The sequence below is a fragment of the Eleutherodactylus coqui genome, chromosome 5 (genome assembly GCF_035609145.1).
Source record: "Eleutherodactylus coqui strain aEleCoq1 chromosome 5, aEleCoq1.hap1, whole genome shotgun sequence".
Taxonomy (NCBI): domain Eukaryota; kingdom Metazoa; phylum Chordata; class Amphibia; order Anura; family Eleutherodactylidae; genus Eleutherodactylus; species Eleutherodactylus coqui.
The window spans coordinates 5696416-5749774 of record NC_089841.1 but is presented as its reverse complement, the minus strand read 5'-3'; the positions used below and the strand labels follow the sequence as shown (position 1 = coordinate 5749774).

The 53359-nt window shown below is 47.9% G+C and overlaps 1 protein-coding gene across 1 annotated transcript; it reads right to left on the bottom strand.

The window, feature by feature from the left end:
- Positions 1-4437: 4437 nt before the first annotated feature.
- On the bottom strand, positions 4438-35809 carry LOC136627224 (uncharacterized). The gene is made up of 5 exons (XM_066602154.1): positions 35710-35809; positions 27554-27880; positions 27141-27332; positions 25072-25263; positions 4438-4589 (listed from the first exon to the last, which is right to left on the bottom strand). The coding sequence occupies exons 1-5, from the start codon at positions 35750-35752 to the stop codon at positions 4438-4440; spliced, it is 906 nt and encodes a 301-aa protein (XP_066458251.1). The 5' UTR covers positions 35753-35809.
- Between the last annotated feature and the right edge of the window lie 17550 nt (positions 35810-53359).

Below are 53359 nucleotides of genomic sequence, written 5' to 3'. Positions count from 1 at the left end.
CGCTGATCTGCAGACTAGTTTGTCATGGAATATAAAGTGTTAAGTTTCAGAATGCAATAAGTGTATGTTTCTTACCTTGTATTGGACTATTGGCCCTTAAATAGAAGACTAAAACCTATGCTTTGTAGTGTCAGGAACTAGGATTTTAAGATAAGAAGTCAACAGACAAATTAAATAAGGCTGAGCTATGTTAACAGAGAAGACACACAACTATAGCAGAAATATTGTCTAATGCAGCAGCAATATCCTGACTTAGGTAATTCTATGTCTGAGTCTGGCCTTGAGAGTTTGGAGACTATTTGGTAGATGTCAATAAGTCTTATGATCAATAAGTATTTTCACCTTTGTAACAGTAAGCTACGTAACACTAATCTTTGTACCAAGCAACATTTGGATACGCACTCGTCTTTCTGTATAAGAGTTGGCAATGGTCATAATAAAGTAGAATTTCATTGAGTTCTCATGGAGAAGTGTCTTGACATAACATGGAGTGATTTCATGCTATTGATAGATAATGCTAGCAAAATCTCCTCATCACGGGCTTCCATATCTACCAATTTGGCACCTGGCAACGAGGTCATCAGATCGGTACCGGTGTGGTCAGATAACAGCTGGCGCCCGAAAGCAGGGACCGAGTGTGACCAGAACCTCTGACCTGACTTACTCTCGAACAGACAGAATGCACAGACCCATAATCAGGACAAAGCCGGCTGGTAAGAAACTGTTATTCTTATCCCTCATTGTGTCTCTGTGATTCTGTCTGCTCAAAGTTGGGTAAGTGCGTTCATTTATATTGAGTGGTTCATTTAAGGTCTAAACTCGGTCTATTTTTTATGACAAGGACCCTGTCAAATAAGCTGTCTCGTTGTCTAGGTTTGAATGAATGTGTAACTCAGTGTGTTTAAGGCCATAATAATATCAATAGGTTGGATAATTGTCCTAGTGTGGCTATTCTATGATCTAAGTTCCCTAATCTACTGGTAACGTGTTCCGGTCTCTGACGAGGAACCGCTAGTTTAGGTGGGTCCTGCAATGTGAAGCCTGAGTTTTTAGGGTCACACAGTGGGAACACTTGTGTATATGGTTTAAGTGGGTCCTGCACTGTGAAGTCTGAGTTTTTAGGGTCACGCAGCAGGAACACTTGTTCTGTATGTTGTCTGTAGGAAAAGTGTCTGATTTGTGACAAGAATCTCTTGCCATAGTCGACATGGTATCCTCAGACGGGGTTACCCTCTCCTCAAATAAGGAGGAAAAAGCTTATTAAAAACCCATATAGAGTACCAGTGAAACATGGGTAATGGATGGTCTAAGAAAGCCACCTTGGATGAGTCAGAATGGACAATGGCCAAAAACATAGTAAGGAATATGGAAGGTAAAGAGATAGCTAAAGAATGTAAGGCTTTGATGTCTATCATGAAACAAGACACCAGACATGGGACCCTTAGTCCCCGTCTGGGGTCAAATGCAATGATAGAATATAAAGGTAGTTTTAAAGATGCTAAACTCCTGGAGGCAGCTGAAGACTGGGACAGATGTGCCCGCCTGGTTGCTAAAGGGAAGATAGAAGAAAGGATTGAAAATTATGGTGTCAGTAAGTACAGAATGAGAAAGATAATATTACTAACAATTGACAGATCCTGAGAAACAACCCATGGGGCTCTATAGAGCTTGTCTACAGTTAGCAGGAGTTTATGACTGCTGTTATAAAGACCTAGAAGAAGTGGACAGACATAAGGCTGATCACTTCTTCTTCCCTTTGATGATGGAGGAATTTAATCCACCACCTGACCCTAAGGTGTCAGGTTCAGGGGCTACGTTCCTACTTCATCTGAAAGATTGGGCTTCAAAGTATATGACAGAGTTAGGAGTTACCTTGCATGATGTTAGGCAGGAGAAGACAGAATCAGCAGAAAAATGTTTGTCTAGGATTCTGGTTGTCAGCAGTTTGGAGCTAGGCTACTGTACCACAGTACTAGTAAACCTATCATTTGCTAGAACTGTGGCAAACAGGGCCACATGCGTAGACAATGTAGGGCACCTCCTAAGGCTCAGAATGGACTGTTCAAATCCAGACCATCCTCCTCTGACCATTAGGAAACAGGTAATCCAGTGTCTGTACTCATTGATGACGTCTACCCTTTGCAAGTTAGCTAATCCAGAAGGGGCCCAGTACCTATTGTCTCTGACTGTAGGTTTAGAAGGTCCTCTCCCCTTTCTGGTAGACACTGGAGCAGCCACTAGTGTAATACACAGCAGACGTGTCAAAGAGAGTGACATCAGTAAACAAAGTCTTTTATGTGTAGGAGTAGATGGAACACCAAAAGATACTCCTTTGTCTAAGCCAATGGAAGTGAAGTTCACAACCAATTATTCTCTGACTACTCGATTGTTGGTTAGTGAAACCCCTCCTCTCAACCTATTAGGAGCGGATTTGCTGCAGAAAATCCACACCTCTTAGAGTTCAGGGAGGATGGGTCGGTTAAAATCACAGGTCAGTTAGCAGAGTAAGAAATCTGTATACTAGCTACATGTTGTCAGTCTTCAGAAACCCCTATAGCCGTATGCACACCTTTGTTGTCAGAGGAGGAGCTGGAACAATGCTTACAAGTTCCAGACTCGCCTTTGGAGTGAGGGGACATCAGATATAGGCAGACTAGCAGTACCACCAGTTTAGGTTAGGTTGAAACCAAGAATCCCATTGCCATGTATTTCTCTATCCCTCTGTATAAAAGACAGTAGGTATTTGTTTGCTTTCACACATAGGCAAGCAATATACCTGGGTGGTGACACTGCAGGGAGCTCAGATATCACCCTCCCTGTTCTCACAGCTCATGGGCCAAGTGTTGGAAGGCTGGCAACCTGAATCACAGGCTGTTGTTTTGTTATAATACGTTGATGACCTTTTGTTCTGTGCTCCAGACAAAGCCACATGCGTAGAAGCTTCAGTTTCTCTTCAGTTCCTTATAAATAACGGATGTAAGGCGTCAAAGAAGAAGCTCCAGTTTTGTTGTTCATCTGTGACTTTTCTTGGACATTGTCTCACGTCAGGAGCTCGTCATCTCACCCAGCATCGTAAATCTGCCGTAATGGACATTAAGGTACCCGCTTCTGTCTCTAAACTACGTACCTATCTAGGACTTGTTTCTTATTGTAGACCATGGACTGTGAATGCTTCGCAGCTGATGCAGCCACTGTATGACTGCCTCAAGAAAGAACCCTTCCAACTTACAGAAGTAGCCTTCTTGGCAGCCCTAGCCCTGGGCCTGCCCAACTACAACAAATCCTTCAGGCTCTACTGCAATGAGAAGAATGGACACACAGCAGCATGGAGGGCACAAACGACCCGCAGCCTACTACTCCAGCAGGTTAGACCCCGTCGCCCGACGATCACCTTCCTCTCTACGAGTAGTAGCGACAGTCTCCAGGATGTTGGACAAGTCAGCAGACCTAGTTCTGGATCATGAGGTACAACTGTTAGCACCGCATGATATCTCTGCCATTCTAACACAGGTTCAGCCCAACTACTTGTCTGCAGCCCGTTGCCTGAGACTCCAAGGTGCCCTCCTGATGCCTGCCAACGTTACCATCACCCGCTGTCAGACTTTGAATCGAGCTACTCTTTTACCGGAACAGGATGACACTGAGCAAGCGACTCAAGAAGAACTTCGCAACTGCGCCCAGCTCATGCAGATGGAAACTTCTGGGTTTGATTCCATCAAGGACACTCCACTACTTAATCCCGATTTTACCTTGTTCGTTGATGGCTCCAGGTATGCTGTAAATGGACAATTTCACACTGAATATGCGGTCACCACACAGACCCCTGTCCTTCATCAACAGTCATTACTTGCACACGTCTCAGCCCAACAAGCTAAACTGCAGGCCCTTACACACGCCTGTATGCTGGCACAAGACAGCTAACATTTACACGGACTCTAGATATGTCTTGGCAGACCAAGCAACCAAAGAAGCAGCCCTGCTACCCTTCACACCAGCAGTTCTGGCCACCTGCCAAGAAGAAGATGACATGTCACCATCGCTAAATGTCTGACAACATCTTCTTTTGTCTTTTCAGAAACAAGCATCTTCCCATGAAGTGTCAGGTTGGTAAGAAAATGGAGCCACTTCAGATTCCAGTGGCATGTGGACACTTCACGGGAAGCCTTGTCTTCCAAGAGCCTTGTTTCCAGTGCTAGCCTCCATAACACATGACCTCATGCATGCCTCAAAACTACAATGTGTGATCTTGTTTCCAGGTATTGGTATGCGTCCGGTTTTTCGGTAGTTGCTGTCTCTTATGCTCAGGGATGTATGACTTGTGCATTGTCCAACTCAGGTAGGACAGTGAAAACCCCTTCTAAACACACTCCTAGGCCCTTGTACCCCTTCCAGAGGTTGCAGATTGACTACATACAACTTCATGAAATCTGGACCGTTTCAATACGTCCTTGTATGTATTGCTCTCTTCTCTTGCTGGAGATTTACCCCGTTTCTGCGGCTAATGCCAAAAATACAGCCAAAAAGCTTCTTTCTGAAGTGGTCTGTAGGTTTGGTGTCGCAGAAACCACTGAGAGTGACCGTGGTGCTCCCTTTAGTGAGATAGCAGGGATGTTAGGCATAGAACAGGCATTCCACACACCCTACCATCCTCAAAGCAGTGGGGGAGTAGAGAGGCTGAATGACACCAGAGAAAAAAAATTAAATAAGAAAATTTTAAAAGCAATGACCGAATTGAATAGACCTTGGCCTGAGTGTCTTTCCTTGTCTCTCTTGTCAATAAGACACACGACCACCAAACAGACAGGTCTCAGTCCTTATGACATTCTGTTTGGTCCGGCCCCTCGTCTAGGCCTATACTTTCCTCAATTACAGGTTCAATTTGAACATATGTTACCTCCATTGCAGGATGTCTGTTGGATTTGTGGTGATAGTAGGATGCGTGCAACCCTGCCCAAATTTTGGAAAGGTAAGTGCACACCTACAAAAGTACTCCTCCCCTTTCAGCTGTTCCCAGCTTGGTGGACAGGACACACAAAGGCACCCCCATCAGGGCATAAAGAATCTCTGCGTGGACTGCCATGTAATCTCCCTGGTGGATCTTGTGATTCAGGTATTTATATTGATGAAATAGGGGTACCCAGGGGAGTGCAAAATGAGTTTAAAGTCAGAAACCAGATTGCAGGAGGAATTTAATCTGTCTTTTGTCCTTGGTGCACAATTAATAAAAATATTGATTGGATTAATTATATAAATTATAATCAACAGAGATTTGTAAACTACACCAGAGATGCCATACAAGGATTAGTGGAACAACTAGGCTCAACATCCTCTATGGCCTTCCAGAACCATCTTGCTTTGGACATGTTCCTAGCAGAGAAAGGAGGAGTCTGCAAGATGATTGGGGATTCATGCTGCACCCACATCCCCAACAACACGGCTCCGGACGGATCAGTGACTAAAGCTTTGCACGGACTTCTAAGTCTATCTATTGAACTTACGGGAAAAAATTCTGGTGTTTCTGATCCATTTACATCATGGTTGGAGGACATTTTTGGACAATGGAGTGCTTGGATCACGTCTCTTCTTACCACTTTGACTATTATAGTAATTGCTTTTGTAGTAGTAGGTTGTTGTGTAGTATCTTGTATACGCCGCATATTAGCAAAATCTGCTAAAAAGCTGATACCCACTATGATAGCACAAAATGGTATGTAAGCCCAGCTCTTATGTTCACCCGGCTAGGATTATTCTTGTATTGGTCAGAACAATAGTGAAATGTAATATAAAGGCTGGCAGACATCACTAGGAGGGACTGAAGTACCTCAAATGTTTACTGTTGTTCTGGGACAAGATAAGAAAGAAAAGGGGGAAATGTAATGGAATATAAAGGGTTAAGTTTCAGAATGCAATAAGTGTATGCTTCTTACCTTGTATTGGACTGTTGACCCTTAAATAGAAGACTAAAACCTATGCTTTGTAGTGCCGGGAACTAGGATTTTAAGATAAGAAGTCAACAGACAAATTAAATAAGGCTGAGCTATGTTAACAGAGAAGACACACAACTATTGTAGAAATGTTGTCTAATGCAGCAGCAATATCCTGACTTAGGTCATTTCTATGTCTGAGACGGGCCTTAAGAGCTTTGAGAATATTTGGTAGATGTCAATAAGTCTTGTGATCAATAAGTATTTTCACCTTTGTAACAGTAAGCTACGTAACACTAATCTTTGTACCAAGCAACATTTAGATACGCCCATTCTTTCTGTATAAGAGTTGGCAACGGTCATAATAAAGTAGAATTCATTGATTCTCATGGAGGTGTCTTGACATAACATGGAGTGATTTCATGCTGTTGATAGATAATGCAAAATCTCCTCATCATGGGCTTCCATATCTACCAATTTGGCACCTGGCAACAAGGTCATCAGATCGGTACCGATGTGGTCAGATAACAAGTTCATCGACTTGTGCATGCACATACATTATTGGGACAATGATTTAGGGATGTTTTAATGGCATTCTTTGTTCTTTACTTTCATACAGTAGCATATCTTCAATCAGGTATTTGATGTTTTCCGTTACCGCAGATCAAGTAACATCGATTATATCTGCGCTGTAACACCAGGTCCCATATCTAATATGATTTACTTAGGTAAGTGACCGGCGCTATATGCTTTGGCTCCCTGTGGATCTGAGTGGATGTTATGAGACATATTGGCCACTGAGGCTACTTTGTAGGCATTACTGGCAAATAGGTGTCACAGGCTGCACAGCGGGTACCACCAAGTATACGTACGCCACACCCTGCAGAATCGCAGTATTTTGCAATCAGTACCTGATGGAGAGTGACAGCGCATGTGTGGAAAGCAGGTAGTATCACAGCGTCCCGGATCGGACAGCCCAGGAGTCTGCGCATGCGTGGGACTAACAAGATATCAGGGCATTACGGAGATACTGGCCGAAACTCAGTTAGTACATGCGGATTGGCGCAGAAGAGACATACCCCTAGTTAGAGATTGGAGGGGGTGGAGACACAGGTAGATAAGTCTGCACCTTGTCCCTGTCTTCCCATCTCTTTACTAAATGTCTTGCAGACGGTGAGGCTGCTGTCTGTTAGCTTAAGGCCTTGTTCATACGGGCCACACGGCATCGCCACAAGAAAATCACAGCGATATGACCTCACTGCTCCATGAGATGGTGTGATCGGTTCAATCACAGCCATTCATCGAGCACTGGGTGTGATTGGCTAAGCATCAGCCAATCACAGCCAGTGCTTCCAGAAGGCAGGGATATTTCAATCCCCGGTCAGAAGAGAAGAAGCAGATCAGTGTCGGGACCCGGGGAGAAGCTGCGGCCGGCTGACCGCACATCTAAGGTGATGTATGTCTATTTTTTTAGGTTTTTCTGCACTTAGGGCTTACTTTAGGTTTGACAAAAGGATTTCCCACTGTAAAAGTTACACCGCACTGCATGAAAACCGCATTTTTGTGCGATGCGATGCAACAGAGAGGAAGGTTCCATAGGGAAACATGGGCTACAAAACCTCACAAGTCACGTGCATATCGCCGGACCTACTTCGTATGTGTGAAGGAACCCATAGGAAAGCATGGGCTTCTCATATATGCCAGTTGTAGCATTGAAGCAACGATAATCATTCTTTAGGCAGCACAACCATCCTGATGAATCACCCACAGTAACCGCGTTGACGGGCGGCTTCCCTGCTAACCTAAACAGATAAAGGGATTTTACCCACCTAACTGACAGCATGATGCCAATGAGACACTGTGCCCGTCCGTTACCACTGCCAGTCTGCTGCCTCTTGTATCCAGCTGGCAGACATATTACATCTGAATGCAGGACTGGACTATCTGATGACAATGGCTGCCGTACTGTCTGCATCAGTAAATAATACTGGACATTATGTCCATAAAACATACAGCAGTGAATGTGTCTGATGATAACATGAAGGGATCTGATGCTCCCCTGATCACAGTGAGACCATAATGTAATACAGACACCCTTCAGCTGAACAGCACTGCCCTGCGTACCTGCAGCAACGCCAAACGTATATAAAAGGACATGCTGATAGTCATTAGGCATTCATGCACTAGGAGAAGCTAAATAGATCGCTTCCCACTAGAGATGAGCGAGCACTGAAATGCTCGGGTGCTTGGTACTCAAGTCAAACATTTTGCAATGCTCGAGAGCTCGTTTCGAGTAATGAACCCCATTAAAATCAAGCATTTTTGTATGGGTCTCCGCATAGGTAATGACATGTCAAACACCAGAAAACATCAGAAAGTCATGGAAACACCACAGAAACGGATAGGGAAGGGCAGGGGCAGCATGCATGGCTGCATCTGAGGCTCCCAGGTCCCACTATTAAGCCAAAATGGGGGCAAGAGTCTGGTGTCACCCCTCTAACAAATTACTTCGGACAAACCCTCATTAGCAAGGCACACGCGCTGGCACATCTTAGCTAAGCACCACACTACCTGCAACCAAGGACAATCACTGCCTGCGGGTGACACCACTGCCTCTTCTCCTGGTTACATGCTGCCCAACCCCCCCCCCCCCCCCCCGCACGACCTTGCGTCCACAGCGCACACAAAATATTCCCTGCGCAGCATTCAGCTGCCCTCATGCCACACCACCCTGATGTCGATTTATAAGTGCGTCTGCGATGAGGAGGAACCGGAGGCACACACTGCAGAGGGTTGGCAGGCCCAGGCAGTAACCCTTTCTGAAAGTGTGGGTGATAGCCCACAATGCTGTTGGGAATTGATGACGTACGATCATCATTCCAATCCCGTGCCACCTCCATCACAAAATTGTCAGGAGCCGCAAACATGGGCATAAAAAGGACTCAGGTGCCAGCACTTCTACACATCTGCACAATGCAGCAGCACATACTAACACCAAAGATAGGTTTGAAGCAGGAGGTGTTGCAAAAGTAGCCACCACAGGTATACGGTGACCCTGTGAAAGTCTCATGAACTCACTAACGCTTCCTGTGAACGCTCCAATCCAGTATCACGGATAACTGTGGTAATTTGTAACATGAGAGATAATGCATGCCGACCAACGCAGATCCCCAGACCCCAAGAGGGAGGAGGTGGCATAATAAGCCAGAGAAACCATGACTGAGGTAGGACCCGCTATAGTCTGAACGGGCCCAGGGTCAGCCTCGGTCCCAGCCTCCACCTTGTGTGACCCAAAGTGCCATGGGCTACATAGCAATGGGAAATCCATGTGACCCACACACTTCATTCTGTGTAGGTGTCAGATAGCTTAACACCGCAATGGGAAAGCCTTCTGCGCCCAGCCCAAGTCATTCAATGTATTTGTGAAAGATAGCTAAAACACTGCAATGGCAAATCTTTGTGCACCCACAGCGTAGGCAAGCCCATGAAACCCAAAGAAAGTATTAAACATGAAGTAATTACAGTGCCCAAACATGACAGAGTTTCTCCATGCCCAGGACCTCAGCATCTGCACACACCCTCAGCAATCGTGGGCATAAAGCGGACTCGGATGCTAATACAGCTGTGAACATCTCATTAAATCAGTTACGGTTGCTTTCATCGCTCCAAAGACTGGATGAACCACAAAGAAGTTCCACAGGCCAAACCTGGTGCAGTTGCATCCCACCACAGGACTTCGGCCTCTGCCCACACCCTCAGTAATCATGGGCATAAAGCAGACTCGGATGCTAGTACAGCTGTGAACGTCTCATTAAATCAGTTATAGTTGATTTCATTGCTCCAAAAAAGTTCCACAGGCCAAACCTGGCACAGTTGCAACCCCCCCCCCCCCCCCTTGACTTCGGCCTCTGCCCACACCCTTAGCAATCGTGGGCATACAGCAGACTTGGATGCTAATACAGTTGTAAACATTTCCTTAATTCAGTTACGCTTCTTTTGATTAGTCTAAACCAGTGTCTCAGATAACTGTGGTAACATGAGATCAAATACATGTCGGCCAGCGCTGATCCCCAGACTGCAAGCAGGAGGAGGAGGTGGCACTCTGCACTCTACCCAAGTCATTCAGTGTATTCGTGCCAGATAGCTAAAACACCGCAATGGGAAATCTTTGTGCACCCACAGCATAGACGGCCACATGAAACTCAAAGAAAGTATTACACATAAAGAAATCAGAGTGCCAACACATGGCAGAGTTTCACCCCGCCAAGGACCTCGGCCCACACGTCTGGTCTAGTCATTCAGTGTATTTGTGCCAGATTGGTAAAACACTGCAATGGGAAGTCTTTGTGCACCCACAGCATAGGCGAGCCCCTGGAACCCAGGGACAGTATTAAAAGGAAGAAAAGAGAGTGCCCAAACATGGCAGAGTTTCACCATGCCAAGGACCTCGGCCTCGGCCCACATTTCTGGCCAATTCATTTTTTGTATGTGTCAGATAGCTAAACAATTCAATGGGAAAGCCTTTTTGCACCCACAGTATAGGCGAGCCCCTGGAACCCAGGGACAGTATTAAACAGAAAGAAAAGAGAGTGCCCATACATGGCAGAGTTTCACCCCGCCATGGACCTCGGCCCACATTTCTGCCTAATTCACTCTTTGTATGTGTCAGATAGCTGAACAACGCAATGTGAAAGCCTTTGTGCACCTACAGCATAGGCGAGCCCATGAAACTCAAAGACAGTATTAAAAATGCAGAAAAGGGAGTGCCCAAACATGGTAGAGTTTCAACCTGCCCAGGACCTCAGCCCACACTTCTCGCCTAGTCAGTCAGTGTATTTGTGCCAGATAGGTAAAACATCGCAATGGGAAGTCTTTGTGCACCCACAGCATAGACGAGCCCATGAAACTCAAAGACGGTATTACACATAAAGAAATCAGAGTGCCCAAACATGTCAGAGTTTTACCTCGCCAAGGACCTCGGCCTCGGCCCACACCCTTAGTAATCATGGGCATAAAGCAGACTCGGATGTTAGTACAGCTGTGAACGTCTCATTAAATCAGTTACGATTGCTTACATCGCTCCATAGACTGGATGAACCACCAAGGAGGTGGCATAATAAGGCCGAGAAACCATGACCAAGGTAGGACCCGCAATACTCTGTGTGGGAAGTACGTGAGAGTGTCCTGGGTCAGGCTCGGTCCCAGCCTCTACCTTGTGTGACCCAAGGTGCCGTGAGTTACATAGCTATGGGAAATCCATGTGTCCCTACACACTTCATGCTGCATATGTGTCAGGCAGCTGAACACCGCTATGGGAAACCTTTGTGCACCCACAGTATAGGCGGACCCCTGAAACTTTTCTGTTGCAAGAGTATAGGTGAACCCCTGAAACTGTGGGCTACACAGTAAAATATCAATATTTGCAGATGACACAAAATTATACAATATAATCAATGCAATGGAGGACAAGATACGGCTACAAACGGACCTAGATAAGCTGGGGGCTTGGGGAGAAAAATGGCAAATGAAGTTCAATGTAGAAAAATGTAAGGTTATGCACATGGGCAGGAGAAACGGATCTCACCGATAAACACTAGATGGGGTACTGCTAGGAAAAGTGAAATGGAAAGGGACCTGTGGGTACTAGTGGACTGTAGACTAAACTGGAGTAACGAATGCCAGTCAGCTGCTGCAAAAGCTAATAAAGTCTGCATTAAAAGAGGTATAGGGGCGAGGGATGAGAACATTATCCTCCCACTATATAAGGCACTTCTCAGGCCTCACATGGAATACTATGTACAGTTCTGGTCACCGGTGCTCAGGAAAGATGTTACAGTGCTGGAGGGGGTTCAAGGAAGGGCAACTAAATTATTACATGGGATGAAGGGACTGGAATACCCAGAGAGGCACCAAAACTGGGATTATTCACCCTGGAAAAAAGACGGCTAAGGGGTGAACAAATAACTATGTATAAATCCATGAGGGGACAATACAAGGATCTCTGCCAGGATCTGTTTATACCCAGGACTGCAACGGTAACAAGAGGGCATCCACTATGTCTAGAGGAAAGCAGGTTTCATCACCAACACAGAAGGGGGTTCTTTACTGTAAGAGCAGTGAGACTGTGGAACTCTCTCCCTGAGGATGTGGTGATGGCAAATTCTAGAGAGGAGTTTAAGAGGGACCAGATGTCTTTCTGGAGGGGAAGGATATTATAGGTTATAAATCTTAGGTTAATAGTTAATCCGGGTATACAGGCAGGTAGGAACTATTAGGGGTTGATCAAGGGATTAGTCTGATTGCCATTAGGGAGTCGGGAAGGAATTTTCCCCCAAAAAGGCTAATTGGCTTCTGCTCTTGTTTTTCTTTTTGCCTTTCTCTAGATCAACAACATAGGAGGATGAGCGGGCTGGACTGGATGGACATTGTCTTCATTCGGCCTTACATACCATGTTACATACTATGTTTTAGTAGCAAGTGTATAGGCGAACCCCTCAAACCTTTCAGTAGACTCTGTATAGGCGGATCCCTGTAACATTTATGTAGCAAGAGTATAGGCGAAACCCTCAAACCTCTCAGTAGCAAGTGTATAGGCGGACCCCTGTAACATTTCTGTAGCAAGAGTATAGGCGGACCCCAGTGACATTTCAGTAGGAAGAGTATAGGCAAACCCCTCAAACCTTTCAGTAGCAAGTTTATAGGCGGACCCCTGTAACATTTATGTAGCAAGAATATAGGCAGACCCCAATAACATTTCTGTAGCAAGAGTATAGGCGGACCCCTGTAACATTTCTGTAGCAAAAGTATAGGAGAACCCCTGTAACAAATCTGTAGGAAGAGTGTAGGCAAACCCCTGAAACATTGGTGTATCAAGCGTATAGGTGAACACTAGAGATGAGCGAACATACTCGTCCGAGCTTGATACTCGTTCGAGTATTAGCGTGTTCGAGATGCTCGTTACTCGTGACGAGTACCACGCGATGTTCGGGTTACTTTCACTTTCATCTCTGAGATGTTAGCGCGCTTTTCGAGCCAATTGAAAGACAGGGAAGGCATTACAACTTCCCCCTGCGACGTTCAAGCCCTATACCACCCCCCTGCAGTGAGTGGCTGGCGAGATCAGGTGTCACCCGAGTATAAAAATCGTCCCCTCCCGCGGCTCGCCACAGATGCGTTCTGACATAGAGGAGGGACAGTGCTATCTTGGTGGAGCTGCTATAGGGAGAGTGTTAGGAGTATTTTAGGCTTCAAGAACCCCAACGGTCCTTCTTAGGGCCACATCTAACCGTGTGCAGTACTGTGGAGGCTGCTTTTTGCAGTGTTGCACATTTTTTTTTTTTTTTGGTATATCGGCCGTGCAGAGCATTGCGCCCTGCAGTAATACTCCAGGGACAGAAGCGTTTAGGCAGGGACAGAAGACATATTATTGATTGAATATAGGCAGTGGGCCTTTGCAAAAAAATTTGTGGGAAAAAATCTATTTGGGCTGCCTGTGACTGTCCTCAGTGTTCTGGGTCTGTGCTGGGTGTAGTAGTTCTCCAAATTCATACGCAGCCAGCTAAGTGTTACAGCAGGCTTGCGCAAAATTATTTCCTGGCGTTCCGTAAGCGAAGTCAGACTCCAACCACAGGCCAATAAGCGGCACATTTAATTACAGCGTTCTGTTTCTGCACTACTGGTAATACAGCATGCTGAGGGGTAGGGGTAGGCCTAGAGGACGTGGACGCGGGCGAGGACGCGGAGGCCCAAGTCAGGGTGTGGGCACAGGCCGAGCCAGTGCGGTGGCCAGGGGTAGAGGCAGGGCCAGACCGAATAATCCACCAACTGTTTCCCAAAGCGCCCCCTCGCGCCATGCCACCCTGCAGAGGTCAAGGTGCTCTATGGTGTGGCAGTTTTTCACAGAGACGCCTGACGACCGACGAACAGTGGTGTGCAACCTTTGTCGCACCAACATCAGCTGGGGAGGCACCACCACCAGCATGCGCAGGCATATGATGGCCAAGCACCCCACAACGTGGGACGAAGTCTGTTCACCGAATCCGGTTTGCACCACTGCCTCTCCCCCTGTGCCCCAACCTGCCACTGAGATCCAACCCCCCTCTGAGGACACAGGCTCTACCGTCTCCTGGCCTGCACCCACACCCTCACCTCCGCTGTCCTCGGCCCCATCCAGCAATGTCTCTCAGCGCAGCGTCCAGACGTCGCTAGCCGCCACTGTTTGAGCGCAAGCGCAAGTATGCCGCCACGCACCCGCACGCTCAAGCGTTAAACGTGAACATTGCCAAATTGATCAGCCTGGAGATGCTGCCGTATAGGCTTGTGGAAATGGAGGCTTTCAAAAGCATGATGGCGGCGGCCCCGCGCTACTCGGTTCCCAGTCGCCACTACTTTTCCTGATGTGCCGTCCCAGGCCTGCACGACCACGTCTCCCGCAACATTGTACGCGCCCTCACCAACGCGGTTACTGCCAAGGTCCACTTAACAACGGACACGTGGACAAGCACAGGCTGGCAGGGCCACTATATCTCCCTGACGGCACATTGGGTGAATTTAGTGGAGGCTGGGACCGAGTCAGAGCCTGGGACCGCTCACGTCCTACCCACCCCCCGAATTGCGTGCCCCAGCTCGGTGGTGGTATCTGCGGCGGTGTATGCTTCCTCCACTAAACCACCCTCCTCCTCCTCCTACGCAACCTCTGTCTCGCAATCAAGATGTGTCAGCAGCAGCACGTCGCCAGCAGACGGTGTCGCGCGGCATGGCAGCACAGCGGTGGGCAAGTGTCAGCAGGCTGTGCTGAAACTACTCAGCTTAGGAGAGAAGAGGCAGACGGCCCACGAATTGCTGCAGGGTCTGACAGAGCAGACCGACCGCTGGCTTGCGCCGCTGAGCCTCCAACCGGGCATGGTCGTGTGTGACAACGGCCGTAACCTGGTGGCGGCTCTGCAGCTCGGCAGTCTCACGCATGTGCCATGCCTGGCCCATGTCTTTAATTTGGTGGTTCAGCGCTTTCTGAAAAGCTACCCACACTTGTCATACCTGCTCGGAAAGGTGCGCCGGGTCAGCGCACATTTCCGCAACTCCAAGACGGACGCTGCCACCCTGCGGACCCTGCAACATCGGTTTCATCTGCCAGTGCACCGATTGCTGTGCGACGTGCTCACACGGTGGAACTCTACGCTCCACATGTTGGCCAGGCTCTATGAGCTGCGAAGAGCTATTGCGGAATACCAACTCCAACATGGGCGGCGTAGTGGGAGTCAGCCTCCTCAATTATTTACAGAAGAGTGGGCCTGGTTGGCAGCCATCTGCCAGGTCCTTGGAAACTTTGAGGAGTCTACCCAGATGCTGAGCGGGGATGCTGCAATCATTAGAGTCACCATTCCTCTGCTATGCCTCTTGAGAAGTTCCCTGCAAAGCATAAAGGCAGACGCTTTGCACTCGGAAACGGAGGCGGGGGAAGACAGTATGTCGCTGGATAGTCAGAGCACCCTCGTGTCTATATCTCAGCGCGTTGAGGAGGAGGAGGAGGAGGGGGAGGAGCATGAGGAGGAGGGGGAAGAGACAGCTTGGCCCACTGCTGAGGGTACAGCTGCTGCTTGCCTGTCATCCTTTCAGCGTGTATGGCCAGAGGAGGAGGAGGAGGAGGAGGAGGAGGGGGAGGAGCATGAGGAGGAGGGGGAAGAGACAGCTTGGCCCACTGCTGAGGGTACAGCTGCTGCTTGCCTGTCATCCTTTCAGCGTGTATGGCCAGAGGAGGAGGAGGGGGAGGAGCATGAGGAGGAGGGGGAAGAGACAGCTTGGCCCACTGCTGAGGGTACAGATGCTGCTTGCCTGTCATCCTTTCAGCGTGTATGGCCAGAGGAGTAGGAGGAGGAGGAGGAGGATCCTGAAAGTGATCTTCCTAGTGAGGACAGCCATGTGTTGCGTACAGGTACCCTGGCACACATGGCTGACTTCATGTTAGGATGCCTTTCTCGTGACCCTCGCGTTACACGCATTCTGGCCACTACGGATTACTGGGTGTACACACTGCTCGACCCACGGTATAAGGAGAGCCTTTCCACTCTCATTCCCGAAGAGGAAAGGGGTTCGGGAATGATGCTATACCGCAGGGCGCTGGTGGACAAACTGATGGTAAACTACCCACCCGGCAGCGCTAGTGGCCGAAGGCGCATTTCCGCGGCCCAGGTAGCAGGGGAGGCGCAGAGATCAGGCAGCATGTACAGCGCAGGCAGGGGACCATTATCCAAGGCCTTTGCCAGCTTTCTGGCTCCCCAGCAAGACTGTGTCACCGGTCCCCAGTCAAGGCTGAGTTGGCGGGAGCACTGTAAAAGGATGGTGAGGGAGTACGTAGCCGATCGCACGACCGTCCTCGGTGACGCCTCTGCCCCCTACAACTACTGGGTGCCGAAGCTGGACACGTGGCCTGAACTCGCGCTGTATGCCCTGGAGGTGCTTGCTTGTCCTGCGGCTAGCGTCTTGTCAGAGAGTGTGTTTAGTGTGGCAGGGGGAATCATCACGGTTAAGCGTACCCACCTGTCAACCGACAGTGCCGACAGGCTTACACTCATCAAGATGAACAAAGCCTAGATTTCCCCAGAATTCTCTTCTCCACCAGCGGACAGCAGCAATACCTAAACAATACGTAGGCTGCACCCGCGGATGGAAGCATCGTTCTCTATCACCATCCAAAACGGGGACCTTTTTGCTTCATCAATCTGTGTATAATATTCCTCCTCCTCCTCCTGCTCCTCCTCCTGAAACCTCACATAATCACGCCGAACGGGCAATTTTTCTTAGGGCCACAAGGCTCAGTCATATAATTTTTGTAAACAATTTTTATACGTTTCAATCCTCATTAAAGCGTTGAAACTTTCACCTCAACCAATTTTTATTTTAACTGGGCTGCCTCCAGGCCTAGTTACCAATTAAGCCACATTAACCAAAGCGATTAATGGGTTTCACCTGCCCTCTTGGTTGGGCATGGGCAATTTTTCTGAGGTACATTAGTACTGTTGGTACACCAATTTTTGGGGGCCCTCGCCTACAGTGTAATCCAATTAATTTTTAACCCACCTGCATTACAGCTGATGTTACATCCGATGTGTTGGGCACTGCAATGGGATATATTTATGTACCGCCGGTGGCTTCCTGGCACCCACCCATGCTGTGGGTCCACAGGGAGTTGTAACTGCATGTGTCCACTTCTAAAGAACCCCAGTCTGACTGGGGCATGCAGTGTGGGCCGAAGCCCACCTGCATTAAACATGACATTACCTCAGCTGTGATGGGCAATGCAATGGGATATATTTATGTACCGCCGGTGGGTTCCAGGGAGCCACCCATACTGTCGGTCCACAGGGAGTTGTAACTGCATGTGTCCACTTCTAAAGAACCCCAGTCTGACTGGGGCATGCAGTGTGGGCCGAAGCCCACCTGCATTAAACATGCCTACCTCAGCTGTGATGGGCAATGCAATGGGATATATTTATGTTCCGCCGGTGGCTTCCTGGCACCCACCCATGCTGTCGGTCCACAGGGAGTTCACAATAGGGAGTTGTACCTGCCTGTGTCTATGAATTAAAAACCCCGGTCAGGTTGGGGCATGCAGTGTGGGCCGAAGCCCACCTGCATTTAATCTGACGTTAGCTCTGCTGTCCAGGGCACTGCAATGGGATACATTTATGTACAGCTGGTGGGTTCCAGGGAGCCACCCATGCTGTGGGTGCACACTGAATTCCCATTGCGGAGTTGTACCTGCCTGTGACTATTTATAAAAAAACCGGGATCTGACTGGGGCATGCAGACACCTTGACAGAATGAATAGTGTGTGGCACATAGGTTCCCCATTGCTATGCCCACGTGTGCAGCTCCAGATGGAGGTGGCACAGGATTGGATTTCTCATTGCTTCTGTACAGCATTGTGGACTATCGCCCCGCCCCTTTTAAAGAGGGTCGCTGCCTAGCCGTGCCAACCCTCTGCAGTGTGTGCCTGCTTTTCCTCTGGCAGACGCACTTATAAATAGACATGAGGGTGGCGTGGCATGAGGGCAGCTGAAGGCTGGGCAGGGACAGTTTGGTGTGCGCTGTGGACACTGGGTTGTGGGGGGGGAGGGGTTGGGCAGCATGTAACCCAGGAGAAGTGGCAGCGGAGTGTCATGCAAGCAGTGATTGTGCTTTGTTGGAGGTAGTGTGGTGCTTAGCTAAGGTATGCCTTGCTAATGAGGGCTTTTCAGAAGTAAAAGTTGTTGGGAGGGGGGGGGGGCACTCTTGCCGCTATTGTGGCTTAATAGTGGGACCTGGGAACTTGAGATGCAGCCCAACATGTAGCCCCTCGCCTGCCCTATCCGTTGCTGTGTCGTTCCCATCACTTTCTTGAATTGCCCAGATTTTCACAAACGAAAACCTTAGCGAGAATCGGCGATATACAAAAATGCTCGGGTCGCCCATTGACTTCAATGGGGTTCGCTACTCGAAACAAACCCTCGAGCATCGCGAAAAGTTCATCTCGAGTAACGAGCACCCGAGCATTTTGGTGCTCGCTCATCTCTAGTGAACACCTGAAAAAAATTGGTTACCAAGAGTGTAGGCGAAGGCTGATAAAATTAGTTAGATAACAGTATAGGCAAGGGTCTGAAAAATTGCTCAACAGCGAGGGCAGGTGAAACCCATAAACATGTTTTAAAGATATAGCTCACTGTTGCTTAATTTGTAACAGAGCCTGGAGGCAGCCCTCCGAAAAAATTGGTTTCAGTTAAAGTATAAAAACTTTTGAAACTGTTACAAATTGTAAAAAACTTTTAAACAGAGCCTTTTGGGCTGCAGAAGAATTGGCAGTTCAGCGTGATGACATGCTGTTTTAGAAGGAGGAGTAGGAGGAGTAATAATATGAGAGAGGAATTGGCGAAGCTCATTCCCCCTTTTTTTGTGGTGATAGAGGATGCATTTTTTTCCTGTTGCAGTGAAAATAATCATTAGGTTTCGCTTCTTTCCACCGGTGGAGAGGAGAAGTCTAGGGAAATCCAGCCTTTGTTCATCTTTATGAGTGTAAGCATGTCGGCGCTGGCAGTTGATAGGCAGGTACGCTTATCCGTGATGCTTCCCCTAGCTGCACTAAACACCCTCTCTGACAAGATGCTAGCGGCAGGGCAGGCCAGCACCTCCAGGGCGTACAGCGCAAGTTTGTGCCACGTGTCAAGCTTTCACACCCAATAGTTGTATGGTGCAGAGGCATTACGGAGGATGGTGGTACGATTGGCTATGTACTCCCTCACCATCTTTTTACATTGCTACCACCGAATCAGACTTGACTGGGGAGTGGTGACACAGTCTTGCTGGGGAGCCATAAAATTGGCAAAGGCTTTGGAGAGTGCTCTCCTGCCTTCGCTGGACATGCTGCCTGATCCCCGCGCCTCCCCGGCTAGTTGGCCCTCGGAACTGCGTCTTCTGCCGCTAGCGCTGTCAGATGGGAACTTTAGCATCACTTTTTCCACCAGTGCTCTGTGGTATTGCATCACTCTCGTACCCCTTTCCTCTTCGGACATAAGAGTGGAAAGGTTCTCCTTATACCTTGGGTCTAGAAGGGTGTACACCCAGTAATCCGTGTTAGCCAGAATGCATCTAACGCGAGGGTCACGGGAAAGGCAGCCTAACATGAAGTCAGCCATGTGTGCCAGAGTTCCAGTACGCAACACATCGCTATCCTCACTGGGAGGATGACTTTCAGGATCCTCCTCTTCCTCTTAAGCCCATACACACTGAACAGATGAGAGGCAAGCAGCATGGATACCCTCAGCAGTGTGGCCAACAGTCTCTTCCCCCTCCTCCTCCTCTCCCTCTTCCTTCTCCTCCTCCCCCAACATGCGCTGAGTATAGACATGAGGGTAATCTGCCTTTCAAGCGACATACTGTCATCCCCCCCGTCTCCTGTTCCAACCCCAAAGCGCCGGCCCTTATGGTTAGCAGCGAACTTCTCAGCAGGTAAAGCAGTGGGATGGTAACGCTAATGATTGCAGCATCGCGCTCACCATCTGGGTAGACTCCTCAAAGTTTCCGAGGACCTGGCAGATGTCTGCCATCCATGCCCACTCCTCAGTAAAGAATTGTGGAGGCTGACTACCACTCCGCCGCCCATGTTGCAGCTGGTATTCCACTATTGCTCTATGCTGCTCGTACAGCCTGGCCAACATGTGCAGCGTAGAATTCCAGCATGTGGGCACGCCCCACAGCAGTCGGTGCTCTGGCAGCTGAAACCGATGTTACAGGGTCCTCAGGAAGGCAGCATGCGTGGTGGACTTGCGGATATGTGCGCTGATGCGGTGCACCTTGCTGAGCAGGTCAGACAAGTGTGGGTAGTTTTTTCAGAAACCGCTGAACCACCAGATTGAGGACGTGGGCCAGGCATGGCACGTGTGTGAGGCTGCCGAGCTGCAGAGCCACCACCAGATTACGGCCGTTGTCACACACGACCATGCCCGGTTGGAGGCTCAGCGACGAAAGCCAGCGGTCGGTCTGCTCTGTCAGACCCTGTAACAGCTCAGTTTGCCTGCTCAGAATATGTCATTTTCATGGAGTGAGGAGGCTGGGAGGAAGGAGGAGCAGCCAGAGGATTCAGAGTTGCAGTCCCAAGGTCAGGAGTAGTGGACTGCGTAGAAGACTGGGTGATCGATACATTGCTGGACGCGTTTTCTGCCATCCACGACAGGACCTGCTCACACTGCTCTGTTTGTAATTAAGGTCTACCACGTGGACCCATAAATTGTGATATGAAGCAGGGGACCCCAGAAACTTGCCTCTCTCCTAATCCCTCAGCAGCCGGCTGTGATTCACCTGGACCAGGAACTGGGCCTGTGCCCACACCCTCACTTGGATGTCCACATCCGCATCTGTGTCCACGACCACGTCCTCGACCCTTACCCCTACTCCTCATCATGGCGGATTACGCATAGAGCAGGGCCCAAATAAATTACCCCACTGTACAGCACTGACAACTGTGTCTTAATACACCGCACACAGAGACTGTCTTGCGCTGATACCTAGGCGTAATTTACTGCTCACAGAGACTTGTAGATAATAGAGGCTGTGTGGAGGGGGAGAAGACTCTAAAGCCAGTGGATAGTGCTGGTAACTGCGGCGATCTCAACCCCACCAAGGAAAGGGTATTGTGAGACGCTCTGCACAGCGGCAGAGCTGAAATACTTTGCAGTGGTCTAGGAAATTTTAGAGTACTATTTCATGGTGAGACCTCTGTCTAATGCACTGCAGACTGAGAACGGTATAACTGTAATGCTCTGCAGAGGCCTAGATGCTTAAAAAAAAAGAAGGGTGCACTGCTGCTCCCAGCTAGCCACAACTATAATGCACACGGTGAGGAGTAGTCATAGGAAAGACCGTAGGGCTTCTTGTAGAGAGGATCCTGACTGTAAAACTTTCCCTATCTCAGCAGTCCCGTACCTAAACTCTGTCTAATGCACTGCAGACTGAGAACGGTATAACTGAAAGGCTCTGCACAGCCCGAGATGCTTTAAAAAAGGATGCACTACTGCTCCCAACCAGCCACAGCAGTATTGCACACAATAAGAAGGACCGCTGGGGTTCTTGAAGACAGGATCCTACTCTAACACTATCCCTATAGCAGCAGCAGCACTTTCCCTAACCTCTGCCAGTGTGTGTCTGAGGCGAGCCGCGGGCGGGACCAGTTTAAGTGCTCGCCGGTCACCTGATCGGCCCAGCCACTCACTGCTGTGGGGTGGGATAGGGCTGGCACGTCACAGGAGGAAGTGGTAATGCCTTCCCCGCATGTCTATTGGCTAGAAAATGGTGCGGGGAAGGAAAAGGAATTGACTCGAGTACCGCTTGGTGTTCGTCTCTAGTAACGAGCATCTCGAGTACCCTAATACTGGAACGAGCATCAAGCTCAGAAGAGCATGCTCGCTCATCTCTACCCCCCCACGGCTCACTAATGTGCCTGGCTGACACTGATGGACATCCGGCCTGGGGATGTTGGGCCTCTGAAGATACAACAAGGGGACCATTCTAATAATATCAGTCCCTGCAGTCATAGATAGTATTAGTAATAAGTCCCGCTATCAGTCTCACTGTGGATGATGGCTTACAGCAGTGCGGCACGGCCACCCCCCACCCTGCGAACACTTATCATCCTCTCATACAGGGAAGCAAATCAGTATAACTCAGAAAACGTTACTAATATCAATCCCTGGCTTTTCTTTTTGATCAGGTATATATATCTAATCTGCCATGAGGACATGATATACATTTGATTATTTGTGTTGTCTCACATTATTAAATTTTACTAAATTTAATAGATAAAAGTTAAGTTTTAGACTTTTTCACTGACCGCCTGTATATCTATATGTAGTGAGCTTCTTCTAGTGATACATGTATATAATTGTTTGTAATGAGCTCCCCCTAGTGGTGACATTATATATATATATATATACACTACCGTTCAAAAGTTTGGGGTCACATTGAAATGTCCTTATTTTTGAAGGAAAAGCACTGTACTTTTCAATGAAGATAACTTTAAACTAGTCCTAACTTTAAACAAATGCACTCTATACATTGCTAATGTGGTAAATGACTATTCTAGCTGCAAATGCCTGGTTTTTTGTGCAATATCTACAAAGGTGAATAGAGGCCCATTTCCAGCAACTATCACTCCAGTGTTCTAATGGTACAATGTGTTTGCTCATTGGCTCAGAAGGCTAATTGATGATTAGAAAACCCTTGTGCAATCATGTTCACACATCTGAAAACAGTGTAGCTCGTTACAGAAGCTACAAAACTGACCTTCCTGTGAGCAGATTGAGTTTCTGGAGCATCACATTTGTGGGGTCAATTAAACGCTCAAAATGGCCAGAAAAAGAGAACTTTCATCTGAAACTCGACAGTCTATTCTTGTTCTTAGAAATGAAGGCTATTCCATGCGAGAAATTGCTAAGAAATTGAAGATTTCCTACAACGGTGTGTACTACTCCCTTCAGAGGACAGCACAAACAGGCTCTAACCAGAGTAGAAAAAGAAGTGGGAGGCCGCGTTGCACAACTAAGCAAGAAGATAAGCACATTAGAGTCTCTAGTTTGAGAAACAGACGCCTCACAGGTACCCAACTGGCATCTTCATTAAATAGTACCCGCAAAACACCAGTGTCAACATCTACAGTGAAGAGGCGGCTGCAGGATTTTGGGCTTCAGGGCAGAGTGGCAAAGAAAAAGCCATATCTGAGACTGGCCAATAAAAGAAAAAGATTAAGATGGGCAAAAGAACACAGACATTGGACAGAGGAAGACTGGAAAAAAGTGTTGTGGACGGATGAATCCAAGTTTGAGGTGTTTGGATCACAAAGAAGAACGTTTGTGAGACGCAGAACAACTGAAAAGATGCTGGAAGAATGCCTGACGCCATCTGTTAAGCATGGTGGAGGTAATGTGATGGTCTGGGGTTGCTTTGGTGCTGGTAAGGTGGGAGATTTGTACAGGGTAAAAGGGATTCTGAATAAGGAAGGCTATCACTCCATTTTGCAACGCCATGCCATACCCAGTGGACAGCGCTTGATTGGAACCAATTTCATCCTACAACAGGACAATGACCCTAAACACACCTCCAAATTGTGCAAGAACTATTTACAGCAGAAGCAGGCAGCTGGTATTCTATCGGTAATGGAGTGGCCAGCGCAGTCACCAGATCTGAACCCCATTGAGCTGTTGTGGCAGCAGCTTGACCGTATGGTACGCCAGAAGTGCCCATCCAACCAATCCAACTTGTGGGAGATGCTTCTAGAAGCGTGGGGTGCAATTTCACAAGCTTACCTCAACAAATTAACAGCTAGAATGTCAAAGGTGTGCAATGCTGGAATTGCTGCAAAAGGAGGATTCTTTGACGAAAGCAAAGTTTGATGTAAAAACAATGTTATTTCAGATACAAATCATTATTTCTAACCTTGTCAATGTCTTGGCTCTATTGTCTATTCATTTCACAACGCATGGTGGTGAATAAGTGGGACTTTTCATGGAAAACACAAAATTGTTTGGGTGACCCCAAACTTTTGAACGGTAGTGTATATATATATATATATATATATATATATATATATAAAAGTATGTAGTGATCTCCTAGTGATGGCTGTACATATCTGTATGCAGTGAGCTCCCCTAGTAGTGGCTATATATATATATATATATATATATATATATATATATATATATATATATATATATAATATATCTGTATGTAGTGAGCTAGTGAGCTCGCTTTAGTGGTGGCTGTATATATCTGTTTGTATTGAGCTCCCCCTAGTGGTGACTGTACATATATGTATACAGGGAGCTACCCCTAGTGATGGCTATACATATCTGTAAGGAGAAAGCTCTGCTAGTGGTGGCTGTATATATCTGTATGCAGTGAGCTCCCCCCAGTAATGGCTATATATATCTGTAAGTAGTGAGCTCCCCTAGTGGTGGCTGTATATATCTATATGTAGTTAGCTCCCCCTAATGGTGGCTGTATATATCTGTATGTAGTGAGCTCCCTATAGTGGTAGCTGTATATATCTGCATGCAGTACCCCCCCCCCCCTAGAGGTGGCTGTATATATCTGTATGTAGTGGGCTCCCCCTAGTGGTGGATGTATATATCTATATGTAGTGAGCTCCCCTAGTGGTAGCTGTATATATCTGCATGTAATGAGCTCCCCCTAGAGGTGGCTGTATATATCTGTATGTAGTGAGCTCCCCCTAGTGGAGGATGTATATATCTATATGCAGTGAGCTCCCCTAGGGGTAGCTGTATATATCTGTACGCAGTGAGTTCCCTCTGGTGGTGGTTGTATATATCTGTATGTAGTAAGCTCCCCCTAGAGGTGGCTGTATATGTGTGTGTGTATATATATATATATATATATATATATATATATATATATATATATATATATATATATGGATATATATATATATATATATATATATATATATATATATATATATATATATATATATATATATATATATATATATATATATATATATATATATATATATATATATATATATGGATAATATACTGAATATTATACTGATGAGCCAAGAAATTGCTGAAATATTCTGCAAGAAGAATACAAGAGCATAACCCACCGACACAAGGGGTGTCGCCATCCGCTGGGGACAGGAGGAACTGCCCGGACTTCTCCCGACACTGCAGTGTGATATTCTTCTCCCTATATCCCTGCTGACAGGAGACGACCACAGAACTGTTCACTGAGATCTCCGTGAAGTTCTCCGGGAAATCCACCATATGCGTCCACGGAGAGGCTTTACGGCAAACACCTGGCAAGAGAAAGATGTGATCAGACGAGTGAGGAAGACGAGGCACAGAACACGGGAGGAAGGGATTTCTCTGTGACATGAATGTAGCAGCAGGAGCTCAAGGAGACAGATTCATTATAGAGTTCAATAGGAGCCGTGTACATCTGTATGAGCGCCTGCTAGTGGTGGCTGTATATATCTGTATGTAGTAAGCGCCCCCTAGTGGTGGCTATCTATATCTGTGTGTAGTGAGCACCCCCTAGTGGTGGCTATATATATCAGTGTGTAGTGAGTGCCTGCTAGTGGTGGCTGTATATTTCTGTATGTTGTGAGCTCCCCCTAGTGGTGGCTGTATATTTTTGTATGTAGTGAGCTCCTCCTAGTGGTGGCTGTATATATCTATATGTAGTGAGCTCCTCCTATTGTTGGCTGTATATATGTGTATGTAGTGAGCGCCTCCTAGTGGTGGCTATATATATCTGTATGTAGGGAGTTCCCACTAGTGGTGCCTGTATATATCTGTACGTAGTGAGCTCCACCGAGTGGTGGCTGTATATTTCTGTATATAGTGAGTTCCCCCTAGTGGTGGCTGTATATTTCTGTATATAGTGAGCTCCCCCTAGTGGTGGCTGTATATTTCTGTATGTAGTGAGCTGCTCCAACTGGTGGCTGTATATATTTGTATGAGGTGATCTCCCTCTAGTGGTGGCTGTATATATCTATATGTAGTGAGCTCCTCCTAGTGGTGGCTGTTTATATCAGTATGTAGTGAGCTCCTCCTAGTGGTGGCTGTATATATCTATATGTAGTGAGCTCCTCCTAGTGGTGGCTGTATATATCTGTATGTAGTGAGCTCCCCCTAGTGCTGGCTGTATATATCTGAATGTAGTGAGCTCCCTCTAGTGGTGGATGTATATATCTGTATGTAGTGAGCGATCCCTAGGGGTGGCTGTATATATCTGTATGTAGTGAGCTCTCCCTAGTGGTGACTGTTTATATCTGTATGTAGTGAGCTCCCCCTAGCGGTGGCTGTATACATCTGTATGTAGTGTGTTCCACCCAGTCATGGCTGTGTATATATATACACACACACAAGGAGCTGCCCCTGGTGGTGGCTGTATATATCTGTGTGTAGGGAGCTACCCCCTAGTATTGCAGTATTTATCTTTATATAAGGAGCTCCCCCTAGTGGTGACTGTATATATTTGCATGGAATGAGATCTCTTGTGGCTGCTGTATTAATCTATATCCCATCATCTCCCCCTGGATGTGGCTGTATATATCTGTATTGAGTGAGCTCCCCCTAGTGGTGGCTGTATATATCTTTATGTAGCGAGGTCCCATTAGTGCTTACAGTATTTATGTGTATACAGTGAGCTCTCCCTAGAAGTGGCTGTATATATCTGCATACAGTGAGTTCCCTCTAGTGGGTACTATATATATTTGTATGCAGTGAGCTCCCCCTAGTGGTGGCTGCAGGCTGCCTGAATTTTTATTGTATTTACCCCTCTTTTACTGTAAGTTGTCAGTTGAATAATATAGCTGCGCTCCACACATTGTGTAATTAGGGGGGTTTAGTTATACAATCACGGGTGTACATACCATAGAGACAGACTATGCTGCAGCTATGGGGCCCATGTAGTGATAAGGCATGGCGATGCTTGCTACTATTTCTACTGGCTGGGTGGAGCCAATGCAGGACTACATTCTCCAAAGAGGGTTTGGAACACCTAGAGGGCCGTGAAATGGGTGGGGGAAGTTTATTTGTATGAATGCAGGCTGCAGTGTAAAGAATGGAGGTTTTCTTTCAGGGTGTTAATTGTAGATCTGCACTATGAGAATGTGGTAAAAAGGCTTAAAATACCAAAAAAATAATAAAGTTCTTGAGGCGCCCTCACCGACACAATAATCACTATGACTCCGTGGGGACAGGACGAACCCCCCGGACTTCTCTCTACACTGCAGCATGATATTCTTCTTCTTGTACCGCTCCTGGCAGGGCACCTCCACAACTCTGGAAACCTCAAGCTCTGTGAAGCTCGATGGGAAGTCCACGATATCCTTCCATGGATTGGTCACCTGACAGGCACCTGGAGCAAAGGAAGAATGTACAGATGAAGTCAGCAGCATTGGAAGGAGGATCTGCCTGATCACTTTTACTGTTCACAGGGATCCGGTTGTTGATCTAATTCTCATATTACCAACAATCCTTTGCAGCTCAGACATCCCCTCCCTGTTAGTAGAAGGAGAGCTGCTGCACAGTAATCTCCGCTCTGTGATAGGGTTACATAGTGATCCCCGCCGCGCTCACCTGGCAGGACATCCACCGTCACCATGTGCATGTTGTCCCTCGCATTTCTCTCTATCCCGCAGTAATAGTAGTCGTCATCGGAGTATCTCGCGTCCTTTATCGTTACAGTGAAGCTTCGAGAGGACGGATTGTCCTTGATGATTAATCTTCCACTGGAGACTTCTTCACTGCCTTCTGTCTTTATCTGCACGTCACAATATTTGGAGCTCTCCCCTTTACACCAGTATTTAATGTAATCCTGAAATCCTTCATCATACACACAGCGCACGGTCAGGCGGCCCCCGTAGCGGACTGACACTCTACTGGGGCCAGTCAGACACCAAATACCTATAATGAAACAGAACAAAGTCTTACTGTTCATCATAAGCCATATACCAGGTTATATCAAATGATGATACGATAATTCTGCTTACCCCACCCACTAATGATAATAAGAAGACTCTGCTGATCTCACACACTTAGATAACGAGATAACTCTGTTGACCCCTTCTACTAGTGATAGTGAGATGACTCTACTAACGCCACCCACTTTAAAAATTAGGTAGCTATGCTAACCACACCCTCTAGTGATAATAGTAAGACTCTGCTGACCGCACCGCCTACTGATAATGAGATGACTCTGCCGACTTCACTCACTAGTTGTTACGATCAGGTGAAGGTTTGTAGTCTTTTGTTGCAATCAGTGCGGGTCGATAGCGTGGTCAGAGAAAGCTCAGAGGTTAGTACATGGGTAGTATTGCTTCTGGTACAATAAGAGCAGTCAGGTAGCGTAGTCAGGGAGAAGCCAGAGGTCAGTTCACAGAAACAGGAAGTGTAGTGAGAGGAGTTGGTAGCGGAGCTTGACTAAGGGGCTGAGAGCAAACTAATCTCACAAGGGAAGGAGGTACAAGGCCAGGCTTAAATGTTGAGTCCAGTCAAGGAACAGGGTGGAGCCAATCACACAAACAGGAACGGGGTAAGGAGCAAGGACAGGATTCAGCAAAGGAGCTATCCAGAGTGCTTGAATAGCCCATCAGGGAGAGGCACCGCCAGGAGTACAGGAGCTTCTGGGTCAGAGTCATGACAATAGTAATAAGGAGACGACTCTGCTGATCCCACCCACTAGTGATAATGATAGACATTTGCTGACCCCACCCGCTTTGATAATGAGATGACTCTGCTGACCCCACCCACTTTGATAATAAGATGACTCTGCTGACCCCACCCACTTTGATAATGAGTTGACTCTGCTGACCCCACCCACTGACAATAACGCAATAAACCCGCTGACTAATGATAATGAGATTACTGACCTCACACTCTATATAGGAGGTAACTCTGCTGACACCGCCCACTAATGATAATAAGGTGACTACTGACCTCCTCATTAATGATAACGAGGTGACTCCGCTGACTCCTCCCTTCCCTGTATCCATGAGATGATTCTTCCGATCCCGCCCTCAAGTGATAATGAAATGAGTTATCTGACCCGAGAATAAGCTTGCAATAAACGTTGTTGGTGCCATTTCCTCATCATTTCCTCTAATGAAGCAGTCTCACACACCCGCTAGTGATTCCACGGAAAATGCAAGATTTCTAAATATTCTTCAAAAAAAATTTCCCCAAATTTGTGGATAGTAACATGATGTAATAAGGTCCCATTTCCTGGTAATTTCCCCATAACAGCTGCTGCTATTTGTGGAGAACTCAACTAAAGGTAAGCTTAAAAATTCTCCTGTTATAGAACGCCATAAAAGGCCTGAGTGCACATTCTCCCAGCTTACAATGTGCGCATGTGTTATACACAGAATGGGCACCGCTATGGGTACCTATTATGGCCCAGACATTCACCCAATGCACACGATATGTTTGAACCAGCAAACAGAATTTATGTTTAGCCTGTTTTATATAGATTTGTCACTTGTGATCTCTCGTCAGGATGGCTTGAGGATGGGCACTGCTGTGGGGTTCTATCCCGCCCCTGCACCCAGGTGAAGCGAGTCTGTAGGCACAGTAGATCTGAGTATCTGTATTTTGCACCCATCTTACAGCAGATATTCTAGTGTTGGGGATAAATGCAGAGGTTTTGGTTTAGTTCTATAGTTTCCATAGAGAAATTATATAAAAGTCAATTGCAGGTTGAGCAGAGAGCAGCCGCCTGACATCAAATGTACAAAGAGGAATATTCTGACTATTAAAGGGGTTGCCAGTCCCAATTAACATTTTAGAATTAGAGTCAAAAGGGTTAACACAATAAAACAAATGGTGATACTTACCCTCTTCAGCCCCAGAGCCCCAGCTCTACAGACTGGCAATTCTCCTGGTTTCTGTTGACAGCATAAGTCATGTGACTGCTGCCTGCCAATCAGAGGCGAGAGCATCACTTTGGACAAACCATTCTTATGGCATTAGCGCTCACATCCCGGACGCCATCATGCTAGGAGTTCCGATTAGGGTCCCTGTGGCCTCAGATTGGCAGGCTATGGCCACCTGACTTCCACTGTCAATAGAGACCATGAGATCAATGAGCTGCAGTGCTGAGGAGGGTAAGTACCTTTTCATTATTGTTTCATCATTGGCTCTCATGTTAAAAAGTTAATTTGTAACTAAAGATGAGCGAACGTACTCGGTAAGGCCGATTTCGCAATCGAGCACTGCGATTTTCGAGTACTTCACTACTTGGGTGAAAAGTACTCGGGGGCGCCGGGGGGCAGGGCGTGGCGTGGAGGAGCGGGGGGGTAGCTGCGTGGAACAGGTGGGACCTCTCTCTCTCTCCCTCTCCCCCCCACTCCCCTCTGCAACCCCCCCACTCACCCACAGCGCCCCCGAGTACTTTTCACCCGAGTAGTGAAGTACTCGAAAATCGCGGTGCTCGATTGCGAAATCGGCCTTACCGAGTACGTTCGCTCATCTCTATTTGTAACCCGACAACCACTTTAATCCTTTAAGAACGCAGACTTTTCTTTTTCAGTTTTTCCTCCCCATTTTCAAGAATATGATAACTCTTATTTATCCATCGCCGTTGGAGGGCTTGTTGATTTTTGCCGGCCGTTGTATCTTTCAATGATGCTATATAATGTAACATATAATGCACTAAAAAGCTTATTAACATTTCTAAGTGGGGTGAGATCGGGAAAATGCAATTTAGCATTATTACTGGGGTCTTGTTTATACGGCGCACCCGCTGGCTTTATCCCGTGTGACAGTCCGATCACAACAGTACAAGCTGTATATCCTCGTTCTTAGGGGGTTACTGTACTACTTGTAGAAAATAAAATGTCTTAAAAAATGTAATTATTTTCAGTCCGCCGTAACTGTTTTATTTTTCCATCGGTGGGTTGTGTGAGAGCGGCTTTTTGTGGGACATCCACGAATTTCTATTGGTGCCATTTTGGGGTACATATGACTTTTTGATCACTTTTTATTACATTTACAGGGTAACCAAAAAAAACGCAATTCTAACATTGTTTATTTTTTTCTGCTGATGTTCACCGTGTGATAAATAATGTGTCCTTTTGATAGATTGGACTTTTATGAACACAGCGATCCCAGAGATGTTTTAGTTTTTTTTTTGTTTTGACTTTTTATTATGAATTTATTATGTCCTGGGTGGATCAATATCCATCAGATGCCTCCACATCTCCGGCCCTGGGTGGATCACCATCGGTCAGATGCCTCCACGTCTCCAGCCCTGGGTGGATCGACATCCGTCATATGCCTCCACGTAACCAGCCCTGGGTGGATCACCATCCGTCAGACGCCTCCACGTCTCCTGCCCTGGGTGGATCGCCATCCGTCAGACGCCTCCACGTCTCCTGCCCTGGGTGGATCGCCATCCGTCAGACACCTTCACGTCTCCTGCCCTAGGTGGATCATCATCCTGCATACACTTCTACGTCTTCTCCCAGGATAATCATCATCCTTTAGACATCTTCACATCTCCTGCCCTGGGAGGATCATTCTACAGACACTTTTTTGCTTACATCTCCTGCCCATCAATTTAAAATATTTTCAGCTTTTTTTTTTTTACTGTTGATAAGACATTATCAAAACCTTTTTTTACACTATCATCAAACTACTAACGACCACTTGTCGTATGTGAGTGATTATCATGCTCCGCCCCTGGTGATGTCATTGCTTCGCACCCTGGTGACGTCATCAAAGGTCCTACAACATATATAAAACACAGAGCCGGACCAACAGAAGAAAAACACAGTTAGGGCTCTTGGAAGGGGAGGACAAAAATAACAAATTGAGAATACAACTAAGCCATTAATATCTCAGACGCAACTCAGCAGTCCTGACAGAGCACACTGACCTACCACCACCACAGAGATCTTGTGGGCTGATGGACCTCTGCTGATGTCACTGCTGTGGGACGAGCCAAGCTGTGTTTGTCTTGTGTGGGGTCAGGATGGTTGTAGTAGAGCTTTATGTGATGTGTGGGGATCATAATTTACCATGTAGAAGAGTTGTGTGTGTGAATCAGGATATATCAAAGCTCTGTTTGTCATGTGCAGGGTAAGGATGGATGTAGTAAAGCTGTGTGTGATGTGTGAGAATCATAATGGTTGTACCATGTAGGAGAGCCGTGTGTGTGAATCAGGATGCAGCAGAGCTGTGTTTGTCATGTGTGGGGTCAGGATGCATGTAATAGAGCTGTGTGTGTGTGATGTGCATGTAGCACAGCTGTGTGGCACATTGTGCCATCATAAACACTGGTATTATAATTTCCTAATAATTACTAGTTTAGTTCCTACAGAGGATTTTGTGATCACTTGATTGCTTGTACTATAAACTGTAATACTTTGGTATTGCAGTATATAGCAATTTTTGATGTTGTCACAGGCAGGACTCAATAGGCATCTATGTGTGACAGACCTGGGAGCCTTCAGTAGTCTCCGGGCTGCCATGCTAGCCCATCAGCACCCTGTGATCATGTTGCAGGTATGCCAAGGGGCCGTGGGAAAGTAGTCCCCTTCCTGCTGGTTGTTTCGATGTGCAGTCAGCTTTATCTGTGGCATCTAAAGAGATATCTGTCAGGATGAGAGCTCACTCTGATCCCAGTAGTTAGTGTCAGCTGTCAGAAACAGCTGATAGCCGCCAAGTATGGAGCCGACTTGACACCCAAGCACAATAAACACACACTTCACGAGTGCACCAACATAAATTTACATTAAGTGGTCATGAACAGATTAGAGGACCTAAAGGTAGATGATCGGTGAGGATTCCCTACTTGGGATCCCCGCTGAACTGCTGATTTCTGGGGCTGCTGTCACTGTGGTCAGTTCAGGAAGCAGATCGCGCTGATCATAGTGCGGTGGCTTCGTTGGTGCTGCGGGCATAGTTCCCAGTGAATTTAAAGGGAGCTGTGTTTGCAATACCAACCCAGGCCGCGGCGCTGTTGCATGCATGATCTGCTTCCTCTGCTGGCCACAGTGACAATGGCCCTTACAATCAGCTGATTGGAGGGGATCCCAAGTGGTGGATCCCTGTCGGTTATCAATAGAGAAAAAAAATAAAGAAGTTCTGAAATACCCCTTTAATAAAGCATCATGTTCAACTGCAACGTCTGTTATTCTGGGGCCCCCCTTAGCAGTATGAATATTATACACGTAGGACGGCACCAGTGAGTGTCCACCATTATTATCCACTACAAGACTTACACGTCTCCCCTCAGCCCCATCTTACAAGTATGGACTCCACTTTGGCATGCTCTTGGGCTATGTTACCAATTAGTCCCCAAAAAGTGATAAACACCATACTTGGGGCAAAACGAGGACAAAGCATTGAGTACGTGGGTCCGGGCGCTCAGTCCTGGCTGTGGGAGCCGTTCCAATGTCCTCCTCATTCTCCCCAGCCTCGGACCCATCATACTCCATACCAGTGACCTCAGTCATGGCAGCTGCTGGGACGTAGAGCCCGTTTTTTTACTATTAACATGAATTCACACACAGCAGATTTATAGCAGAAATATCTGCGACTTTCCTTTTTCTCTCAGTGAAACTTGCAAAAATCCAAGTGATTCCTATAAAACAAGCCAATTTAGATGTAGATAACTAATTCACATTCCCATGTATGGTCCCGAAATCTGCTGTGTGTAGCCTTAAAGGGGGCTGTGATCATCCAAGTCTCTTTACAGAGGTTCTCCAAATCAATGACCAATTAAAATCAACTCCTGAAAGTCCGCCCACATCTGGGTCACCTGCAGCTGCGTCTCCTCCTGGCAGCCGTTAATATGTATCCCGATTTCAGGGAGAGAACTAGTTAGGAAGAGGTGATTAGGCAAATTTTCCTAATCATATGACTTATCCCCCCTGCGATTTAGGAGGAGCTCTGCTCACCCTGCAGCGAAGGAACATCACAGCTATTCTAAATGGCTATCGCTTCGGTTCTATCGCGGCTACATACAGGGTTTTGGTGTCATTTTAAAGCTAAGATTCTTGCATGAATCTTTGTTCACCTTATCATCTTTCCCCCATCAATCAGAAAGCATATTTGCTCTCCGATTGTCACATATGGGCTTTTCCCCCAAAAAGTAGTGAAATAATGACTTGCTCATTTAACCACTACTTTACACCATTTAACCCCACAGGTGCTGCAGTCATTGCTGACCGTGGTATCTAAATGATTTTCCAAAAAATAATCAAAAACGTTCCTCCCCTCACACGAGGCCTTAAATATTGAAATAATAAAAAACACAAAAAAACTACACATAAGGCCGCCTGCACACGGGCGGAAATCCCGCGGCGGGATTTCCCGCGGGATTTCCGCCGCTCAAAGCCTGCATAGGATTGCGTTAACATACGCAATCCTATGCAGACGGCCACGGTTTGGTCGCGTGAAATCTCGTGCGGCAAACAAACCGCGGCATGTCCTATTTCTGTGTGGGGCTCGCAGAGCCCTGCACAGAAACGTCACTCAGCCGGCCGCCGGCTCCGGTCTGCGCATGCGCTGGCTGCCCGGCAGCCGGCACAAGAAAGAGCCGGGGGCGGGTGAGTACGCGCTCGTCCCTGCAGGCGCTCGGGTCGGGTCCCGCGGCGAGAATCCTCGCTGCCATATCCGACCCGCTCGTCTGCAGGCGGCCTAATTGGTATTACCACATCCATAACAACCAAAATATAAAATCTTACATCATCTGTTCAGCGCGGTAAATTACAGGAAACTTTAAGAAAATGCCAAAATAGCCATCTTTTGATTCTTCGTCTTTCTGGTGTTGGCCGTGTGCTATAAACATTGTTACCTTTAGTCTAAGTCAGTACGATTATCACAACAAAGTTAGAGAACTTTTATTGCTTTACTACTCATGTACAATGTAACAATTCTTGATTACAAATTACGTTTTGCGCGGCGCCACATTCCAGGATCAGAGCACTTCTGTTTTTCAGTTGACTGAGCCGCATCGGGCCTGCAAAATGGCATCAGTAAAAGCGGAGTCTTAGAATGCAGCAATGCGGTCTGCTGGTTTCTTTAAATACAAATATTGTGCAGAAGTAGTAAAACTCTCTATAAACTTTGTGTCACAGTAATCAGATAAAGTTATCAGGTTCTCCTTACTGAATGGTGAACGCTTGAAAACAGAACAATGATGTAATAAAAGTTCCACAACCCATTATAAGTGCCTCAGAGTAAGGCCAGTAAAATGTTCCGGTCCTCATACGGTCAGCGACTGATGGATGACCTTTTCATTGCCACAATGAAAACTGCGTGATCCTTAAGGACCAAAAAAGCTGGTAACTAAGGGGTTAAGCTGGCCATGCATTTGGGACATGTTGGTGGGATGGTTTGTACGAATCATCCCACAGCAAGCCGGTATCTCGAATGTGTGGCCAGATTTAAGGGTTGGAACATTCTCCTTGATTACAATCCCAATGCCCCTTCTGCCGCCATCGGATCGCGGCTGCAGGCTGTTGGGTTGCCGACCGGCAGCTCGCAGCAGGCAATTATTTTTACTGACCATTAATTGCTGGTTAAAAAATAACTACCAGCCGGTGGCAACCTGCTGCCCCTCTGACGTCTCGTAGACTGCTGCCTGAGAGGGCGCCCCTGCTGGTAGATGTGTGCCTCACATTCTCAAGTCGTGACTTTCCAGCTGTTGGAACCCACTGAGAGACTTAAGATGTCAACCGGGAGGAATAGTGAAGCTGATTACTCATTACACAATTAGTTCCACTCACCTCTTCCAAGGAGCAGCCCCCACAGCAGGACGAGGACCCCCATCACAGCAGCGGTCAGCTCTCACCCAGCTCCTCCGCTCGGAGGGTCAGTCACAGAAACTGTGTCACCAGAAACCAAAAGTGATTCAATTTGTTTAATTTTAGAGCGTGAAGTCCCCCTCCCCCTCCCCCCACAGAGAATTTATGCTTTACTCACTTTTATATCCTCTTTTGCAATAATAAATAAGTCTCTGAGGAAAAACGCCGAATAGAGCCGAATCTATGATATAAGGCCGACCCCGGGACCATCGGTGACCACGCTGCATCTGGGGCTCTTCAGATGACCTTACACATTCAATGGTTGTTGGTCAAACACTCGTTCGGCCGAGCCCCTTAACCACTTTGTGACACACATATAACTATTCATGTGCCAACTGTGCCATGCGGCACATGCTGTGTATAGAGCGGGCTCGGGAGTGGAACCCGCTCCAAACACAGTGGGTATTTGCCGATCAGAGCTGTTAACCCTTTAAGTATTTAGGTTAAATGTCCTAATTGCTCCCCCTTCCCCCCTGCGATAAGAATCCATGGGGTTCTGTCCAGATGTTATGGCAGCCTGGGGACTTTTGAAGATCACCAAGACTGCTGCAGTGGCCCAGAGTTAAAAGGGCCTCTCCATAAGTATGAATGTGTTTGTCTTGTGCCTATGTGTTGTCAGTGTCTTCTACAGTATGTGAGTGAATTTGATGTGTATTGGGCCTCTGCAGCACTGAATGGGTTACTGTCTGGGTTATGTCTGAAAAATGTATATTGTAGTGTGTCATGTGATCATGTTTTCTATATATGTGATTGCAAGGTGTAGTGCAAGAGATTTTCTGCTTGAGAGAGTCAAAGAGTAGTCTTCTTCTAGAGAGTGCCTAGGAGTGGAAGCAAGGAACTTTTATTGAGCAGGAGAGAGTGTGCCTTCTCTTGTGTGGATGGGGGGAAGACCAGCGTGACTACTCCCCCAGGCAAGATGTCTACGAAAGTTATTGTTGGAGTCCCTGCTGGATACCCTCCATCCAGACCCTGCTTTTACTGGGGTGATGAGCCAGAGCTCATCAAGTGGATATTTTCCCATTTTTAAGCGTCTTCCAATGCATTGTATGGTACATTACATGGAACCACTGAAGAATATAACAAGCCCTCCTGAAGATACGTTACTGGAAAAAAAACTAAAGTTATGATTTTTTGAAAGTGGGAATACCGGAACTGCAAAATGTGACCTGGACGCATGTACATCGGTGACCCCTGGCCATGAAAGGGTTAAGGATCTTTTGTCCCCTCTGGCATGCGCTTCTCTCCCACAGAAGCAAATGATCTGTCACACTGAAACCCGACATGCCCAATCCTTACCCCAGACATGGTATCAGGTGGCGATTGACACGCTTCCATACACATTACTTTGTTTACCGAAAATCACATGACACATTTTCCAAGAATCAGTTTCAGCGATCTGAGCGACTTCCAACGAGGCCTGGTCATCGGTACTAGACTAGCCGGGCCTAAATGCCAACCACAGGGGTGTTTCTCATGTAACAATGAGGAGAGTGTTAGGTTGTGCTTCTGGGAACTGCAGTACTGTGGGTTTCCACAGATGTGGCATGATTGAGCTGGCAGGGTGTGCTGTACTCCAGTCAGCCAATCATCCTGGTCTGTTACATATATATATATCAGCCCTCTGGCCCGAGGGATCTGGTGTTCCTCATTCCCCCTTGTGTTTGCATTCATCCTTGTTGCTATGTGGGTGTGAGCTGCCATGTGTCGTGTGTGTCTGAGCTGGTTGCCAAACATAGGGTGTGAACAGTCGTGTTCCGTTGTGTCTACGTTCCATGCTGTGTTAGTGTGAACTGTGTCTTGTGCTGCCTGGATTGTTTACCGTCTCTGGGCAAATTGGGTCCTTTGGTCCCAGCGCAGGGCCATCCCTATCAGGATGATCGCCCTGCTTCCGGGCAGGTTTCATGGGGTTAGTTGTCTTATTAGAGTATTGACCTGAGAGACAACGAGGACCCATTAAGTGGGCTTTCAGGCTTAAGTGACTTGGCCAATCCATGAACTAATACCTTGTACATTCTTTAGTAATTCCATTTGCTATGTGTGCAGGTATGTGTGGTGTGTGCTTTGGTAAACTTATGCCCGCTGTCTCCGTGTTCCACCGGAGCTCGCCAGTTAATGATTGTGAAATACGTAACAGAGAAGTATACGAGAATGGAGTGATCAAGGAAAACATCCAGCAAAAGGAGATCCTGTGGATGGAAGCAACTCATCACCGAAAGGGGTCGGAGGATGTCAGTAATTGTTCTGACAAAGAGGCACTCCACAGTCAGCCGAATACAACGCTGGAGCTCCAACTGACGTGTCGAGGTGCACAACTTGCTGTTCCTCCGCATGGGTGGGATATAACAGCAGACGACCAGTTCCAGCACCATTGTGTCTAAGAGAATGTGACAGCATACATGGTGCAAAGCAGAAAAAAATCTTTATTCCTCCACAGACCAAACAGTAGCAATGTTTCAACCAAACGGTCTTTATCAAGCATAAAGGCTCTCACCTCTGCATCCTCTGAAGTATTCTCCTGCTCCTGCATCGGCTCAGATCAGTTGGCTCCTGACTGCCGCTTGGCTGGGATAAGCCTTCCAGGTAGGGAGTTTCCTCAGGACAAACTTGGGGCAATGGAACATGGCTGAGTGGAAGTCACAGACTCGCCGGAGGTCCTCTTAGGCTGTCGTCCACAAAGTAGAAGCCGAAGTTGGCATCTCCAAACTCCTTGATTAATGGTTGCAAAGATGGTGGCAACGCGGCTTTCACTTCCTGGTTGTCCCGATGAATCCCATGGAGGATAACGCTGTTCCACAAAACCACATGGAATGTTAAACTTTTGTAGTTTCCTGCAGCTTACCTTATATAGTGGGAGGATGATGTTCTCGTCCTTTGCCCCTATACTAGAGATGAGCGAGCACCAAAATGCTTGGGTGCTCGTTACTCGAGACGAATTTTTCGCGATGCTCGAGGGTTCATTTCGAGTAACGAACCCCATTGAAGTCAATGGGCAACCCGAGCATTTTTGTATATCGCCGATGCTCGCTAAGGTTTTCATTTGTGAAAATCGGGGCAATTCAAGAAAGTGATGGAACGACACAGAAACGGATAGGGCAGGCGAGGGGCTACATGTTGGGCTGCATCTCAAGTTCCCAGGTCCCACTATTAAGCCACAATAGCGGCAAGAGTGCCCCCCCCTCCCAACAACTTTTACTTCTGAAAAGCCCTCATTAGCAAAGCATACCTTAGCTAAGCACCACACTACCTCCAACAAAGCACAATCACTGCCTGCATGACACTCCGCTGCCACTTCTCCTGGGTTACATGCTGCCAATTCCCCCCCCCCCATGACCCAGTGTCCACAGCGCACACCAAAGTGTCCCTGCACAGCCTTCAGCTGCCCTCATGCCACGCCACCCTCATGTCTATTTATAAGTGCGTCTGCCACAGGAAAAGCAGGCACACACTGCAGAGGGTTGGCACGGCTAGGCAGCGACCCTCTTTAAAAGGGGCGGGGCGATAGCCCACAATGCTGTACAGAAGCAATGAGAAATCCAATCCTGTGCCACCTCCATCTGGAGCTGCACACGTGGGCATAGCAATGGGGAACCTATGTGCCACACACTATTCATTCTGTCAAGGTGTCTGCATGCCTCAGTCAGACCGCAGTTTTTTATAAATAGTCACAGGCAGGTACAACTCCGCAATGGGAATTCCGTGTGCACGCACAGCATGGGTGGCTCCCTGGAACCCACCGGCGGTACATAAAAATATCCCATTGCAGTGCCCATCACAGCTGAGGTAGTAATGTCATGTTTAATGCAGGTGGGCTTCGGCCCACACTGCATGCCCCAGTCAGACTGGGGTTCTTTAGAAGTGGAAATAGATGCATTTACAACTCCCTGTGGACCCACAGCATGGGTGGGTGCCAGGAAGCCACCGGCGGTACATAAATATATCCCATTGCATTGCCCAACACAGCTGAGGTAGTAATGTCATGTTTAATGCAGGTGGGCTTCGGCCCACACTGCATGCCCCAGTCAGACTGGGGTTCTTTAGAAGTGGACACATGCAGTTACAACTCCCTGTGGACCCACAGCATGGGTGGGTGCCAGGAAGCCACCGGCGGTACATAAATATATCCCATTGCATTGCCCAACACAGCGGATGTAACGTCAGCTGTAATGCAGGTGGGCTAAAAATTAATTGGATTACACTGTAGGCGAGGGCCCCAAAAATTGGTGTACCAACAGTACTAATGTACCTCAGAAAAATTGCCCATGCCCAACCAAGAGGGCAGGTGAAACCAATTAATCGCTTTGGTTAATGTGGCTTAATTGGTAACTAGGCCTGGAGGCAGCCCAGTTAAAATAAAAATTGGTTGAGGTGAAAGTTTCAACGCTTTAATGAGCATTGAAACGTATAAAAATTGTTTACAAAAATTATATGAGTGAGCCTTGTGGGCCTAAGAAAAATTGCCCGTTCGGCGTGATTATGTTAGGTTTCAGGAGGAGGAGCAGGAGGAGGAGGAGGAATATTATACACAGATTGATGAAGCAAAAAGGTCCCCGTTTTTGATGGTGATAGAGAACGATGCTTCCATCCGCGGGTGCAGCCTACGTATTGCTTAGGTATCACTGCTGTCCACTGGTGAAGAAGAGAAGTCTGGGGAAATCCAGGCTTTGTTCATCTTGATGAGTGTAAGCCTGTCGGCACTGTCGGTTGACAGGTGGGTACGCTTATCCGTGATGATTCCCCCAGCCGCACTAAACACACTCTCTGACAAGACGCTAGCCGCAGGACAAGCAAGCACCTCCAGGGCATACAGCAGGAGGTCAGGCCACGTGTCCAGCTTCGACACCCAGTAGTTGTAGGGGGCAGAGGCGTTACCGAGGACGGTCGTGCGATCAGCTACGTACTCCCTCACCATCCTTTTACAGTGCTCCCGCCAACTCAGCCTTGACTGGGGACCGGTGACACAGTCTTGCTGCGGAGCCAGAAAGCTGGCAAAGGCCTTGGAGAATGGTCCCCTGCCTGCGCTGTACATGCTGCCTGATCTCTGCGCCTCCCCTGCTACCTGGCCCTCGCAACTGCGCCTTCGGCCACTAGCGCTGTTGGATGGGAAGTTTACCATCAGTTTGTCCACCAGCGCCCTGTGGTATAGCATCATTCTCGAACCCCTTTCCTTTTCGGGAATGAGAGTGGAAAGGTTCTCCTTATACCGTAGGTCGAGCAGTGTGTACACCCAGTAATCCGTAGTGGCCAGAATGCGTGTAACGCGAGGGTCACGAGAAAGGCATCCTAACATGAAGTCAGCCATGTGTGCCAGGGCACCTGTACGCAACACATGGCTGTCCTCACTAGGAAGATCACTTTCAGGATCCTCCTCCTCCTCCTCCTCTGGCCATACACGCTGAAAGGATGACAGGCAAGCAGCATGTGTACCCTCAGCAGTGGGCCAAGCTGTCTCTTCCCCCTCCTCCTCATGCTCCTCCCCCTCCTCCTCCTCCTCTGGCCATACACGCTGAAAGGATGACAGGCAAGCAGCATGTGTACCCTCAGCAGTGGGCCATGCTGTCTCTTCCCCCTCCTTCTCATGCTCCTCCCCCTCCTCCTCCTCCTCAACGCGCTGAGATATAGACATGAGGGTGCTCTGACTATCCAGCGACATACTGTCTTTCCCTGCCTCCGTTTCCGAGTGCAAAGCGTCTGCCTTTATGCTTTGCAGGGAACTTCTCAAGAGGCATAGCAGAGGAATGGTGACACTAATGATTGCAGCATCCCCGCTCAGCATCTGGGTAGACTCCTCAAAGTTTCCAAGGACCTGGCAGATGGCTGCCAACCAGGCCCACTCTTCTGAAAATAATTGAGGAGGCGGACTCCCACTACGCCGCCCATGTTGGAGTTGGTATTCCGCAATAGCTCTACGCTGCTCATAGAGCCTGGCCAACATGTGGAGCATAGAGTTCCACTGTGTGAGCATGTCGCACAGCAATCGGTGCACTGGCAGATGAAACCGATGTTGCAGGGTCCGCAGGGTGGCAGCGTCTGTCTTGGAGTTGCGGAAATGTGCGCTGACCCGGCGCACCTTTCCGAGCAGGTATTGTAAGGGTGTATGTATATATTGCCATATGTTTTTTATGCTTTCATACCTGTATGCAAGTTCTATTCAATGCTAAAATGAGAAAAACTTATATGTCGCCTTACATCAGATATTCCAAAAGTTTGCAAGGCTGAGAGAGATGTTTCCAGAAATTCAGAGATGATACAGAACCAGACACGAAGGCCGCGTGTACTTGGCTGTTTTCCCAGAAGCGCCATATCTAGATAACGACTGTTCAACTACGTATATAATCATCAGTGTCTCAGCCGGAAATCCGGACTTCCCAAATATATGGTTATGCTGTGAATTTGAGCCAATGAGCCCATCACCCATTCCTAGTGATGAGACCAAAGGGTATAAGATCCTATGTAATCTGTAATAAAGTGCGCAGTCATGTCCCCGTGTGAGGAGCTATACCAGACTTCCGTGTGTGGTGTTTTCTTCTTTACCGCCGGCAGCGGGGCTTTGGGGTGGGCCTGATTGCTGCTGTACTTAGAATTTCCCTGACAGTATGACAAGTGTGGGTAGCTTTTCAGAAAGTGCTGAACCACCAAATTAAAGACATGGGCCAGGCATGGCACGTGGGTGAGGCTGCCGAGCTGCAGAGCCGCCACCAGCTTACGGCCGTTGTGACACACGACCATGCCTGGTTGGAGGCTCAGCGGCGCAAGCCAGTGGTCGGTCTGCTCTGTCAGACCCTGCAGCAGTTCGTGGGCCGTCTGCCTCTTCTCTCCTAAGCTGAGTAGTTTCAGCACGGCCTGCTGACGCTTACCCACCGCTGTGCTGCCATGCCGCGCGACACCGACTGCTGGCGACGTGCTGCTGCTGACACATCTTGATTGCGAGACAGAGGTTGCGTAGGAGAAGGAGGAGGGTGGTTTAGTGGAGGAAGCATACACCGCTGCAGATACCACCACCGAGCTGGGGCACGCAATTCTGGGGGTGGGTAGGACGTGAGCGGTCCCAGGCTCTGACTCTGTCCCAGCCTCCACTAAATTCACCCAATGTGCCGTCAGGGAGATATAGTGGCCCTGCCCGCCTGTGCTTGTCCACGTGTCCGTTGTTAAGTGGACCTTGGCAGTAACCGCGTTGGTGAGGGCGCGTACAATGTTGCGGGAGATGTGGTCGTGCAGGGCTGGGACGGCACATCGGGAAAAGTAGTGGAAACTGGGAACCGAGTAGTGCGGGGCCACTGCCGCCATCATGCTTTTGAAAGCCTCCGTTTCCACAAGCCTATACGGCAGCATCTCCAGGCTGATCAATTTGGCAATGTGCACCTTTAACGCTTGAGCGTGCGGGTGCGTGGCGGCGTACTTGCGCTCGCGCTCAAACAGTGGCGCTAGCGACGTCTGGACACTGCGTTGAGAGACATTGCTGGATGGGGCCGAGGACAGTGGAGGTGAGGGTGTGGGTGCAGGCCAGGAGACGGTAGTGCCTGTGTCCTCAGAGGGGGGTTGGATCTCAGTGGCAAGTTGGGGCACAGGGGGAGAGGCAGTGGTGCAAACCGGAGGCGGTGAACGGCCTTCGTCCCACCTTGTGGGGTGCTTGGCCATCATATGCCTGCTCATGCTGGTGGTGGTGGCTCCCCAGCTGATCTTGGCGCGACAAAGGTTGCACACCACTGTTCGTCGGTCGTCAGGTGTCTCTGTGAAAAACTGCCACACCGTAGAGCACCTTGACCTCTGCAGGGTGGCATGGCGCGAGGGGGCGCTTTGGGAAACAGTTGGTGGATTATTCGGTCTGGCCCTGCCTCTACCCCTGGCCACCGCACTGGCTCGGCCTGTGCCCACACCCTGACTTGGGCCTCAGCGTCGTCGCCCGCGTCCACGTCCTATAGGCCTACCCCTACCCCTCAGCATGGTGTATTACCAGTAGTGCAGAAACAGAATGCTGTAATTAAATGTGCCGCTTATTGGCCTGTGGTTGGAGGCTGACTTCGCTTACGGAACGCCAGGAAATAATTTTGCGCAAGCCTGCTGTAACACTTAGCTGGCTGCGTATGAATTAGGAGGACTACTACACCCAGCACAGACCCAGAACACTGAGGACAGTCACAGACAGCCCAAATCGATTTTTTTCCCCAAATGTTTTTGCAAAGGCCCACTGCCTATATTCAATAAATATGTCTTCTGTCCCTGCCTCACAATATATGTCTTCTGTCCCTGCCTAACTGTCAGGGTAATAAAATTCTAAGTACAGCACCAATCAGGCCCACCCCACTTGCCCCGTTGCCGGCGGTAAAGAAAGAAACACCACACAGAGGTCTGGTATCATTCCTCACACGGGACATGGCTGCGCTTTGCCGACGTGCTTTATTACAGATTACATGAGATCTTATACCCTTTGTCCCAACAAGGGGTGATGGGCTCATAACCATATATGGGCAGTCCGGATTTCCGGCCTGAGACACTGAAAACAGCCGTTATCTTGCTACGGCGCCTCTGGCTTAGGTACAGAAAATCACGTATTCAATTAACTCCAGTACAAAGAATCACCCACTCAATTCTAAGAAAACGGCCAAGCATGCATTCTCCATATATGGGAAGTCCGGATTTCCGGCCTAAGACAGTGAAAATTATGTACATAGTGGAACATCTTGATATCTTGCTTCTGGGAAAACGGGCAAGTACACGCGTCCTTCATGTCTGGTTCGGTATCATCTCTGAATTTCTAGAACATCTCTCAGCCTTGCAAAGCCTTGGAATATCTGATGTAAGGCGACATATAAGTTTTTTTTTTCTCATTTGGAATTGAATAAAACTTGCATATAGGTATAAAGCATAAAAAAACATATGGCAATATATATATATATATATATATATATATATATATATATATATATATATATATCCTCACATAACCACCACTTCTGGCCCTGGAGTATTACTGCAGGGCGCAATGCTCTGCACGGCCGATATACCAAAAAAAAAAAAAAAAAAAATGTGCAACACTGCAAAAAGCAGCCTCCACAGTACTGCACACGGTTAGATGTGGCCCTAAGAAGGACCGTTGGGGTTCTTGAAGCCTAAAATACTCCTAACGCTCTCCCTATAGCAACTCCACCAAGACAGCACTTTCCCTAAAGTATGCATCTGAACGCATCTGTGGCGAGCCGCGGGAGGGGCCGATTTTTATACTCGGGTGACACCTGATCTCGCCAGCCACTCACTGCAGGGGGGTGGTATAGGACTTGAACGTCGCAGGGGGAAGTTGTAATGCCTTCCCTGTCTTTCTATTGGCCAGAAAAGCGCGCTAACGTCTCAGAGATGAAAGTGAAAGTAACTCGAACATCACATGGTACTCGTTACGAGTAACGAGCATCTCAAACACGCTAATACTCAAACGAGTATCAAGCTCGGACGAGTACGTTCGCTCATCTCTATTGGCACCACATTGGCAATGCTCCAAACCAATGGTACAACCCCGGTCTTGATAGTATCCATAAATATTAGATATAGCGGCCTAGGTATCACATCACTTAGTTCCCTTGGGTGTATTCCATCTGGGCCCGGCGATTTATCGATTTTAATACTCTTTAACCAGCTCTGCACTTCCTCCTGCGTTAGGTATAAGATATTTTGTGAGGCGTTCATTTTATTCCCCTGCATCTCATGTGGCATTTCCTTTTTGTTCGTGAATACGCTTGAAAAGAAACCATTTAATAGATTTGCCTTTCCTCCATCATCTTCAATGATTTCTCCTGCATTATTTGTTAAAGGGCCAGCGCTCTCAGTGCAAATCCTTTTGCTGTTGATATAGTTGAAAAATAGTTTTGGGTTGTTTTTGCTCTCTTTGGCGATCAGTATTTCTGCCTCCTCCTTAGCAATTTTGATCTTATCTTTGCATATTTTGTTTTTTCCCTGTACGATTTTAGTTCTTCTTCGCTGCCTTCTATCTTTAGTAGTTTAAACGCTTTCTTTTTTTCGTTTATTGCCCCTCTTACCGTCTTCTCGAGTCACATTGGTTTCCTTTTACTTGAAGTTCTTTTATTTTTAAAGGGTATGAGCTGCTCACATGAGGTGATTTGGATGTTTTTAATCTTTTCCCATTTGTCCTCTGTACTGATATTTTTGAGGATGTTGTCCCAATTAATGTTACCGATATTAGTTCTAAGCTGATCAAATCTTGTTTTACTAAAGTTTAGTTTATTTGTCGCTCCCTGATGAGGCTTCTTATTGAATGACAGCTGGAAATTAATTATATTGTGGTCACTATTTGCCAAGTGCCCCTCAACCTGCACCCCCATTATTCTGTCCGGTTAGTTAGTACTAAGTCCAGAATGGCCCTCCCACTCGTTGGCTCCCGCACAAGTTGGTTAAGGTAATTATCTTTAATTGCTCTCAAGAACTTATCACCCCTATGAGATGTGCAGGTCTCGTTATCCCATTTATATCTGGATAATTAAAGTTCCCCATGATAATTACTCGTTGCGGATTGACACCTCTTCTATCTGCCTTAGTAGTAAGGTTTCAGTTTCTTCTGTTGCTTTTGGTGGTCTATAGAAAACCCCTATCACGATTTTGTTATTTTCCCCTCCCTGTATTTCTACCCATAGAGATTCCACATGTTCATCTCCTACACCTATATCTTCCCGTAGCCTCGGCATTAAGTACGATTTAACATACCAACATACCCCTCCCCCTTTCTGGTTCCCACGGTCTCTTCTGAAGAGGCTGTAACCCTGTAAATTTGCCGCCCAATCGCACTTATCATCAAGCCATGTTTCCGTTTTTCCGACTATATCATAGTTTTCATCGGTCATTCTCACTACAAGCTCACCCACTTTACCAAACAGACTTCTTGCATTCGTGGTCATACAATTTATACGGTGGTTTTTGTTCTTTAACCCCTTCCCTCCCCATGATGTAAGGGTATGTCATGGGAGCGGGGTACTTCGCTATCTACAAGTCTCTGTGCGGTAAATTAAGGCCCAGTTGTCAGTGCTGTACAGTGGGGTAATTTATTTGGGCCCTGCTCTATTCTTAATCCACCATGATGAAGATTAGGGGTAAGGGTCGAAGATGTGGACGAGGATGCAGACATCCAAGTGAGGGTGTGGGCACAGGCCGAGTTCCTGGGCCAGGTGCATCACAGCCGGCTGCTGCAGGATTAGGAGAGAGGCAAGTTTCTGGGCTCCCCAGCTTCATATCACAATTTACGGGTCCCCATGGTAGACCTTTATTACAAGCTGAGCAATGTGAGCAGGTCCTGTCGTGGATGGCAGAAAACGCATCCAGCAATGTTTCGACCACCCAGTCTTCTACACAGTCCATTACAGCCCGGCTTAGGGACTGCAACTCTGAATCCTCTGGCTGCTCCCCCTTGGGAGGATCGCACAGAAGATTCGGAGGAAAAGCAGCTGGATGATGAGGTGACTGACCCCACCTGGTTTGCTAAGCCAACTGAGGACAGGGCTTCAGAGGGGGAGGCAAGTGCAGCAGCAGGACAGGTTGGAAGAGGCAGTGGAGTGGCCAGGGGTAGAGGCAGGGCCAGAGCGAAGAATCCCCCAACTGTTTCCCAAAGCACCTCCTTGCGTCAAGCCTCTGTGCAGAGGGCTAGGTGTTCAAAGGTGTGGAAGTTTTTTAGTGAGAGCGCGGACGACCAACGAATAGTGGTGTGCAACCTGTGTCACACCAAGATCAGCCGGGGAGCCACCACTACCAGCCTCACCACCACCAGCATGCGCAGGCACATGATGGCCAAGCATTGCACAAGGTGGGACAAAGACCATTGACCGCCTCCGGGTCACACCACTGCCACTTCCCCTGTGCTCCAACCAGCCACACAGATCCAATTCCCCTCCCAGGACACAGGCACGAGCGCCTCCCGGCCTGCACCCACACCCTCACCTCCACTGTCCTCCACTCCATCCAGCAATGTCTCTCAGCACAGCGTTCAGCTGTCGCTAGCACAAGCGTTGGAGCGAAAGCGCAAATACACCACCACCCACACGCATGCACAAGCTTTAAACCTGCACATTGCCAAATTAATCAGCCTGGAGATGCTGCCGTATAGGCTTGTGGAAACGGAGGCTTTCAAAAATATGATGGCGGCGGCGGTCCCGCGCTACTCGGTCCCCAGTCGCCACTATTTTTCCTCATGTGCCGTCCCCACCCTACACCAGCACGTCTCCAGCAACATAAATCGTGCCCTCACAAATGCGGTTACTGGGAAGGTCAACTTAACCACGGACACATTGATAAGTATTGGTGGCCAAGACCACTATATCTCCCTGACGGCACATTGGGTGAACTTGGTGGAGGCTGGGACCGAGTCAGAGCCTGGGATCGCTCACATCCCAGAATAGCGGATCCTATCTCGGTGCCGGTATCTGTGGCATTTTATGCCACCTCCTCCAAACCCTCCCCCTCCTCCTCCTCTGCCACCTCTACCTCTCAATTAAGAAGTGTGAGCACATCGCCAGCAGTCAGTAGCGCGCGGCAGCACAGCGGTGGGCAAGTGTCAGCAAGCCGTGCTAAAACTAATCAGCTTAGGTGACAAGAGGCTCATGGCCCCCGAGCTGCTGCAGGGTCTGACAGAGCAGTCCAACCTCTCGCTTTCACAGCTGAGCCGAGCCTCCAACCGGGCATGGTCGTGTGTGACAACGGCCGTAACCTGGTGGCAGCTCGGCAGCCTCACACACGTGCCATGCCTGGCCCACGTCTTCAATCTGATGGTTCAGCGATTTTTGAAAAACCACCAGCGCTCAGCAAGGTGCGCCACGTCTGCGCACATTTCCGCAAGTCCACCATGGATTCTGCCACCCTGAAAACCCTTCAACATAGGTTTCAGCTGCCAGAGCACCGACTGCTGTGCGACGTTCCCACACGCTGGAATTCTACGCTGAACATGTTGGCCAGGCTGTACGAGCAGCGTAGAGCAATAGTGGAATACCAGCTGCAACATTTGCGGCATAGTGGTAGTCAGCCTCCACAATTTTTTACTAAGGTGCGGGCATGGATGGCAGATATCTGCCAGGTCCTCAGAAACTTTGAGGAGTCTACCCAGATGGTGAGCAGTGATGCGGCAATCATTAGCGTTACCATCCCGCTGCTTTGCCTGCTGAGAAGTTCGCTGCAAAGCATAAAGGCCGATGCTTTGCGGTTGGAACAGGAAATGGGGGATGACAGTATGTCGCTTGATAGCCAGACTACCCTCATGTCTATAGCTCAGTGCGTTTTGGAGGAGGAGGAGGAGGGGGAGGGGGAGGAAGAGGAGGAGGAGGGGAAAGAGACAGCTGGGCACACTGCAGAGGGTACCCATGCTGCTTGCCTCCCATCTGTTCAGCGTGTATTGGCTGAAGAGGAGGAGGATCCAGAAAGTCATCTTCCTAGTGAGGACAGCGATGTGTTGCATAGTGGGACCTTGGCACACATGGCTGACTTCATGTTAGGCTGCCTTTCCCATGACCCTCGCGTTAGATGCATTCTGGCCAACACGGATTACTGGGTGCACACCCTTCTTGACCCACAGTATAAGGAGAACCAAAGAGAAAAGGGGTACAAGAGTGCTGCAATACCATAGGGCCCTGATGGAAAAAGGGATGCTGAAGTTCCCATCTTACAGTGCTAGTGGCAGAAGACGCAGTTCAGAGGGCCAAGTAGCAGGGAAGGAACGGGGATCAGGCAGCATGTCCAGCACAGTCAGGGGAACACTCTCCAAGGCCTTTGCCAGTTTTATGGCTCCCCAGCAAGACTATGTCACCACTCCCCAGTCAAGGCTGAGTCGGAGGGAGCACTGTAAAAAGATGGTGAGGGAGTACATAGCCGATCGTACCACCGTCCTCGGTGATGCCTCCGCTCCATACAACTATTGGGTGTCAAAGCTGGACACGTGGCACGAACTTGCGCTGTACGCCCTGGAGGTGCTGGTCTGCCCTGCTGCTAGCGTCTTGTCAGAGAGGGTGTTTAGTGCAGCTAGGGGAATCATCATGGATAAGCGTACCTGCCTGTGAAATGCCAGTGCCTACATGCTTACACTCATAAAGATGAACAAAGGCTGGATTTCCCCAGACTTCTCTTCTCCTCCGGCGGAAAGCAGCGGAACCTAATGATTCTTTTAGCTGCAACATGAGAAATATGCATCCTCTATCACGACAAAAAAAAAGGAATTAGCTTTGTCAATTACTCTGGGATATTATTACTCCTCCTCCTCCTACTCCTCCTCCCAAAACATCATGTCATCACGCTGAACTGCCAATTTTTCTGCGGCCCAAAAGGCTCTGTTTAAAAGTTTTTTACAATTTTTCAAAGTTTCAAAAGTATTGATACAGAAACCAATTTTTTTTACAGGGCTGCCTCCAGGCTCTGTTACAAATTAAGCAACAGCGAGCTGTATCTTTAAAGAATGTTTATGGGTTTCACCTGCCCTCGCGGTTGAGCAATTTTTCAGGTGTGCACTTGTACTCTTGGTAATTTTTCCGGCCTTCGCCTACACTCTTGGTAACCAAATTTTTTCAGGTGTTCACTAGAGATGAGCGAACCTACTCATTTCGAGTAATTACTCGATCGAGCACCGCAACTTTCGAGTACTTCCGTACTTGGGTGAAAAGATTCGGGGGGCGCCTATACTCTTGCTATAGAAATGTTACTGGGGTCCGCCTATACTTTTGCTACAGAAATGTTACTGGGGTTCGCCTATACTTTTGCTACAGAAATGTTACTGGGGTCCGCCTATACTTTTGCTACAGAAATGTTACTGGGGTTCGCCTATAGTTTTGCTACATAAATGTTACAGGGGTCCGCCTATACTTCTGCTACAGAAATGTTACTGGGGTCTGCCTATACTTTTGCTACATAAATGTTACAGGGTTCTGCCTACGCTGTGGGTGCACAAAGACTTCCCCTCGCATTGTTTTACCTATCTGGCACAAATACACTGACTGACTTGGGCAGAAATGTGGGCCAAGGCCAAGGTACTGGGCGGGGTTAAACTCTCCCATGTTTGGGCGCTCTGATTTCTTCTTGTGTAATACCATCTTTGTACACCGACAGCAAAGGTGAGCCCAAGGAACTCAAAGATTTCCCATTGCGGTGTTGAGCTATCTGATTTTTTTGTATTGAACTCAAACTGTTAAAAAAATTCCTCAAACACCTGTGGGTTCAAACCGCTCACTACACCCTTTAAAAAATTCCCTGAGGGGTCTAGTTTTCAAAATGGGGTAATTTCTTGGGGGTTTCAAATGCACTGCTACCTCAGGGGCTGCAAACATTTCATGGGGTGTGAAAATTATTCCAGCAAAATCTGCATTCAAAAAGTCAAGAAGCGCTCCTTCCCTCCTGAGCCCGCCATGTGCCCATACAACAGGCTACGTCCACATATTGGGCATTTCTAAAAACTGCGGAATCTGGGTAATACGTTCCAAGTTTTGTTTCTTTGCTAACTCCTGCTGTTTTATAGAAAAAAATGCTTTTATATTGAAAATCTGTACAAAAATGGAACAGTTCTAATTTTTGATGCATTTTCCTTTAATTCCTTTAAAACATCTAAACAGTTAATAAATAAAGATGAGCGAACACCAAAATGTTCGGGTTCGCGTTATTCTAAACGAACTTCCCGCGATGTTCGAGGGTTCGTTTCGAACAACGAACCCCATTGAAGTCAATGGGCGACCCGAGCATTTTTGTATTTCGCCGATGCTCGCTAAGGTTTTCATGTGTGAAAATCTGGGCAATTCAAGAAAGTGATGGGAATGACACAGAAACGGATAGGGCAGGCGAGGGGCTACATGTTGGGCTGCATCTCAAGTTCACAGGTCCCACTATTAAGCCACAATACCGGCAAGAGTGCCCCCCCCCCCTCCCAACAACTTTTACTTCTGAAAAGCCCTCATTAGCATGGCATACCTTTGCTAAGCACCACACTAGCTACAACAAAGCACAATCACTGCCTGGATGACACTCCGCTGCCACTTCTCCTGGGTTACATGCTGACCAACCGCCCCCCCTCCCCCCCACAGCGCACACCAAAGTGTCCCTGCGCAGCCTTAAGCTGCCCTCATGCCACGCCACACTCATGTCTATTTAGAAGTGCGTCTGCCATGAGGAGGAACCGCAGGCACACACTGCAGAGGGTTGGCATGGCTAGGCAGCGGCCCTCTTTAAAAGGGGCGGGGCGATAGCCCACAATGCTGTACAGAAGCAATGAGAAATAGAATCCTGTGCCACCGCCATCAGGAGCTGCACACGTAGGCATAGCAATGGGGAACTTATGTGCCACACACTATTCATTCTGTCAAGGTGTCTGCATGCCCCAGTTAGACCGGGCTTTTTAATTCATAGACACAGGCAGGTACAACTCCCTATTGTGAAGTCCCTGTCGACCCACAGCATGGGTGGGTGCCAGGAAGCCACCGGCGGTACATAGAAATATCCCATTGCATTGCCCAACACAGCTGAGGTAGTAATGTCGTGCGTAATACAGGTGGGCTTCGGCCCACACTGCATGCCCCAGTCTGACCGGGGTTCTTTACAAGTGGACACATGTAGGTTACACTCCGTGTGCACCTACAGCATGGGTGGCTCCCTGGAACCCACCGGCGGTACATAAAAATATCCCATTGCATTGCCCAACACAGCTGAGGTAGTAATGTCGTGCTTAATGCAGGTGGGCTTCGGCCCACACTGCATGCCCCAGTCTGACTGGGGTTCTTTAGAAGTGTACAGATGTATTAAAAACTCCGTGTGCACCTGCAGCATGGGTGGCTCCCTGGAACCCACCGGCGGTACATAAAAATATCCCATTGCATTGCCCAACACAGCTGAGGTAACGTCAGCTGTAATGCAGGTGGGCTAAAAATTCATTTGATTACACTGTAGGCGAGGGCCCACAAAAATTGCTGTATCAACAGTACTAATGTACATCCCAAAAATTGGCCATGGCCAGCCAAGAGGGCAGGTGAAACCCATTAATCGCTTTGGTTAATGTGGCTTAAGTGGTAACTAGGCCTGGAGGCAGCCCATTGTAACGAAAAATTGGTTCAAGTTAAAGTTCCAACGCTTTTAAGCGCATTGAAACTTATAAAAATTGTTCAGAAAAATTATTTGAGTGAGCCTTGTGGCCCTAAGAAAAAGTGCCCGTTCAGCGTGATTACGTGAGGTTTCAGGAGGAGGAGCAGGAGGAGGAGGAGGAATATTAGACACAGATTGATGAAGCAGAAATGTCCCCGTTTTGGATGGTGAGAGAGAACGTAGCTTCCATCCCCGGGTGCAGCCTACGTATTGCTTACGTATCGCTGCTGTCCGCTGGTGGAGAAGAGAAGTCTGGCGAAATCCAGCCTTTGTTCATCTTGATGAGTGTTAGCCTGTCGGCACTGTCGGTTGACAAGCGGCTACGCTTATCTGTGATGATTCCCCCAGCCGCACTAAACACCATCTCCGACAAGACGCTAGCCGCAGGACAAGCAAGCACCTCCAGGGCATACAGCGCTAGTTCAGGCCACGTGTCCAGCTTCGACACCCAGTAGTTGTAGGGGGCAGAGGCGTCACCAAG

Bases quoted from the DNA above. Each gene is read 5' to 3' on its own strand.
- LOC136627224 (XM_066602154.1), bottom strand. From the start codon at position 35,752: ATGGGGGTCCTCGTCCTGCTGTGGGGGCTGCTCCTTGGAAGAG. The intron at 27,881-35,709 runs GTGAGTGGAACT...GTTTCATTATAG, and splicing joins GGGGCTGCTCCTTGGAAGAG to GTATTTGGTGTCTGACTGGC. The intron at 25,264-27,140 runs GTGAGGGCGCCT...TTCTCTTGCCAG, and splicing joins TCATAGTGATTATTGTGTCG to GTGTTTGCCGTAAAGCCTCT.